Here is a 72,089-nt window from a genome sequence, read left to right on the forward strand (position 1 = left end):
GGGCTTTCATGCTAGGCCACCAGTATGTTGTTTTAAGATCGTGGTACATTTTATCCGACCCTGGATGTACCGAGTAGTGAGACTTGTGTGCTTCATCCATCACAAGTTCCCGTAATCCGCCATATAGTGGGACCCAAATACGCCCCGTTACATAGTAGGCGCCGTCTTCCTTTTGTTCCATTTGCTGCCTTGAGCCACATAAGGCTTCAGCCTTGACGTTTTCGGGCTTTAGTGCTTCCATCTAAGCAGTTCGTATCTTTGCAGGAAGACTGGACTGAATAGTGAGCTGCAAGGCTCGTACGCGTCTAGGTAGAGTGTCCTTTCGACTGAGAGCGTCAGCCACAACATTGGCTTTGCCTGGATGGTACTTGATGGCGCATTCGTAATCATTAAGTAACTCGACCCATCGTCGTTGACGCATGTTCAATTCCTTCTGCTTGAAGATAAGCTCGAGACTCCTGTGATCGGTGTAAATAGTGCACTTGGTACCGTACAGGTAGTGTCGCCATATCTTGAGCGCGAAAACAACAGCTCCCAGCTCTAAATCGTGCGTCGTGTAGTTCCGTTCATGAACCTTGAGTTGACGAGAAGCATAGGCAATAACTTTATCCCGTTGCATCAATACACACCCAAGACCCTGTATCGACGCGTCACAATAAATCACAAAATCATCCGTGCCCTCTGGCAATGAGAGAATAGGTGCGCTGTAAAGCCTATCCTTTAAGTACTGAAAAGCGGTTTCCTGGGGATCTCCCCAACGGTAGGTGACACCCTTTTGTGTCAGTAGTGTAAGCGGCTGTGCGATCTTCAAGAAGTCTTTGATAAATCGTCTGTAGTAACCCGCCAAACCCAAAAATTGGCTTATTTCCGTTGGTGTACGCGGTGCAGGCCAGTTCCTGGTCGAATCTACCTTGGATGGATCAACATGAATCCCATCCTTGTTTACCACGTGGCCTAGAAAGTGGACTTCACGAAGCCAGAAGTCACATTTAGAAAACTTGGCGTACAGTTGTTCCGTTCGAAGGAGTTCCAAAATCAATCGTAAGTGCTGCTCGTGTTCTTCCTGACTCTTGGAATAGATCAGGATGTCGTCAATAAAAACTATCACAAATTTATCCAGGTAGGGCTTGCATACCCTGTTCATTAGATCCATAAATACGGCAGGCGCGTTCGTTAATCCAAATGGCATGACAAGAAACTCGTAGTGACCGTAGCGAGTTCTGAAAGCGGTTTTAGAGACGTCCTCATCCCGGACTCTCAGCTGATGATACCCTGACCTCAAGTCTATCTTGGATTAGTAACTCGACCCTTGCAACTGGTCGAATAAGTCGTCTATGCGCGGAAGAGGATAACGGTTCTTCACTGTGACCTTGTTCAGTTCGCGGTAATCAATGCACATCCTGAAAGTGCCATCCTTCTTTTTCACAAATAACACTGGAGCTCCCCAAGGCGAAGAGCTTGGACGAATAAAGCCCTTTTCCAAGAGCTCTTGTAGTTGCTTTGACAGTTCTTCCAGTTCAGTTGGAGCTAAACGATATGGTGCTCGAGCTATGGGTGCTGCTCCTGGAGCGAGCTCGATTTGAAATTCGACCTGACGATGAGGCGGTAGACCAGGTAAATCTTCAGGAAACACTTGAGGAAATTCGCGTACAACTGGAATATCCTCTACCCTTTTCTCTTTCGTCGATGCATCAGTAACTAGTGCCAGAATGGCGGTGTGCCTCTTTCGTAACCATTTCTGAGCCTTCAAGAAGGAGATGATGCCAACCACAGCACCACTCTTGTCGCCTTGAACTTCGAGAGGTTCCTTGCCAGAACGAGGAATGTGAACTATCTTTTCCTTGCATAAGATCTCTGCGTGATGTTGGGATAACCAATCCATACCAATGACGATATCGAAACTACCCAAAACTATGGGTATGAGATCGATCGTGAAGGTCTGACCAGCTAAGACGATGTTACAACCCTTGACTACATGTGCGGCTTCTACACTTTTACCATTTGCTAACTCTACGACATGTTTGGTGTTTAGGGGTGTGGGTGCACGTTTTAACATTTGACTAACTTTTAAAGACACATAACTGGTATCCGCACCCGAATCAAACAAAACAGTAACGTAAAAGTCGTCGAGAAGAAACTTACCCATGACTACGTTAGGATCGTTCTTTGCGTCACCTCGACCCAGCACAAAAGCATGACCCCTAGCTTCATTGCCGTTATTGTTCCCACCATTGTTGTTACCATTGCCTTGGTTGTTGTTGTTGTTGCGATTCTGGTTCTGGTTTAACTGGGGGCAATCACGCTTGAAATGACCTTCAGCCCCACACTGAAAACATCCCCTGTTGCCCCGTTGTTGCTGCTGCTGCGGGTTTTGTGGAGCTGGTAATTGCAGTTGCTGGTTATGATTCGCAGGCCGTGGACTCCTACAGTCTTTGGCCTCGTGACCCATCTTGAGGCACCTCTGACAACGACCCTTGTTGCACTGGCCGCTGTGATGCCTGTTACAGTTGTGACACTTGGGGTGAAATCCTTGATATCTTTTCTGCCTATGACCACCAGAAGATTGCTGACTAGGACTCTGGTAGTGGTCAGTCTTCTGTCGCTGAGCTTGCGACTGAACTGTTGCTGAACCTTTGCTAGAATCCCTCTCCCACTTTCTTTTGTTGTCACTGGGGGTAGTAGGAGTAGCAGCTGGAGTGGTAGCATTGATGCGTTTGGGCAACTTGTTCTGTTCCACCGCCTGATCCGTGAGGCGATGAGCAAGACGCTGGATGTCTTGGATGTTGTCGAGGTTAGCCGATGTCACATAGCTCTGAATCTCTGAGGCTAGACCCTTGAGGTACAACTCAATGTGCTTGATTGGAGGGTCCACCATGGTTGGACACAAGATGGCCAGTTCGTTCGACCGTTTCGTGTAAGCTTCAATTTCCGACCCCGTCATTTTCAAATGATAAAGCTCCACTTCCAACTTGTGGATGTCATCACGTGTGCAGTATTCCCTTTTTATCAATTCCTTGAAATCGTTCCAAGGGGTGGCGTTAGCAGCTGCCAACCCTAGGAGTTAAACTTGCGCGTTCCACCAAGTTAGCGCAATTCTTTCCAACGTGCCAGTGGCGTACTTGACCCTACGAGCCTCAGGGCATTCACACATCTCAAATACCGACTCGAGCTTCTCAAACCAATGGAGGAGTCCCACTGCCCCCTCGGTGCCACTGAAAGTGCTTGGACGACAGTCCATGAAGTTCTTGAATGTGCAGACAGGTTGTGGAGCGTTTTGACCTGCTGGTGCAGCTACAAGTGCCGCAGCTACTCGTTCATTGATAAGTGCCGTCAACTGGGCTTGAGTCATGTTCACACGTCTAGACATGATCTTCATAGTAAAAGTGGCGTACGTGAGAATGGTTCGCGAGTAATGCGATGACAGAAGAGTGTAAGCACATAGGTATTCTCATGTAACGACGTATAGTAAGCAATGTAATCTAAGCATACTACGAGCAAAGTTCTATATAGTTCTAGCAAGCAGGTAATAAACATAAACCTTATTACCTAGGATGTTGAGTCTTGCACGTGGAGCGAAGCGTCGTTGTGGATCGTTGAGAGCACTGTTCTGGTTATAGTCTGGTTTTAATAAAAACGTTTTTCCCCTATTAAAACCAAGTTCTCTATAACCAATGGCTCTGATACCAATCTGTCACACCCCCAAAATCCACACGCGGAGTACCACCGCTTGGTGGTGTGACATGACCAGGATCAAGCCATCAATAATATCAAACATAGTGTATAATAGTTAACGTAATTCATAAAACCCAATTCAATACGATTGATGTTCAAACCAAACTTTGTTTAAGTAGCGGAAGCATGTAAGTAAAACCCAACATAAATAATAATGTATGAAATGTCATAAGTGTTTAGCAAGCATTCACGATCCACTTCCCACAACGACCTGCTCCTTCCCAGTGCAAGCTCCATCAGTACCTAAGGTCCTGCAAGGCATGCAGCAGAGAGTCAACAACTAGTTGAGCGAGTTCACAGTTAATAGTTCAGTAATAGTATAGTGTGAGTGGTAGTATGTTCGTTCGTTCGTCAGATATCGTATTAGTTTCCATTGCGGCCTCCCAGGCAGGTATGCGAAGATTAGGGGATGTTCTTCCCAAGTATTCTAGACTAGGTTTATTTGTATCGCGGCCTCCCAGGCAGGTGTGCGAAGATTAGTACATTTAGTTCGCGGCCTTCCTATGGCAGGTATGCGAAGTCAGTCATAATATCGCGGCCAACCCTTGGCAGGTGTGCGAAGATCAGTTCAATAAGTGTTACTAGTCTAGCCGTATCTTATTGTTAGGTTCTACCCTCTGAGTATATGCAATAAGTCATCCAATCCCATTCCCACCCGGGAACCCCATGCCTTGGCTGTGTGAACTCACCTTGGTTTGCTCGGCAGATACACAAAAGGTTTCTTGAATTAAGAGTGATCAATCACGTCCTAACAGGGTTACCATACAAGTCAGGTTTTGGTTCAAGTATTGCACATAGGTTTTCGTACAGTCTAACAAGTTATATATACGTACTGATCATGGCAACCACATAACAAACAAGTGTACAACATATCCGACTTGTGTGATATAAGTAAGCCCAATAGAAACCGGCCCAATTAGTTAAGCAGTCCAACAGCCTACTCGGCCCAATTAAATAACATGCAAAAGTGACTTGTGCGGTCCGGATTGGGTTGTGCGACTGACCTTGGGCTTGTTCGGCCCAATCAGCATAACAACAACCCAACTTGTGCGATCCAGTATGATTTGTACGATTGGAGGGGTTGTGCGATTGACAAGGCTTGTGCGACTATGCACCTTGTGCGAGTGGGCCTCTTGTGCGACTCACATCCTACCCGGCCCAAATGTGTTGCACGATTACCCAGTGTGTTCGGCCCACATGCACAAAGGCCCCAAGTGCTTTGTGCGATACAACCATATTGTGCGACTGGCTTGTGTTGTGCGATCCGTGTGTTTTTTTTTTGGAAACCTTATGAATCAGTCATAAGATCCCGTAATTTTAGCAAGTCGGTTACAACAATTAAATGGTTTCCAATTTATCTTTTAACAATCAACAAGTTTCCAACTTTCCGTTTAACATGCAATCGATCAAATTGATATTTACATACGATCCTTATGAACCCTAACCATCATTTATTCATAACATGAACAAGCATCATAACGTTTAGTCGAATTAATTCTAGCATCCTAAACCGATCCTAGTATGAATTCCGATTAACACAACCAAATCCATATTCATATGCAAGCTGATTTCATGAGTATAATAACCAAACCATTCGGATTTCGAATAAAATACATGTATAGCCGATTACCTTTACTCAAGCCTAAACACATATCGTTCACAAGAACATCACACACGGTTCCTAGCCTATCATCACATATACAATTCTAATCGGTTTAACCTAAGCATATCATAACATCATTCAACAAGAAAGCATAAGCAAAACACTAACCGATTGAAGGTGGGTGAACAAGAATTGATCCAACGATTAACCTTGGTGCCGTCGGCTTCGAGGGGAAGAAGAGAGAAAGGAACCGAACTAGGGTTCTATGTGTGTGAAGTGTGTTTTGTAACAAATGAGAAACAAAACTCTAAGGGGATTGTTTGTATGCGTGATAAGAGAATGGGCCGAACCCACATATGGGCTGCCCTTAAGGTCCGATTGCAAGAGTGTGGCCCAAAAGACTTGTGCGATCGTGTGTGTGTGTTGTGCGTTTGGGCCGTTTACATACATACAAGCGTTTTATTTGTAACATTCAATAGAAGCACATATCACATAAACACGCATTCATTCAATTAGTATAGTCCACATAAACACGTAACATTATACAAGAATGAGTTCGAATTACAGGTTGTCACATTATCCCCAACTTAAAAGAAATTTCGTCCCGAAATTTGGTACGCACTTACTGAGGAAGCTAGGTAAGTTATATCGTTCACTGGTTTTCCTGGGGTGTCACAAAAGCTTTATGCCAAATTCTCTAAATGTGAATTTTGGCTATGAGAAGTCCAATTCCTTAGACATGTAGTCAGTGAGCATGGTATCCAAGTGGATCCCGCCAAGGTTGAAGCCGACATGAATTGGCAGGAGCCGAAGACGCCTACGGAGATTCGAAGCTTCTTAGGGCTAGCGGGATACTATAGGCGCTTCATCGAAAATTTCTCAAGAATTGCAGCACCACTAACTTTGCTGACTCGCAAGAATAGCAAGTTTAATTGCGGCCCTAGGCAGCAAGAAGCTTTTGATATCCTTAAGCAAAAGCTAAGCAATGCTCCTGTGTTGACATTGTCGGACGGAATGGAAGAATTTGTAGTATACTGTGATGCATCACACACCGGGATGGGATGTGTGCTTATGCAGAAAGGCAAGGTCATTGCCTATGCTTCACGTCAATTAAAAGTGCATGAAAAGAATTACACCACCCATGACTTGGAGTTGGGTGCCGTTGTATTTGCACTAAAGCTATGGAGGCACTATTTGTATGGCATTAAATTCGTGATCTATTCTAATCACAAGAGCCTCCAGCACCTGTTCAATCGGAAGGATTTGAATATGAGGCAGCGACGTTGGATGGAAACTCTGAACGATTATGACTGTGAAATAAGATACCATCCAGGCAAAGCCAACGTAGTCGCAGATGCCTTGAGCAGAAAAGAAACAATGAAACCAATAAGGATCAATGCCAAGAGCATTGAAATCAAGAACAGTCTGAATGAAAGTTGTTAGCTGCACAGAAGGAAGCTGTGTCAGAAGCTAACTATCCTAACGAAAAGCTAGGAGTAACTGAAGAACAGTTATCCTATGGCAAAGACGGAATTCTGAGATTAAATGGAAGGATATGGGTTCCTGTTTATGGAGGTCTTCGGGACGTTATCCTTCAGGAAGCCCACAGTTCCAGATATTCCGTTCATCCTGGAGCTGACAAGATGTACTAGGATTTGAAGGCAAACTTTTGGTGGATAGGCTTGAAGAAGTCTATAGCCACCTATGTCGCTAAATGTTTGACTTGTGCGCAAGTCAAAGCTAAACATCAAAAGCCGTCAGGCTTGTACAACAGCCTGAACTTCCCGAGTGGAAGTGGGAAATGGTGACGACGGATTTCATCACCAAGTTGCCAAAGACAAGGAAGGGAAACGATACGATATGGGTAATTGTTGATAGACTGACTAAGTCAACACATTCCCTACCCATTAAGGAGACTTATAGCTCCGATGTGTTAGCCCAGTTGTTCGTAGATAAGATTGTATCCCTTCATGGCATGCCTGTGTCTATTATCTCTGACAGAGATACCAGGTACACGTCACATTTTTGGAAAATTTTCCAACAATCTTTGGGCACGCGCTTAAACTTCAGTACGGCTTACCACCCTCAGACGGACGGACAGAGTGAGCGTACAATCCAAACGTTGGAAGACATGCTTTGTGCATGTGTGATCGATTTAGGTGGTAATTGGGATAACCACCTACCATTAGTCGAGTTCTCATATAACAATAGCTACCATACGAGCATTAAGGCTGCTCCTTTTGAAGCCTTGTATGGTAGAAAGTGTAGAACGCCCGTTTGTTGGGCAGAAGTTGGAGATGTCCAGATGACAGGATCTGATATAATTTTTGAAACGACGGACAAGTTTGTCCAGATCCGTGACCGATTGAAAGCTGCCCGAGATAGGCAGAAAAGCTACGCAGATTTGAAGCGTAAACCTTTTAACTTCGAAGTAGGTGACAAGGTATTGCTTAAAGTATCACCCTGGAAGGGAGTGATGCGATTCGGAAAGAAAGGCAAATTGAGCCCGAGATACATTGGACCTTTCGAAGTAATCGAACGTGTCGGATCGGTTGCCTATAAGTTAAACTTACCAGAAGAGCTCAGTGGTATCCACTTTGTGTCCCACATCTGCAATCTAAAGAAGTGTTTCGCTAATGAATCGCTAGTTATACCGCATACCGATGTACACATCGATGAGAGCTTAAAGTTTGTTGAAAAACCGGTGTCGATCAAGGATTGACAGGTTAAGGGGGTGAGGATGTAACACCTCAAAAATTTATGTCCTATAATGTATCGACACGTGTCATAAGCTTGGACGTGTTAAAGAATACTATAGAGGGACTAAAGTTGACAAACATAGAAAGTATGTGAATTCAAGGGTTCAAAACGTCAACAAGGGATAAATATACCTTACAGTAACCCTACATGATGCTCGTACCTTCGAACGAATGAATCATGGATCATACGGAACGAAATGTGGAAGAAAGTGAGAGATTACAAGCTACAGGGGTTAAATGTGTCAACATGTTTAAGTTGTACCTCTGAGTGACCCTTTGGCATACCCAAGGCTTTGTAACGATAAAATATGCTCAATAGAATACACGATATAAATTTCATCGAGTTCCGTGATAAAATGAGAAAGTTATGATCGAATTCGTATGCGAGGGGTGAAAAGCGTCAAACATTGAAAGTTAGGACTTTTCGGGTAATAATAAAACAACCGAGGATTAATAAGTTGGGTAAAAGTCCCGAGGCCCTTATATGTAAATAAGAAAGGCCCAAAATGCAAAGATACCCCTCTGTAAATCCAAGAGCCAAATGCAATAATGGTAAAAGATTTGAAAAATCTTGCAGCAGGTCTCAGGTGGGCCGCGTAAAGGTTAGTAAGGGCTTTACACGGGCCACGCTGACAGTGAAAGATATGGGCTCTGACAAGGAGATTCAGACGGGCTGCGTAAAGGTTAAGAGGACCCTTACGCGGGCCGCGTCAATGGCATGGATGCAGAAAACGTGGACAGAAGCACTGTTTGGTGTTTTAACCGACTCTAGACATGATTATAAGGGCATGGGCGCCCCCTAAACGACCCCTAGCACTCAGGGACGCTTGTTGATGATCTAGTTGCACTTGTAGACATAGTTGTCAAAGATCTAAGGTGTTTGGTTTACTATATAAAGGCCTCTTGTGCACACATTGTAACCACACCTCATTTCAACACTTCTGATCATTTTTGGAGCTCAAGTGTTCTCTCTAAGCATCTCTGGTCGTGCATAGGACTTCAGTAAGTGTGCTTAACCCTTCTTCTTAAGTTTTTGCTTAGTTATTTCTTAAGAGTCAATCCGTCGTAATTAACGATTGACTTAACGATTAATCACAAATGGTCCAGTGATTAGTCGAATCAAAGGTAGTTATATGTTGGTAATTATGTGGGCATTAAACCCTCAAAAGGGCACCCTCTGATTCCCACTTTAACTAGTCCAAATGTCGGGTCAAAGTTGCTTAGAAAAAGTCAACAGAATGCTAATTTTCGATTTAATGCATAATTAATAATGTAGATGGCACATAACCTATTTTAACACTCATATAACTTGATAATAAGTATTATAACTGGTCTAAGCTTGTTTCATCCGACCATTTACTATTTTGACCCGGTTCGGAACCGAAAGTCGCAAAACTTTGACTTTTGCTTTGACTTCAGTTCTGACCCGCTTTGGTATGTTTTAGATATGCCTTAGGACTCTCTTAGGACCAGGTTACATGATGGAATAACCATCTGTGGCTAGTTCGTTGTTTGTCCGAGTCATTTGCACATTTCCGTTATATGCTTAAAGTTGACCATAATGCCCTTTTGACTTTAAAACGAGAATTTTGGATATGCGAAAGGACAATAACCTTAGTTACTGATTTCTAAACATGTCCCTAAAATTTCATGTCAATCCGAGGTCTAGAATAGGAGTTATGCTAAATAGTGCAATTAAGAAAACTTTAATGATTAAACGGCGCATTTAGCATAAAGCCTATCTAAACCCAAATTTTGACACCAAACCTTTTATACCATGTTGTAATATAATATTTTGGGATTTTTAAAGATTTTTAATTATTTTTAACATGCTCATAACCTACGGTTATGGCATTGATTCGGTAAATACCGAATATACCCTTTTCGAACATAAAATGAGTTCTACATGGTATTTTGACCCGAATCCAATTGCTACTGATTTCATATAACAAAAAAAGTATTTTGAACTTTATAACCTATTCAGAAAACTCAGATTTCCTGTAGAACCCGGAAATCTCTTTTATAATCTTTAAAATGACCAAATTACCCTACGGGGCGTATATTGGGATTAAACTCGTTATGGGCATAATGGAAGGTATCCTACTGATACCACAACCTCTTCGGAGCATATTAACTTAGGAAACCTGTGTAGAACTCATGCGGTTACCCGTTACGCCATTTACGCGTTCGGTCCGGTTTATGTAACTACTTTGCATAAATTAGCCGAAACGGGTCCAACCTTGTCGTTTTTACCTCAAAATCCAGAATGTGTTTAGCTTACCCATAATATACAAGTCTCCGAACTTGATGGGTCCAAACCACATTCCATTCCCGGTTTTCACCTTACATGCGATTAAACCGTATTTATCCTTTGAAACTAACCGGTCTAAGCTTAGGCTGAATTAAAAGACCGGTTAGGATTCTAATAGGTTGTTATAAACCTTCGTTCCAGAATAGGAGACCAGTAAAAGATACATGTATTTGCTTGTTGTGGTTATTACTTGCTCAGGTAAATATTTTTAACTTATTTTCCCTTATACGGGCTTGGGGTACGGTATATAAAATACCGCTTGGTCGGGCAATTGACCCTAACTCATTAGTAGTTGGGTATTATCAATGTGACCCGTTTGAAAATTGGTTTTGTTTGTGTTACGCCTTTGGGAGTTTAAAGACCATGCCCCGGATATCCTTGGCATCTTTTTTACGAAATGGCCACGACCTTGACACGCGGGTGTAGGCGTACACCCGACAATGTGTCCATACTTATAAAGGTATAATCGTTGGTTTTCCCGCCGTGGTTTATACTATGTGGTGTGTCAATTAACCTTAAACCCGGCACGAACCGGGCGACTGAACGCATAACGAACATGTAATTCTTTTACAAGATTAGAATTGATTAATTATCCCAAGTTATAAAGGGTTGTGCCTCGTGCATTCAAATCAATTTTATTAAACTTTTGTCGGTTAAATGTATTTACCAGTGTAAACTGACGTATTTTCCCCAAAAAGATTAAATGCAGGTTCTACACGAAATAGGCTGGCCACTCCTTAGCATCCTTAGAGTCTCGCAAGCTTGGATCCCACTATCTGTTGAACATTATTTCCTATTTTATTTTTGATCCCCTGTGGATTATTTCGACTACATGTGATACTTGGATATTACATTTGATGGTTGAAATATATCTATCTTTATGCTTCCGCTGTGCATTTAAATATTGTGTGGTTTGACTATATTGTTGCCAACTACGTCACGGTAATCCCCCACCGGGCCCACCGGTGAAACGTGTGGAAATCGGGGTGTGACAGTTGTGTTGCGTATTATTGTGTAGTATTATTACATAACAAGAGCATATTATTAACATAAAAGTTTCCAAGTTTTCAAGTTTACATAAGTGTCAAGCCTCTAGTCTCTCGTTCAACCAAGTCTCAAGTTTCACGAGTCTCAAGAGTCAAGAATCAAGTATCAAGAATCTAGTATTAAAAATCAAGTTTCAAGAATCTAGTATTAAGAATCAAGTTTCATAGAATTAAGTATCAAGAATCATTAAGAATCCAGTATCATAGTATTAAGATTCACAAAGTATCAAAAGAGTCAAGTTTCACATAGTATAAGGACTAAGATTGACAAAAGCTAAAAGTCTAGGGACGCAGGGCGTTACAGTCTCCCCTCCTTTAGGAGATTTCATCCCCGAAATCTAAGAAGAAGACTGCTCGAAGAGCTGCGGATACTTGGCCTTCATCTTACTTTCAAGTTCCCAAGTGAATTCAACGCCACGCTTTCCTTCCCATCGAATCTTGACTATGGAAATTTTGATGTGCCTCAATCGCTTGACATCTCGATCCATGATTTTGACCGGTTTCTCCACGAAGTGTAAAGCTTCATTTATTTGCAAGTCTTCGAGGGGAACCTGCAATTCCTCGTTGGTTAGGCATTTACGAAGATTAGATACGTGGAACACTGGATGTACGTTGTTTAGTTCTTGTGGCAGGTCGAGTCTGTACGCTACCTTGCCAATCCTTTTGAGTATCGTGAAAGGACCCACATAGCGAGGAGCGAGCTTTCCCTTTTTACCAAAACGAACTACTCCCTTCCAGGGAGATACCTTGAGTAGAACCCGATCTCCAACATCAAATTCCAGAGGCTTGCGCCTTTTGTCAGCATAGCTCTTTTATCTGCTCCTAGCCTTGATCAAATTATCACGGATCTGAAGAATCTTATCCGTTGTCTCTTGAATGATTTCAGGGCCAAAGTTGCTTGCCACCAACCTCATGCCAGCTGAGAGGAAATCGGCACTTGCGACCATAAAAAGCTTTGAAAGGAGCCATCTGAATACTGGAATGATAGCTCTTGTTTTACGAGAACTCAATCAATGGTAAATGTACATCCCAGTTTGTTGGTGCACTGCATCTGCTGATTACGTCTTGTATCGAGTCATAGTCTTAGATTGTTAGATCTGGGCACGAAATACGAGAAAATGTGGAATTGTATAGATTTGGTTTGTTAAGGTTGCTTTGATGGCCCATTAGGTTTTAGGGTCGCTCGAACGGATATGTCTGGTCCGCTCGAATGTTATATCCTGGATCGCTCGAATGGCAACCAGCTTAAACCGCTCGAGTAACAATCTAGCTGGACCGCTCATGTATCAGCTACTTGGACCGCTTATTGGGCCTGTCCAATAAGCGGTTCCAGAACTCTATATATACCGTAGGAGCGATCTCATTTGTAACAGTTTTTCGAATCTCGTACCGAAGTGCTGCCGGATCGAGAACTGATTGTAATTACTGTCAAATCAATACAGAAAGAGTTTAAAGTAAATCGCAAGCTATTCCTACGTTGATTACTTGGTTTCCGCACCTGTAATTGACGAAAACGCCTCTGATTGACTCGTTTGGGTCAGAATCCGATCCTACACAGTTACCACCGAATTCGATGACACAAGAACGGAGCATGTCCTCTAGGGTTTGAATAGTACGTTCGGTCTGTCCATCCGTTTGAGGATGAAAGGCCGTACTAAGATTCAAATGAGAACCCATAGCGGATTGAAACGTTTGCCACAGATGGGAAGTGAAACGACCATCTCAGTCAGAGATTATGTCAAAAGGTATGCCATGACGGCATATAATCTCATCGGTATAGATTCGAGCAAGTTTCTCCACTTTATAGTCTTCGCGAATAGGAAGAAAGTGGGCTGATTTAGTCAAACGGTCAATGATCACCCAAATACTATCATGACCAGAAGGTGTGCGAGGTAGCTTAGTTATAAAGTCCATAATGATGCTATCCCATTTCCAAACAGGGATCTCGGGTTGTTCTAGAAGACCTAAAGGACGTTGATGTTCATCCTTTACCTTCGTGCAAGTAAGGCATTTCAAGACGTAAGCAGCAATGTCCTTCTTCATACCTGGCCACCAATAAGTCATACGCAAGTCATGGTACATCTTATCAGCACCTGGATGAATAGAGTATCAGGATTTGTGAGCCTCGTTCATAATGAGCTCACAAAGATTATTGCAATCCGGCACCCAGATGCGATTAAGATACTATCGAAGTCCGTCAGACTTAGTCTCGAGTTGATCCACAGTAGCACCTCGTATTTCAATAAATAGACTACCTTCATTAGCTGACGAATACTGAGCTTCACGGATACAAGTATGAAGATCACTAGAGATAGGATAACAACGAATAGTATTAACATGAGCCTTACGACTGAGAGCGTCGGCCACGACATTCGCCTTTCCAGGATGATAGCGAATTTCGCAGTCATGGTCGTTAAGCAATTCCACCCAACGTCTCTGTCGCATGTTCAGTTCCTTTTGGTTAGAGATATGTTGAAGGCTTTTATGGTCAGTGAAAACCACACACTTAGTTCCATATAGGTAGTGTCACTAGATCTTTAACGCAAACACAACTGCACTTAGCTCCAGATCGTGAGTAGTATAGTTTTTCTCATGTATTTTGAGTTAATGGGAGGCATAAGCAATAACCTTGTCCCGCTGCATGAGCACACAGCTCAAGCCACGGTTCGAGGCATCACAGTATACCACGAAGTCGTCATTCCCATCAGGGAGAGTAAGTATAGGAGCGTTACACAAAAGGGTCTTAAGAGACTGAAAAGATTCCTCTTGCTCGGGACCCCAAGCAAAAGGTTTCTCTTTTTGAGTCAAAGAAGTTAGAGGAACGACGATCTTAGAAAAGTCCGAGATGAATCGGCGGTAATAACCCGCCAATCCTAGGAAGGAACGAATCTCAGATGCAGACTTAGACTTACTCCAATTCTTCACGGCCTCGATTTTAGAAGGGTCAACACGAATACCTTGTTTACTGACAACATGCCCCAGAAATTGTACTTCATCAATCCAAAACTCACACTTAGAGAATTTATCGCATAAGCGTTCACCACGTAGGAGCTCAAGCATCAAACGTAAATGACGAGCATTATCAGCTCTAGTTTTCGAGTAAATGAGAATATCATCAATAAAGACTATCACAAAGCGATCAAGGGAGGGTTCACATACATGATTCATAAGATCCATGAACACAGCGGGTGCGTTGGTCAAGCCAAAAGGCATGACGACGAACTCGTAGTGTCCATAACGAGTGCGAAACGCGGTTTTAGGTACATTATTTTTGAGAACACAGAGCTGATAATAACCAGATCGAAGGTCGATTTTCGAGAAACAGGATGCGCCTTGTAGTTGGTCAAATAGATCGTCGATACGAGGGAGATGATAACGATTCTTAACGGTAAGCTTATTAAGTTCACGGTAGTCGATACACATACGAAATGAACTATCTTTCTTCTTGACGAATAGCACGCGAGCACCCCACAGAAAGGAACTCGGGCGAATGAATCCTTTGTCGAGCAGTTCTTGCAGTTGACTAGATAGCTCTTGCATCTCAGAAGGTGTAAGTCGGTAAGGAGCCTTTGCGACAGGGGTCGCACCAGGTATGAGGTCAATACGAAAGTCGACAAATCTAGGACGAGGAAGACCAGGAAGATCTTCAGGAAAGATGTTAGGGAAATCACACACTACTGGAACATCGCTTATGTTCATTCCCTTGCCCTTTTGTTCCACCATGTGGGCCAAGAAGGCAAAGTTCTGTTTACGTAAACATCAACTTCAGTCCTCTAGAAGGTCGGTCCCCATAGACGTGTAAAATATCACCGGACGGAAGAGGAAGACGAACGAACATCTCGTGACAAGCGATCCTGACATGATTCTTACGCAACCAATCCATGTCGATTATGACATCAAAACAACCCTATTGCATGGGTATTAGATCAATAGTAAACACGTGGTCGTTAAGAGTCAAGGAACAACCACTGAGAATAGAATCAACTAGAATCGATTTACCTCGCCACCGAAAATGAGTTAGTTAGCTTAGAGCGTGCACAGTTTAACAAAGATTCAAAATCTACTGATACAAAGCTTCTGTCGGCACCAGTATCAAAAAGTATCAAAACGTAAAGGTTATTGACGAGAAACGTACCATTAACAACGTCATTGTCATTACGAGACTAATTAACATTAAGGTTAAACGCTCATCCACGAGCGGCTGGCTGTTGGTCCTGGTTTAGCTGAGGACACTGGTTACGAAGATGAGCAGTATCTCCACACTTGTAATATGCACAAACAACGTTGACTGGCCTAGGATTCGGCTGAGGAGATGGGAGTGCTGGTAGAGCTGCTTGAACTAGTGCTTGTTGAGCTGGTTGGTTTGGGTTAACTTGACGACAGTAGGTGTCGTGTGACCATATCGATTCCAGTTGGTGCACAAACGACAAGCAGAAGTAGCAGGATGATGAAAGTTGCAAGTTGCACACTTGAGATGAGGCCCAGTGTACTTCCTTTCGATTTCAAGAGCAGTAGGGTTTGGAACAGTAGCAGCAGGAGCAGGCTTAACAGCTGGGTTTGCAGCAGGGACAATTGGATTGCACCCTGAACCCTGAGACTTTCTCCTCTTGTTCTTGCTGCCACTTGGCTGCTGAGTAACCTGGTTTGCTGACTCAGAGGGAGCAGGAGTAGCAAACTATTTGTCATGGATGCGGTTGTTGTTTAAGCTTGCGGCTAGACGATAAACTTCTTCAATAGTCTCCAGTTGAGCTGCTTCAATCGAATCACGCATTGCTGGAGGTAACCCATTGATGTACTAGGTTATCATGCGCTTCGGCGTTGAAACCAAGTGAGGAACGATTAAGCTGAGCTGCTTGAAACGGGTAGTATAAGCCAGATTGTCATCACCAATCTGCTTCAAAAGCTAGAACTCTTCTTCCAGCTTCAGTTGTTCATGGGGAGGACAGAATTCAAGCATAGCATCAATTCTCGCACCTCAGACCATGGAAGAACATAGGCTTCTTCGTTCGAATGGATATTTCTCTCATTTGACCACCATTCCAGAGCTCTGCCTTGAAACATTCCGTTGCACTCCTAGTCTTTAAATGCTCTGGGCACTCGCTGTTAATGAAGGTAACCTCGATGCTATCGAACCACTCAAGCATAGCGGTCACCCCATCACTGCCCGTGAAAGGCTTAGGTTTGCAAGAAACGGAATGTTTGTAGCTGAACTTTGTAGGCTTTAGCTTCTCGCCCTTAGATTCCACAGAGGATGGTGGAGTGTTTGATCCTTGGATCTCAGAGACGATCTTTGGCACGACGCGAGCGATCTGGTCGGCCATGAAGGACATCATCTTTTTCTGAGACTTCTCCCTGGATCTCTTGAGAGTGTCGGATAGCTTACGGGAAGACATCTAAAGATCCGACAAAAGGATCGTATAAGTCTAGTTCACAAAGTCTCACAGTATATAGATTCACACACGATAGCAAAAGACTCAAGTTTCAACAAGTTTCATGTAGATTCCAATAGATTCAACATCCGCAATCCCACGACTTTCGCATGGCACGTTGTACGAAGGTTTGGAAACGTGTCGGAAACACTTATATATAGGAAGTACCAGCGGCATATCCACCATGTTTCGGGCACATCACCTTCGCCTCGTACTCGGTGTCATGTTACGTGTCGCATTTTGCCAAACATAACAATACACTCATCACCATCACATACACATAGATTAACCAAATAGTTTCACATAGATTAGCGTTCAACATCCTCACCACAATCCACAACACAATGAATTCCCACATGGCACGTGTTACGAAAGTTAGGCAACATGGTAGAAGCACTTATATATAGGAAGTACCAGCGGCGTATCCACCATGGTTCGATCATGCCACGTCCGTCTCGTCATCGTTGTCATGTTTCACCAACCATAACATTAGACTCCATAACTCTCACAAAACTTTCATATAGGTTAACCAAGTATATTCGACAACTCCACCATGAGTCCGCGAAACTACGAACTTCACTTAGCACGTGGTACGAAAGTTCTGTAACATGCTAGAAACACTTATATATAGGAAGTACCAGCAGTGTATCTATCATTTTTCGGACATGCCACATTTGTCTCGTCTTCGGTGCTAGGCTACATTTCATATTCTGCCACTCAAACCACACATACGCACTAGAGTACACATAGATTACACATAGATTGCACAAGTAGTTTCTCATAGCTTAGAGTTCAATATTCTCATCACCGGTCTGCAAAACACTAAGTTTCGCATGGCACATGGTAAGACAGTTGGTAACATGTCGGAAACACTTATATATAGGAAGTACCAGCGGCGTATCCACCATGCTTCGTCCATGTTACTTCTGTCTCGTCTTTCAGTGCCATGTTACGTTTAATGTCTTGCTACCCACAATAGCATATAGATTACCCAAATAGTTTCTCATAGATTAATCAAGATTCCCACATAGATTAATACGATGAATAAAGCTTCGTAAATTTAGTTTGATCCTGAGAGATTATGATTAGTGTTTTAGATTGCGGACATACGTGCGATTTGTGTAAAAAGTCTCAAAATAAACGAAGAATCAAGTTTAAAACCACACATAAAAATCGAGATAACATAAAAGATAGGCTCATAAAACATAGGATTGTTCTGGGTAAGGAACGGTGACTAACCAAAGTGATTCGAACCCCTTTCGAATTGAGGCAACGTGTTTTCTAAGTATCCAAGTGAATATTTTGTCAGCCTTAGAGAAGGCATGTAAGTTTAACAGGGAATGTGCTGCTAGGAAGCAGATGCGGTAGAATGCATAAGTCTTAAACAATAGATAAGAGTCAAGATTCCTAGAACTATAGACGAGGGCAAGTATTCCTACTTTTCCTAATTCCCTATAGTTATGGCTCTAATACCAATCTATCACAACCTAACTGATGGCGGAAACATTGGGGTGCGGCACTAAGCCTCCAAATTGCTCAAAAGTTTCCCTAACACTACTTGTTGCAATATAAATTACATTCAATTCAAAGCATTGTCTAAGCATCAAGTTTCACAACCATAGAATATCAAATACAATCATCCCAAATATTGTTCAAAAGATTCTAGTTTAGCTATGATGTGTTTCTAAGCAGCATCCTAGCAAGTTTCTTTGAATCATGCATCCTATCAGCCTGCAACATGTATTAAAATAGAGTCAATACGATAATGTACTGGCGAGTATAAAAGTTTGAGTACATTGAGTAGTAGTTTATAAAGACTCATATCCGTCATGTAAACATATAAAATAGTTTCAACCATGCTAGTTTATGCAGTCCAAGTGATAGCCCAAGTGTCCCAATGCATTTACCACTTTCCCAAGAATCAAGGAAAGCAAATAAAATCCTCCTAACAATACCCCCCAGAATAATGGGGAGGTGCATTCTCCTATAGCGCTACTATTGTTAAGTCGGAACTACACACAAGGATTAAACGTTCACATAGCATAAAGAATCAAGAATCAAGAATCCAAAAGTATCAAGATTCACATTTCCAGAGGATAGAGTTAGATTTCAAATAGTTTCGAGTTTCACAGAATACATGTTGCATCCCAAAAGTTTAAAACGTAAAGGGATCGAGTATACTCACAGTGGGTGCTAAGTATCGACACCTACTACTTGGATTAAAGGGAGCTCTAAGATTAGCCTGATTATAGTTTAAAAGTTACGCGTTGAACAAAATAATAAGAATCGTGCAAAGTGTCGGATCAGCCACCTGATCGGATGGCCATTCGGACGGATGGTCATCCAGTCGGATGACTCGTTAGATTCAAATGGACCACCATCCGATCGGATGGTCATCCGGACGGATGGCCATTCGATCGAATGGTCATTCGATCCAAAAGTGAGTTTCCAAAATGTTTATCTTTTGAAGTTTTTATTGTAGCATGATACCAAGTCGTTCGATCGGATGGTCAACCGATCGGATGAACGTTCGGTCGAATGACTCTTCGAATGTAAGTTTCAAAGTTTGAAGTTCTGATAAAAATAGTTTAAGTGTTTGAAGTTTACTGAGATAGTCCACTTGGTCGGACGGTCATTCGATCGGACGGCCATCCGATCGGATGGTCGTTCGTCCTTGGTGTTCTCGTCTCTTTCAAACGTTGTAAAATTTCTAAGTTTGAGTTTAACTGAGACGATTACGGTAACGTATTGAGACGACGGGAACCCACCAAGGTTCAGCTTGACTGATCGGATGGGATCCACCCCGTTCGATCGGACAGTTGTTCTTGGCTGAGTTTCATGTCTGACCCGTAATCCGATCATCTTCTCCGGCGATGATCCATTTCCAAGCCAACTCCAGACTATACACTAAGTCTACAGCCCATTTAGATCCGGATTTCCCCATTTCAAGTAGAAAGTTTAAGGAAGTTTGATGGTAAACGTAAAATCGACTGAAAAACTTAGATTTAGTAAAGATTCGTTGCAAAAACCCATGAAATTCCTTAGATCTGAGCTAAAGCTTGACAAAAATGACTTCACATAGTTGGTTGTGCAAACCGCCATGATGACGTCAACTTCAAGAGCTCGAATCTTAGTGATTTCATGGTGAAAAGTGTGACTTCGAGGGAGATTCGTGTGAGGAATTGTGTAATGATCAAGTTTGTACAAGAATCTAAGAGAAAACTTACAAGAATCAGCCTAGAATCGAAGAAAAGTGCCTAAGAATGGAGTGCGTGCGTCTGGATCGGAGGGGACTGTCACATCATTGAAGAATGATGTGATAGGTCCTATTTATAGTGTCACGGTGTGAGTAAGGCTGTGTAAGGAGCTGGATCGGATGGTTGTTCGATCGAATGGCCCTCCGATTGGATGGTCATCCAATCGGATGTCCATTCGGACAGTCCAATCCGTTTTGCAACCTTTCCATCTTTGGTTCGTTTTGCGAGCTAGATTAAGCGTTGCGTTGCGTATTATTGTGTAGTATTATTACATAACAAGAGCATGTTATTAACATAAAAGTTTCCAGGTTTTCAAGTTTACATAAGTGTCAAGCCTCTAGTCTCTCGTTCAACCAAGTCTCAAGTTTCACGAGTCTCAAGAGTCAAGAATCAAGTATCAAGAGTCAAGCATCAAGTATCAAGTATCAAGTATCTAGAATTAAGTATCAAGAATCTCGTCTCAAGAATCAAGTATCATGAATCTTCTATTAAGAATCAAGTTTCAAGAATCTAGTATTAAGAAGCAAGTTTCATAGAATTAAGTATCAAGAATCATTAAGAATCCAATATCATAGTATTAAGATTCACAAAGTATCAAAAGAGTCAAGTTTCACATAGTATAAGGACTAGGATTGACAAAAGCTAAAAGTCTAGGGACGCGGGGCGTTACATGAACCAGGTTCTCGCAGGATCTATACACTGAACGAGACATTAAATTTACCCAACCACCATTCTAATCTCCCTTTCAGGTTAATTAACATGCTTTATATAGACCGTAAAGAAATGAACATGTTGAGTATACGAACATATGAAGAATGTTTGAATAAATTCGCCTTCAATATAAAAAAACTAATTATTAAAGTCATTAATACATACCCAATTAAAAAATTAGCCAAAGATTGGAAATCAGAAAAGAAAATACATAAAAGATATGTCTTCACCAAGTGATGTAAGAGTTTAGCCAAGCATGACCTTTGTTTAACAAAGACTCTTACTATCAATCTTGGATCCCGAGACTACACGCACACTCTAATAGATGAAAAATGGATGATGGAGGTGGATGATGGTGTTGTAGTGGTGGTGGAGTGGTGGCAAATGAGAGAGAAGTGGTTTGCCAAGGGATGGTTTGGAATGAAACCAAGCACCCCTATTTATAGCTGAAAACAGAACGTCCACCACGGCCCGTCCCGCCTTGCAAGGCCCCGTGGCCATCAGTCTCTCTCTTCCACATTAACTGCAGTGTCATACTTGTACTAACACGGCCCCGTGTGTCAATGGCACGGCCCGTGGCCAATGTATTTGTTGTACTTCTTCAGATTCTGGAAATCCTAGAGTTGACTACGCCCCCATGTTGGTTTAGCACGTCCCTGTGTTGAGCTTTGAATTTGTCTTTTGTTGTTGTCTTTTTCTACTGCAGCGAATTCCCACTGGGCATAACTGTAACAACTCTCACTAAAATAATTATTTAGTATGTTAATTGTCCAATAGGAAACCCTAATTAAGAAACCCAAGTAATCCTGCATAAACCCTAAAGTTTTCAGAACAATCAGAATCAGGATTAGGGCCCCTAAAACTCAAGGGGGGTAAACCCTAGCTTACGATTATCCACATAACTGTAGAAATCGAATTTATCATTTTTGTCAACTCAGCTAAGCTAGTTAGGGACGTGGCTACCCTATGGTGTAGGGTGACCCCTCGCGTCACGCGACGCCCCCACGAAGACCCCTCGCGTCACGCGAGGGGGTCAAATTTTCCGTATAAATAGAGGGCTTTGGGACTTGCATTTTGGCGTTGGAACGACATTGAAATTCAATTCGTGCACTGAAATATCGACTGTTTACTTCAAAACACACACAAATCACGAAATGCTGCCGCAATAACAGGGTAATAACTAGATCGCTATTACGATTCAATGTCCGATCGATTAAAACTATCCAACAGATGTTTAAGTGCTGCTCAATTTAGGGTTATACTTTGTCATTCGTCGTGATTCCCACAGAATGTTTGAGTGTAGCCTGAACTCGGGCTATACTCTGTCATTCGTTGTGAATCCGCTGGATGTTTAAGTATCGCACTTTGTCATTCGTTATGAGGGTTTAATCTCGTGAGTTATCGTAAATGCTGTATTAGTTACTAACCTAGTTTTCGTGTGCATTGTTATTTGAATTTAGGTTAATAAGGCTATAATCAGTAGGCTAAACGCTGCCCATCTAAACTTGCAATGTGAGTCATTCTCTTTTTATCAACTGTTTTACAATACCTCAAAACATTTTCAAATGTTATAATTACAGGAAGTAAGTCGTGGTAATCTTAATCAATGGCTAGTGGGGTATTGTGCACATTACTAATTTCTCACGGGTTAGGCTAATAAGCCCTAACATAGGTTAGGCTAATAAGCCCTAACAGTGATATATCATCACTAATTGGGTAACAGGACTCAATAGTGGTATGACCATCGTCACCAGGAGGTGACACGGCGCCATATAACAATAAGATAGAAACCATTGTAATCGCTCTTATGCTGTAATTTATAACTAGGTGTCATTTTCTCAAAATGAATGATTCACTCAGTATTTCCCCGCTGACAAAATATTTTTAAAACATGTTTCAGGCGACCTGCTATAAATCAAGGAAAACCTGCTACGGAGCACTAATCAGCTTGAAGAGGTGGCTCGGTTAAAATAAATAAACATGTTTTTAAATAAAATCAGGAAATGTTCTAATAAAATTCCTCTATTGTAAATTACGGGGTTTATCCCAAATTATGAAATAAAATAATCGGGCATTTCATGTGTTAAAATATCCTGTTTAAAATCTTCCGCTGTCGCATAAATTAAATACCACGGGTTCCTGTCCCGCGACTCTTGACCGGGTCAAACTGGTGCTGGGGCCGTGACAGGAAAAGGTGGTATCAGAGCCACTGATTTAAGCTAATTAAGTATTCAGCAAAATACTTAATTTTACTGATTGCCATTTTGTGATTATATGTTTTATTATTTGAATATTTGTTTACAGTATGGGTAAACAAAGACTTTCGGACATCTATCGCCAATTAGATAGTACACCAAAAGATAAAGGATCATCATCCTCAAAACACTCCATATATACAGGGGAAGGAATATTTGTCCGTAAAGCACAGTTTGAAAAGCCACTTTCTCCTAATAAAAGAAGTTTGATTATTAGGAAAAGTCAGGAGAAAGGAAAGAAATCACAACCAAAGGAAGCGAAGGTTAATCAGGAAACCCAGAAAATAGGCAATAATCCACCGTGGGAAGATAAATTAGATGAAAAATGGGCAGATCTTTATATATTAGCCACGGTAGCAGTAAATACCAACCTTTAAAACTATCAGTACCTTGAATCAGTATTAGCACCTATATATATATACCTACCAACCAGAAGCTCTAAAAGAAAAGTTTACCCAGTAAATAAATAAGTTACAATAAACCCTAGTATGTTTTAATTTTCAGTTGTCCTTTGTATTAAATTAATCACACGGTATGCAATAACACTTAAATGTTTATTGTGAAATTTTGTTATAAAATTTTGACTTAGCATTTTGTGTGCATTTTGCATATATGCTAAACAGCATGAATGAGTTATCTGAAGCCCTTCAGAATCTCAATCTCTATCCTATACCAATAGAAGTTTCCAATGATTTTACTGGTTACATTGCTGATGTGGAGGAACCTATGGAATTTCAAGCTCCACCTCTGGAGAAATCAAAGCCTAAGTAAAGAAGAAGATATGTAGGATGGATGAAAGTACGCAGGAGGAAACCAGCAACTAGGAAAATTCCCAAAATAGAAAATCCTATGGATAAAGGAAAAGGGATCGAGATCGGAGAGAGTTCTAGGCCAGCAGGGATAGAAATCGGGAAAAATTCTAGGCAAATGGGAATAGAAATCGGGGAAAGTTCTAAGCAAACTGAAGAACTTCCATTTCAAGAGGAATTAGATCATCTACTGGCAAGTTGTGATATCATTAGACCTATCACCTACAATCTCTACCTTTATCCTGCTGAAACCCAACTTCCAATAAATTTGGAACCAGCTATTCCAGACCCACTAATCCACACCCAGCCTTTAGGAGAAATGGACGAGTGGTGGACTAACGACTGGCAGTTTCAAAACCTTCTTAATAACCCTTATACCTTTTTCCCTCAGTTCGACCCAGAACCTATACCAAACCCACCGATGAGTAATGAAAACTTAGCTGAACTCCGCCATTTTGGTGAGGAGTTGATAGGTACAGGGAATAGGATCCGGGAAATGGGAGAACAAATCTCCTGGAAGTACGACGAGAGGGAACGTCGTTACTAAATTGCCAGCTAACAGGGATAGCATGAGGAGGTGTGGTAATAATATACAATAATAATAACAATCTTGTAAAATAGAAATAAAACGTTGTAAAATAACAGTGTGTACGGATGCCTAATATAATCTATAAAAATGGAAGTCGAGAAATTGACAATTTTGGCTATACGTGTGTTGTAAAAAATTTGTGTGCTTATGTGCAATTGTTTTGTTATATTTAATTATCAATTATTTGACACTAATAATTTACACCTATAATAATTACCAGATGGAAAATGCTGGTAATAAACCAGTTAATGAAGTGAATCAATCTGAGAAAAATCAGGAAAATTAATTCATGACCAGGCAAGATATCGAGAATATCGTTGCTCAAGGGATAGCCAATGCTATTCCAGCAATCTTGGCTGCTGCTCAGAAACCTGTTGGACCTCAACAAATTATTCCTAGTAAACGTACTCAAGAAGATAACTGCAGTAATAGCATAAACGGAGGCGGCAACCATACTAATCACGATAATGATACACAACAGCCCCCACTCCTTAAGAAAATGAAAGCTGCAACACCTGGTTGCACTTACAAAGAATTTCTTGCTTGTAAACCAGCAGAATTTGCAGGCAATGAAGGAGCGACTGCGGCACTACGTTGGTTGGAGAAAACCGAAGCAGTACTTATGATAAGTAAATGTGCTGAAGAAGACAAGGTTATGTATACATCACATCTTTTCAAAGAAGGAGCGTTAGAATGGTGGAAAACGGTACTTCAAGCCAAAGGAAGAAATATGGCCTATGCCATGACCTGGGAAGAATTTAAGCAGCTAATGGAAAGAAAATTCTGTCCCGAATATGAAAAGGAACAAATGTCAAACAAATTCCTGAACCATCAGATGATAGTTGTAGACTGTCGAGGATATACTTCGACATTCTTCGAATATGCGAGAGTGGTACCAACCCTGGCTTCGCCAGAACCGGTGCTTATTTCCCGTTATATTTGGGGATTGATTGGCGAAATCCGTAATATCATTAAAGCTGCGAGACCTCGCACTATTGACGATGCGGTAGAATTAGCTAACACCATAACTGACGAACTGGTACGCACAAGTGAAGAAAATCGGAAGAAAGAAGTAGCCCAAAAGATTACCCAAGGATTCCGTATGGGTAACCGTAACAATTTCAAAAGAAAGGGGACTGGGCAATCTTCCGCTGGACCATTTTGCAATTCTTGCAAAAAGAGGCATTTTGGAAGATGCAAGGGATATTGCAATTTTTGCAAAATTCTAGGGCATCAAGAGGAAGACTGCAGAAAGAAGAAATTCACAGTAAGCTACAACTGTGGAGAAGCTGGACATATTAGGCTAGACTGCCCTAAATTGGTCAAACCAACAGACAACAAAGCCAAGACGACCGACGGAACTACTAAGAAGAATGTCAGAGCATTCCAGCTGACCACTCAAGAAGCAGAACTCATTCCAGATGTGATAGCTGGTACATTCCTAGTTCACAACGTGTATGCAAAAGTATTATTTGACTCTGGTGCAAACCAAAGTTATATAAATACTTTATTCTGTCAAGCTCTTAATTTACCCTTAACCAACCTTAGGCAGATTTTTACAGTCGAAACAGCAGATGGTAATTCGGTTAACATAGATAAGGTTTTGCAAAATGTGATGATAGAACTCTTAGGCCATAAATTTTCTGCAAACCTATTACCTATGAAGTTAGCCGGATTCGATGTGGTGTTAGGAATGGATTGGTTAGTAGCCAACCATGTTAGAATTCCCTGTGATAAAAATTCCGTAGAAATCCATACACCTACAGGAGAAGTAATTTCAATCACAGTAGATAAACCTCGAAAGCCACTGAAATTCATTTCAGTAATAAAATTGGCTAGTTATTCAAGAAAACAAGAAGTAGTGTATATGATTTCAGTGATCATTAACACGAAAAGTGAGGAACTTAAGGACATCCCAGTAGTCTCAGAATACCCTGATATATTCCCTGAAGAATTACCTAGATTACCACCTGATAGGGAAGTAGAGTTTAGGATTCATCTAATTCCTGGAACTACATCAATAGCCAAAGCATCTTACCGGCTAGCACCCACTTAAATGCTAGAATTAAAGAAGCAGTTAGATGAATTACTAAGCAAAGGATTTATACAACCTAGTACATCCCTTGGGGAGCACCAGTGTTATTTGTGAAAAAGAAAGATGGGTCGATGAGAATGTGTATTGATTATAGGGAATTAAATAAGGTTACAATCAAGAATCGATACCCATTACCTAGGATTTACGATCTTTTTTACCAACTCCAGGGAGCTAGGTATTTTTCTAAAATAGACTTACGCTCTGGATATCATCAGCTGAAAGTACAAGAAGAAGACATACCTAAAACTGCTTTCAGAACTAGATATGGTCATTACGAGTTTACAGTCATGCCCTTCGGACTAACAAATGCTCCTGCAGCATTTATGGACATGATGAATAGGATCTGTAAACCATACCTGGATAAATTCGTAATTGTCTTCATTGACGATATACTTATTTATTCTAAAAGTCAGGAAGAGCATTGTAAGCACCTGCATGCACTCTTAACTTTGTTAAGAAAGGAGAAGCTTTACGCCAAATTCTCGAAGTGTGAATTCTGGCTGCAAGAAGTGCAATTTTTAGGATACATGGTGAACCATGAAGGTATTCACGTAGATCCTGCTAAAATAAAAGCAATCACCAAATGGAAGGTCCCACAATCAGCTATGGAAGTTAGAAGTTTTCTAGGGTTAGCTGGATATTATAGGCGATTCATTAAGGATTTTTCTAAGATAGCCATGCCATTAACTAAGTTAACCTGTAAAGCAGTTAAGTTTGAATGGGGATCGAAGCAAGAAGAGGCTTTTAAAATTTTAAAGCAAAAGTTAACAAATGCTCCAATTCTTGCCTTACCGGAAGGAACAGAAGATTTTGAAGTTTACTGTGATGCTTCAAAGTTAGGATTAGGATGTGTACTAATGCAGCGCAAGAAGGTAATTGCGTATGCCTCAAGGCAATTGAAAAAGCATGAAGAAAATTATACAACTCATGACTTAGAACTAGGAGCCATAATTTTTGCCCTTAAGATTTGGAGGCAATATCTGTATGGAAGTAAGTTTACTGTCTATACGGATCATAAAAGTTTAAGGTACATATTTGGGCAAAAAGAATTAAACATGAGACAAAGGAGATGGATGGAAATCCTAAGTGACTATGACTGTGATATTCAATATCATGAAAGAAAAGCAAATGTAGTCGCAGATGCTCTCAGTCGTAAGTATCATGAAAAGTTAAAGCGAGTTCGTGCTCTTAGATTAAATCTGCAGTTAGATTTAATGGAACAATTAAAGAAAGTTCAAGAAACAGCAATCGAAGACGATGCTGAAGGAATGAAAGGACGAATAAAAGAGTTAGAACAAGGAAATGCTGGAATTTGGAGATTCCATAAGAAAAGAATTTGGGTACCTAAGCAAGGAGAATTAAGAAATAAGATTTTAGAAGAAGCCCATAAATCTAGGTATACCATGCATCCAGGTAACAATAAAATGTACTAAGATTTAAGAAATAATTTCTGGTGGATAGGAATGAAAAAGGATATAGCTGAATATGTTTCTAAATGTCTTACTTGTTCACAAGTAAAGGTAGAACACCAGAAACCATCAGGTCTACTACAACAACTGGAAATACTTGTATGGAAATGGGAACTTATAACAATGGATTTTGTTACTAAATTACCCAAAACCAGAAAAGGTAATGATGCGATTTGGGTAATTGTGGATCGATTAACCAAATCAACTCATTTTCTACCCATGAAAGAAACCCTTAGTATGGAGAGGTTAGCCATGTTGTACGTAGACGAAGTAGTATCCTTACATGGAGTTCCGCTCTCCATTGTATCGGATAGAGATAGTCGTTTCACTTCCCATTTCTGGACTAGTTTTCAAGAAGCAATGGGAACCCGACTGAATTTAAGTACTGCATATCATCCACAAACAGACGGACAAAGTGAAAGGACGATACAAACCCTGGAAGACATGCTCCGGGCATGTGTGATAGATTTTGGTGGAAACTGGGACAATCACCTACCTTTAATTGAATTCTCCTATAACAATAGTTATCATTCCAGGATTGAAGCTGCCCCATTTGAAGCACTATATGGGCGAAAGTGCAGAACTCCAGTATGTTGGGCAGAAATAGGAGAAAGTCAATTATCAGGTCCTGAAATTGTGCAAGAGACTACCGACAAGATCACTCAAATCATGGAAAGACTGAAGACTACTCGAGATCGTCAAAAGAGTTATGCCGATAATCGACGTAAGCCACTAGAATTTCAAGTTGGAGACAAAGTACTCTTGAAAGTTTCTCCTTGGAAAGGAGTGGTACGATTCGGTAAGAAAGGAAAGCTGAGTACAAGGTACGTAGGACCATTTCACGTAATCCAACGAATTGGACCGGTTGCTTATCGCTTACAACTACCAGAAGAGTTGGCTGGAGTACATGATGTATTTCAGGTATCCAATCTCAAGAAATGTCTATCAGACAAATCCCTAGTAGTACCTCTTCAAGACATAGAGGTAAATGAAAGGCTGAAATTTGTGGAGAAACCACTGCAGATAAAGGATAGAAAAGTCAAGTTTCTCAAGCACAAACGACTAGTGCTAGTCAAAGTCAAGTGGGATTCAAAGAGAGGACCGGAGTACACTTGGGAGCTAGAATCGGAAATGAAACGAAAATATCCTCATCTATTCCAGTAAATCTCGAGGACGAGATTTTTATTAAGGTGGGGAGGATGTAACAACTCTCACTAAAATAATTATTTAGTATGTTAATTGTCCAATAGGAAACCCTAATTAAGAAACCCAAGTAATCCTGCATAAACCCTAAAATTTTCAGAACAATCAGAATCAGGATCAGGGCCCTTAAAACTCAAGGGGGATAAACCCTAGCTTACGATTATCCACATAACCTGCTGTAGAAATCGAATTTATCATTTTCGTCAACTCAGCTAAGCTAGTTAGGGACGTGGCTACCCTATGGTGTAGGGTGACCCCTCGCGTCACGCGACGCCCCCACGTAGACCCCTCGCGTCACGCGAAGGGGTCAAATTTTCAGTATAAATAGAGGGCTTTGGGACTTGCATTTTGGCGTTGGAACGACATCGAAATTCAATTCGTGCACTGAAATATCGACTGTTTACTTCAGAACACACACAAATCACGAAACGCTGCCGCGATAACAGGGTAATAACTAGATCGCTATTACGATTCAATGTCCGATCGATTGAAACTATCTAACGGATGTTTAAGTGCTGCTCAATTTAGGGTTATACTTTGTCATTCGTCGTGATTCCCACAGAATGTTTGAGTGTAGCCTGAACTCGGGCTATACTCTGTCTTTCATTGTGAATCCGCTAGATGTTTAAGTATCACACTTTGTCATTCGTTGGTTTAATCTCGTGAGTTATCGTAAATGCTGTATTAGTTACTAACCTAGTTTTCGTGTGCATTGTTATTTGAATTTAGGTTAATAAGGCTATAATCAGTAGGCTAAACGCTGCCCATCTAAACTTGCAATGTGAGTCATTCTCTTTTTATCAACTGTTTTACAATACCTGAAAAACATTTTCAAATGTTATAATTACAGGGAGTAAGCCGTGGTAATCTTAATCAATGGCTAGTGGGGTATTATGCACATTACTAATTTCTCACGGGTTAGGCTAATAAGCCCTAACACAGGTTAGGCTAATAAGCCCTAACAGTGATATATCATCACTAATTGGGTGACAGGACTCAATAGTGGTATGACCATCGTCACCAGAAGGTGACACGGCGCCATATAACAATAAGATAGAAACCATTGTAATCGCTCTTATGCTGTAATTTATAACTAGGTGTCATTTTTTCAAAATGAATGATTCACTCAGTATTTCCCCGCTGACAAAATATTTTTAAAACATGTTTCAGGCGACCTGCTGTAAATCAAGGAAAACGTGCTACGGAGCACTAATCAGCTTGAAGAGGTGGCTCAGTTAAAATAAATAAACATGTTTTAAATAAAATCGGGAAATGTTCTAATAAAATTCCTCTATTGTAAATTACGGGGTTTTTCCCAAATTATGAAATAAATTAATCGGGCATTTCATGTTTTAAAAGATCCTGTTTAAAATCTTCCGCTGTCGCATAAATTAAATACCACGGGTTCCTATCCCGCGGCTCTTGACCGGGTCAAACCGGGGTTGGGGCCGTGACAATGACCCAATGCCAGAGCTTCTGATTTTGTTATTTCTTGGGTTTGCATGTGGATGGGGCTCGGCAAGTTGCGTCAATCCTTCTTCATTGCATTTTAAGTTGGTTTTTCCTGTCTTTTTGCTTCTTTTGTTCATTTAAGCTCTTTTAACCCTTTTTTTTATTAAAAAGGAACAGAAACACAAGCTTTTTCCAACATTAGTACTAAAAAGGGTTGATTTTACGTCGTATTTGATATAATTTATATGTTGTATTTTAAGCACATCAAATACCCCCACACTTGAATCTTTGCTTGTACTCAAGCAAAACTCTTTATTGTGGCTTACATACCCAAATGGAATGGGTAGGAGAGAAAGTTTTGAACTTATCTTTAGAGTGTTGGGATTCCAAGTTCTAATTTATTTTGTTTTTGTTTCATTTACATTCTTATTTGGTCATGACTTATTTACACACAATTTTAAAAAAAAAATTATTTATTTTTGGGCATAGCATGCCTTTATAAAATTATTTTTGATTATATATACGTTTTGCACACCCACAAGTAACACTCAACACTCGGCCGAAAATGTACCAGTGACTCGTACCCGATTTGGAAATTACTCCTTCTATAGGCTTGACAAGTAATCAAACCTCCTCCTTTTTGACGTTTTAATCCTTGTAGGTATCGTGAGGACTTTTAAAGGGTAGGCTATGGCTTGGGTAGGTGTGTTTTATTTGAAAGGGGCTAAAATAGTAAAACGTCGGCTTTTTCTTTTGAAAATTTTATTTTCTTGTGACTTATTTAAGAACTATATATTTATAAGCAATATTGTTTTTGCTTATTTTAAGTAGCTATATAGTTTTTAATTTTTTATTATAGATTAGATAACTAAGTCAGTCATTTTATAATTTTCAAAAATGCCGCATTTACTGAAAATAAAGGGTGTAAAAGTAAAAAGGATGGATTTTTGGGGTGATGGGTGGTTATTTTTGAAGAAATGTTTTGGCGGGTTTAAGAAACGAAAGGTTTTAAGGCTCAAAATGGCTTGTCTAGGGGACTATTTTTGGGAAAAGCAAGGAAAAATAAAGTTTTTGGATGAAAACGGGTTTAGTCCTAAAGCCTCTGTCATTTACTTAATTGGATTAGTGTCGGTAAGGACTTGGAATGCATTGCTTTGGCAAGTTCTATATTTGTAAGAACCAAATGCACTATTCACACAAGAAACGAAAATTTGAGCGATTAGTATAGATGTGTATTTATGCTCAATAAAGGCTCAAAACTTACCTTTTGTCGGAAATGGTTGTAGTGTAAAAACTTATATATAGACGAATCAAATTTTTACAAAGATTTATTAGGTCCATTTTTATAATTTTCTTAATTGGTTCTTTTTATCATGACGTTATTAGGTGTAAATTAATAAAAACATAATTTTTAGAACTTAGTTACCTAACTAAACTAAGATAAATAAAAGAAAGAAAATAAAAATTCTGAAAAAGTTTAGGGTGTTTAGCGGTTCCAAAACGAGTTTTGTGCAAGTCTTGTTTTAGGACAAATGATTGAAGGTTTTAATCCCCCCCCCTCCCCACACTTAAATTACACATTGCCCTCAACGTGTCCCAAAAAAGATTTATTTTGGTTTAATGCGTAAAAAGTGCAGAAAATAACAAAATTTTACAGTTACTGGGCACTGGACACGGGGGCGTGTTGGATGAACAGGGCCCGAGGCCAAAGTGCCAGTAACTGGTTTTCAGAAAACTTACAGTGAAGTGAGCACGGGGTCGTGCCTGGTGAGCATGGCCTGTGTCACTTCTAGGAGAAAAACTTTTTGACATCAGTGGACTGGGCACGGGGGCGTGTTGGGTGAACACGGCCCCATGCTGTTTGTCTTTTCAGTTAAAAATGTTGGTTTTTGACTCCTGGTTTCCGGGCTTAGAGACCACTATTCTTAGTGTGTCCAAGCCTCCCATGGTACCTGCGTTCTACAATACTACCACAACACAACATAATACAACAAAACCATCGTAAAACCTAGATTACCAACGTTTAAGTTTAACTATCACCACATCATCAAAAGAGAAACTAAAGTGTAGAAAAGAAAAATTGTCTAACTGAGGAAATGTCAAATTTTTCAAAAGGGTGAGAGATTTACCCTGCACGACAACCACATTGCCACTACCACCGCCGCCTAGTTAGAATTCATTTGCTGACCCTCGTCCTCCTCCTCCTCATCTTCGTCTCGAACCACCATATGATCCCGGATGTAGGTGATATTATATTGCATGGAGAGGATGTTGCGTTGCATGCCACCGATCCGGGTGCTTGAGCTTTGGCCTAAGCTATAGGCGTTCCGGGAGACTTGGAGGGTTTCCTGCATAATGTTATACAAATTCACGAGGTTAGGAAAATCACTCCCTCCTTGAGATGAGGACCCCAGGAATTGTCCGGGATGAGGACGGTTCGGGATATCTTCGATTGCCAGTATCATGTCCGGGTCTTTTGGATTCTAAGCACGACCTCTTGCATCCTTGATGCGCATGGTACCGTCGAGGCAATCGATGATGAGATTCATGCTACGGCATACTGCGAGACACCCTTGTTGAACGACGATGGAGTTCGTTGAATGAAATGCTTGAATAACCACGCGATCCATCCCCCATAGAAGATCGGTGTCTGGGGTTGATGAGTTACGAGACAATAGAGGGGTTGGTGAGTTACGACACAATAGAGGCAAGTAAGTTCCCATAAGTTCACCACCCACCACTGTTATCCCTTTGGCACAAAGAACCACTAAGGACTCGATGCATGTAGCGGAAGAGCGAGTCCCTGATTTTAGTGTTCTTTGTGGAGCTTGGGTTGTAGTAGTCATCTGCAATCATTGCCCATGCTTCTTGGCGGAGGTTGTCCGGTAATTCTCTGATAGCTTTCGTAAACTTTGGTTCTGCCGCATCCTCCTCGGTATATAGCTCGATGTTGATACGAATTGGGCGACAGAAATGCTATACCATTCTCCCCCACACCTGAACTCTACTGCATTAGAATAAAACAAATCTGGCTCAATCCTTTTGAACTTTAGTGTGCTTAAGAACTCCATATTGTATTGATGTATGGACCGGAGCCGAGTTTCCAGAAAGATTCGGAGAGGACCAATCATAAGTGCATCGTATCTCTCCCTTTGTCCAACTGTCTCGAGGGTGTCGTAACAAACCTACCTCGGGGGCTCTTCATGTCAGGCTTGCAAGGTTTCGAATCGTGTTTGGTACTCCAAATCAGAGGTTTTGAACCTCAGGAACTTGTGTGGTGACATCCTACAAGAAAGAACCAGTAAAACGGTTGATACATTTCAAAAATATGAAAAAAAAATATGATATCAGAGGGTCTGGAGACGGCCCCGTGTCTGTCTGACATGACCCCGTGTCTGAGGTTTCAGGTCGGGCACGGCCGCGTGCTGAAACAGCACGACCCCGTGTCGGACAGTCTGTTTCTCCAAAAATCAAGGTTTTCGAGCCGGCTTTGAAAAATTCAAAATTTTTGGTTCATTAGTAGTGGTTTACCATGAAAAAAAACCCCAACTATCATTTTTACATAAAACACCCGTTTACCCTTCCGATTTTGAGTTTTTCCGTCAAGAACAAGGGTTTGGTTGAAACAGTGTGAATAATTCGATTTACAAAACAATGTTCATATATTTTACTTTCAAAATTACTAATACTAACTACTACTAACAAGATCTAAACAAAAATTCGAGATTGGCATGGGTCTAGTTCAAGAACCCTAGATTAAACCCGAATTTTTGGTGTTAAACTACATGTAAATCGTTAAACTAACTACCATGATGTTAGAATCATACATTGTAGTCGGATTGGAGTGATCGAACGTTGAAAACCGTCGGAAAATCGATAGGAACCGGTGTCTCCAGAGAAACGGGTCGTGTTGTGTTTGAAAAAATGAAGACTGAGGGTTTTATATCCCAACAGTCAGTCGGCCACGGCCCCGTGCTGATGCAGCACGGCCCCGTGCTGATGCAGCACGGCCCCGTGCCGTGTTGTTATTATTTTTGTGTATCTGGGCGTTTGGGCACGGGGGCGTTTCAGGTGGGCACAGCCCCATGTTCAGACTGCAAGTAACCTTATTTTTTTGTTTGTGCACATGTGTGTGAACGTTTTTCTGTGGTTCCTTTGGTACTTACCTATTTTTCGTCAATTGTTCCTACAATAAGAGTAAAAAGAAAATATATGCAAATAAATAAATAGACATTTGATCGTTTTACCGATCATGTATCTACCTCTTGAAGATCCATTTCAATTTCCTCCTCCTCGATGAAGCCTCGATTTAGTTTAAGCCTTTGTTCGTTTACCTTGAAAGGTACACCATTTGGATGCTTAACTTTTACCGCTCCATGTGGAAAGATTTAGCTGATGGAAAAAGGTCCCGTCCACCTTGACTTAAGCTTACCCGGAAATAATCGAAGCCTTGAATTGAACAATAGCACTTGATGCCCCTCGTGAAATTCTTTAGGTTTGCTTATTTTATCATGTATATTTTTCATGCATTCCTTATAAATTTCGGAGTTAGAATATGCTTGATTTCTCAATTCGTCTAATTCGTTTAATTGATAGAATCGATTTTTACCGGCAAGATCTTGGTCTAGGTTTACGTGTTTTAACGCCCAATAGGCCTTGTGAGCAATTTCTACCGGGAGGTGACAATTTTTCCCATAGACGAGCTTATATGGGGTGGTGCCTATTGGTGTTTTGTAGGCGGTTCGGAAGGCCCATAAAGTGTCATCTAATTTATCCACCCAATCTTTCTTGTTTTGACCATAGGGTTTTTTCTAGAATTCTTTTTAGCCCTCTATTTGTTACTTCGGCTTGACCGTTGGTTTGAGGATGGTAGGCGGTTGAAAGATGGTGATAGACCCCATATTTTTGTTAAAATTTTGTACAATTGATGATTGTAAAAATGGGTACCTCTATCACTAATTAGTGCCTTTGGAGAACCAAAACAAGAAAATAGTCGTTTTAAGAATCTTATCACAACTCTACCGTCGTTGGTTGGAAGAGCTTTGGCCTCGGCCCATTTGGACACGTAATCAACTGCTACAAGAATGTATTTATTACCTTTTGATGGTGGGAAGGTCCCATAAAATCCATAACCCAAGCATCAAAATTTCACAAATAAGAATGCCTTTTTGGGGCATTTCATTTCTTGTTGAGATATTACCTGTTCGTTGGCATGCATCAAAAGTTTAATGAAATGGTATGCATCCTTATAGATGGTTGACCAATAAAATCCTGAAGCGAGTACCTTTCGTGCGGTGCTTGCGACTCCATGATGTCCTCCATACGATCCTTCATGACAATAGCGAAGAATTTTTCTTGCTTCTTGACCATGGACGCATCTTTGAATAAGTTGATCGACACACATTTTAAAAAGATATGGGTCTTCCCAAAAATAGTGTTTTACATTGGCAAAGAATTTTGTTCTTTGTTGATGTGACTAACCTTTGACTAAAATGCCGCTAGCGAGGTAGTTAGCATAGTTGGTGTACCATGGTTCTTCTTGGTATTCAACCATTTCCAAAGATTCGGTGGGGAACTTTTCATTGATGAGCTCTTCTCGAGTCGACTCCAAAGCGGGATCTTCTAAGCATGACAAATGGTCAGCGGCGATATTTTCGGCTCCTTGTTTATCTTTTATTTCAATGTCGAATTCTTGGAAGAGAAGAATCCACCGGATCAAACGTGGTTTGGCATCTTGGTTTTTGAAGAGGTATCGAATGGCGGCATGATCCGTATAGACTAGTGTTTTAGAAAGAACAAGATAGGAACGAAATTTATCAAAAGCAAATACTACGTCTAGTAACTCTTTTTCGGTTGTTGTGTAATTTTCTTGAGCATCATTAAGAGTTTTACTTGCATAGTATATTTGGTGAAAGTGTTTTTGTTTCCGTTGTCCTAGAATGGCTCCAACTGCAAAGTCACTTGCAACGCACATGATTTCAAAAGGTAATTTCCAATCGGGCGCTATCATGATTGGTGCACTGACCAACATTTCTTTTAAGGTTAGAAATGATTTGTTGCATTCCTCGTCAAAGACAAATGGTACGTCTTTTTCAAGTAATTTTGTTAGAGGTCTAGAGATTTTTGAAAAGTCTTTGATAAATCGCCTATAAAATCCAGCATGTCCTAGGAAAGTTCGAATGGCTCGAACGGAGGAAGGTGGAGGTAATCGAGAAATAATGCCTATTTTAGCCCGATCCACTTACATTCCTTCGTTTGAGAATTTATGACCTAGTACTATTCCCTCCGTTACCATGAAATGACATTATTCCCAATTAAGAGCGAGGTTATTTTCCTCACATGGGGATAGCATTCGTTCAAGGTTATCGATGCATTGGTCATATGTATCTCCAAAGATAGAAAAATCATCTATGAAAACTTCCATACTTTTTTTTCTATTATATCGTTGAAGAAGGCCACCTTGCAACGTTGAAATGTAGCGGGGGCATTGCATAGACCAAAAGGCATGCGTCGATAAGCAAAAGTTCCATAGGGACATGTAAAAGTTGTTTTCTCATGGTCCTCCGGTGCTATTGGAATTTGAAAACAAACGGAGAAACCATCGAGAAAACAATAGAAATTTATGACCGGATAATCTTTCTAACATTTGTTCAATGAATGGTAAAGGAAAGTGGTCTTTCCTTGTTGCTTCATTTAACTTACGATAGTTGATACAAACCCTCCATCCGGTGATGGTTCTCGTTGGGATTAGTTCATTTCTATCATTTGTTATTACCGTTATACCTCCTTTCTTCGGAACTACTTGGACGGGACTTAACCACGGACTATCGGAAATGGGATAGATAAGTCTGGCGTCTAGTACTTTGATGACTTTATTTTTAACCACTTCTTGTATGTTTGGACTTACTCTGCGTTGTGGTTATATTATCGTTTTATAGTCATCTTCCATTACAATTTTGTGGGTGCACATGGATGGGTTGATGCCTTTGATATCCATGCACCTCCACGCGATTGAAGTCACAAAATATTCAAAACACGGCTCTAGGTTTTCAAAGAGACGATTCGACAGTGACGGCCATGGGGGAATCTGTTGGTGCATATTTAGTATGTTCGCCACTGTGCGAATAGGCTAGATAGAGCGTGTGTTGAATATTGTATAGAATAGTGTGTATAACGGATAAGGTTTTGTATGGAACAAAGTCCATTCGAACGGATGGAGTCCATCTAGACGAATGGACAACAAGTCCATCCGTTAAACCCATTCGTCCCTAAGGTTCTGTAGCTGTCAAAGTCCATCCGAACGGATGGACATGTACTCATTCGGATGGATGGGGCTATTCCCTATATATAGGGATGAGGGGTTCCTCATTTGGACAAGCTTTGTGTTCCCTGAGGGGAGATGATGTCCAACTGGTTTCACGGGTATGTAACTTCAAACAATCAATAGAAACCAGATTAAATTGACTTGTTCGGTGTTGATTCTACTTCTACTCCTTTCTTATCAATAATATGTCACTAAACCGGTTTTCTTGGGACCAAAACTCCGTCAAACCTGCTGGATCCAGGAATCTCAGGAGCTTACCATGTTCGTCTAAAAATGCGTATTCTAGACCTTTAGGTAGTTCCTTGAGTTCAAGTGGCAATGGGTCTTCGAGAGACTGCTTATTTTCTTCTTTAATAAAATTGATGGCCGAAAAGGTTTGTTCTATAGCGACCTCCTCTTTGACGAACTCTTCTTCTTCCGTATCGGGTGGTTCCGCTTCATCTTTAATTAAGGGGTCGTCATCATGAATTGGATATTTCATTGATTGGTCAAGATTGACGTACCTTTTGTCGACCCCTAATTGAAGTGGTAAGTTGTTTTGCTTCCGTTGGGTCAAGGCTTGATGGGATTTTAGAAATGGTTGTCCCAACACGAGGGGGCATCATCTAAGATGACAAAGTCGGTTGGGACTACCTCTTGGCTTGTTTGAATTAAGAAATTTCTGACCATTCCCGTGGTATTAATCTTTTTGCGATTTGAGAGAAAAATAGGAATTTTAAGAGGAGAAAAATCACTAGTACCTAATTTTTCGAAAATATAGTTTGGTATTATGTTAACACAAAGATCTTTATCAATTAGCACATTACTAACAAAGATGTTTTGAAAAAACATGGTACCGGTTTTATGTTCATTTCATGATATTCATCTTTTATTAGTGAAGCTTGATCATTTGTTTACGTGACGCTTACTAATTCTTTGATTTTAGTTGAAGTGTTTAACTCTTTTAAAGACTTAGCATGTGAAGAAACCAAACAATGATTTCAAAAGAAGGTTGTAAAACGTGAATTTCTGAAAAAGTTTGATCTATTTTAGACGTTAGTTTTAGACTTACCTTCTTCTTGAGTTGGTTCATGCGTGAGTTTTTCATTTTGTTCTTCTATTTTACCTCTGCGATTATTACCTCTGTAGTATAAATAGCCTCTTCTTTTTCACGAGATCTCTTAAGTAAGAGTTCTAGATTTTTGTGACCTTGTATGAGTCTTTCGGCTTCGGGAGTGATTGTTGGTGGTGTGCCGTAAGTTTCAAATGGATTGGCATCTCAATCAAAGTCTGACTTTGGGAGCTCAAACCTTGGTTCTTCATAAGTGGTGTATGAAGAACTTGGTGTGGTATATGAGGTTGATGGTTTAAAATGGTAACAATGTTGTACCGAATGCGATTCTCCGCAAATGGTACAATATGGTTCCTCATAATCATCCTCAATATAATAGGTGTAGTCTTCTGAGTATTAATCCATTGTATTGGAAGATACCCAGAAGAATAACGAGCCTCGGGATCAGAAACAGAATTTAAAAATTTAACAGAAGATTGACCACGGCCCCGTGCTGAACTGGCACGGCCCCGTGGGCAGTTCTGAACTGGCACGGGGGCATGTCCCAACAGCCCAGCCCCGTGTTAAACCTACTGTAAACAGAAAAGTTTAAAAAACGAGCGTGCAGTTTTGAAAAATGTTAGAATTTTATTAGGCCGCTAATTTTAAGCTTTCTTAAAATCCTTGTGTCCCCGGCAATGGCGCCAAAAACTTGACGTGTGCAGGTGTGTATATATTTTTTAGTATATTTATAGATCTTTTTACTCGCCTATTCAAGTTTTAAGTTTATAAAACACGATATTCTACTATCACTCTTCACATGTTAGGGCAAGTGCTCCCATCGCGGACATAGTATAGTGATGGCAAGATACCGAGGTCGTCCAAGGATACAAGAGCTTTTAGTACCGGCTTATCGTCAACGTCTAATCGAACCAAACTTTGAGAAAAGATTTTTAAGCTAATTAAAAGATAAATTAAAAACAGAAAATAAAATAAAATAAAAATATATAGACAAGAAAGAATCACTTGGATCCGACTTGTCTTTCAAGTACCCTTTTGATGATTTCCACACTTTGGGCATTTTAAGAGATTATCTTAGTTATAGTAGTAGGCCTCTCTTGTGAAGGCGACGTTACCCTCAACCTAGTGGTTTGAGTCAGCAAGGATACAATCCCGTTCGGTCAGAATATTGAAAGATAATTAAGTAAGTTATTAATGCAAAAAAAGTTATGGGCCCCCTTCCAGGCAGCGGTCACCCTCAACCCGTTGGTCTGAGTCAGCAGGGATACAGTCCTCGCGGGGTTGGTTTAAGGTTTTAATAGTAGTTTATAGATAAAGGATTCAAGCTTTTTGCACCTATCCTGTGGTGGGTAATGCCCGCTCCGACTCGTGAGGTGTTACTTGGCTTGAACCAGGTTCTCACAGGATCTATACACTGAACGACACATAAAATTCCCAACCACCCTTCTAATCTCCCTTTCGGGTTAATTAACGCGCTTTATATAGACTGTAAAGACACGAATATGTGAATCAACGACATATGAAGAATGTTTGAATAAATTCGCCTTCAATATAAAAAAAACTAATTATTAAAGTCATTAATACATACCCAATTAAAAATTAGCCAAAGATTGGAAATCATAAAAGAAAATACATAAAAGATATGTCTTCACCAAGTGATGTAAGAGTTTAGCCAAGCATGGCCTTTGTTTGACAAAGACTCTTACTATCAATCTTGGATCCCGAGACTACACACACACTCTAAAAGATGAAAAATGGATGATGGTGGTGGATGATGGTGTTGTAGTGGTGGTGAAGTGGTGGCAAGTGAGAGAGAAATGGTTTGCCAAGGGATGGTTTGGAATGAAACCAAGCACCCCTATTTATAGCTGAAAACATAACGTCCACCAGGGCCCGTGCCCGCCTGGCACGGCCCCGGTGCCATTAGTCTCTCTCTTCTACACTAACTGCAGTGTCAGACTTGTACTAACACGACCCCGTGTGTCAATGGCACGACCCGTGGCCAATGTATTTGCTGTACTTCTTCAGATTCTAGAAATCCTAGAGTTGACCACCCCCCGTGTTGGTTTAGCATGACCCCGTGTTGAGCTTTGAATTTGTCTTTTGTTGTTGTCTTTTTCTACTGCAGCGAATTCCCACTGGGCACGACCCGTGCTGAATGAGCACAACCCATGCTAGAGCTACGGATTTTGTTATTTCTTGGGTTTGGATGTGGATGGGGGCTCGGTAAATTGCGTCAATCCTTATTCATTGCATTTTATGTTGGATTTTGCTGTCTTTTTGCTTCTTTTGTTCATTTAAGCTCTTTTAACCTTATTATAAAGGAACAGAAACACAAGCTTTTTCCAACATTAGTACTAAAAAATGGTTGTTTTTACGTCGTATTTGATATAATTTATATGTTGTATTTTAAGCACATCAGGAGAGAAAGAGACTTTGAAGAAATTACTACAAAGTCCTTCAAAATTCCTAAAAAAGGGTTGCTTTGAAGAAAACTGATATTGATATAGGAAAATCAAAGACAGTGCAACAAGACAACAAAGTCCTTCAAAATTCTTGCAGTCCCATCTTTGGAATGTAAGAAATAAGTCCATGTAAACCTTGAAAAATCAACTATAATAAGACAATTAATTTGATAACATAGTCCATCAAACTTAACCACTGTAGGATCTGAGTTATCAATTTGTGAATTTAATCAATCAAAGAATAAACAATTTATAAATTGTAATGCAAGTAATATAAACACACAAGCTGGAAGTTAAATCCATACTATTTTCTATTGAAGTATAATGATTACAAATACAATACAATAATTATACAAACTCCCCCTCAGCCTGATCGCACACTTTTTTGTTCGTACAAAAGCAATAAATGTTATAACTAGATCTCAAATAGGTGAGATATATTTATACAAATACGAAAGCTCTGTTTGCAATCAACTGACGTCACCCTAATAGTGACGTTTGACGGAAGCTCTGAATAACAATTTCTTTTTCTTCAACAATGGTTTTAAGGCTTCAAACAGATGTTTGAATGTCTTTAAATAGATGCTCTAATTTGTGTTCAAGATTCAATATCTTTGGGAGGAGACTGCTTCATCTACGGTTTATTTCTTGATCAAGAGGTCATGTTTTGGCTTTTGAATGTCATCTGTTCTTTTCTAGGTCCAACAATAATGAAATCACATAATCACGTAATGGGTATTCAAAATCACCTAGTTATGTGTTGGTATTCAAAATCACGTAATCACGTAATGGGTATTCAAAATCATGTAATTTTTTTAAAACTATAGCAATAGGCTGCTCGAATTAAAGAAAATAAAATGCTCATTAATATACTGTAATTTGTTTTTTAAAAATATTAACATATGAAAAAGTTATAGCCATTTGAAAATCAAGGAGGGAAGGAGTTCAAGTGAGAAATGACTAGAATACTCTTTCACTATCTGTTTATTCAATTGTTTGAAATTGAGATTTACGAAAGACCATCACCTAGTTTTGAGCCATTAATCTTACGAAATTAATGGCCGTGAATTTCACACATGCTTCGTGCAAGAGAATTCTTTTGTACATGATCTGTGATCTTAAGAATTGATTTATCAGGTATGATATCTTTTAAAGTTTGTTATTTTGAAGATCGTTAAGGGTTTTCTTGAAGTTAAAGGGCTAAATCATTAAAAAATAGGATATAAAACAGGTGAAGCAAGTAATGTTTTTGAAGTTAAAAGGGCTAAATCATTAAAAAATAGCGACTAAAAGCGAAAGGGTTGGAATGGTTTATAATTTTTCCGTTCAAAAAACAAAATTAAAAAATACAATTGAGCGGAGTTACAGGGTTAAACCATTTTTTGGGTAAGGTGAGGTGAGGTGAGATGAAATGGAGAAAAGTGGTTGATGTGATACCTAGATAAAGTTAAGGAGAAGGTATGAGGTAATGGAATGGACGAAGGAATGGAATGGACGAGATAACGGAATGGACGAGGGAATGCAATAGATCGTTACAATTCCATGTATTGTTTGGTATGCAAGAAAAACGAACGAATAAAATCAGCGGGGAGTGGTAGTGGTCGGTGGCAGTAAGTGTGGGTGGTTATAGGTGGTGGTTGTGGGTGGTGGCGAAGGCGGCGATGGGTGGTGGCAACGGCGATGGCGGTGGAGGCGGCGACGGCGGGTGGCAGTGACGGTGGTGGCGGCGACCGTCGGTGGTGGTTGGTGGCGACAGAGGTGGCGGTGGGTGATAGCGGCGGTGGTGGTTGGTGGTAGCAGTGGTTGTGGCGTTGACGGTGGTGGTGGGTGGCTACGGCGAGTAGCATTGGCGGTAGTGGTGGTTGGAGGCGATGAGGGGTGGCGACAGTGCCGGGTGGTGGCAGCGGTGGTGGCTGTCGGGGTATCGGTGGAGGCAGTGACGGGTTGCGGGTGGAGGCGGCGATGGCGTTGGTGGTGAGTGGTGGTGGTGGGTGGTGGTGGGTGGTGGCGGGTGGTGGCGAAGGTGGTGGGTTGTGGTGGTGTTGATAAATGGTTCAAGAGGGAATGGAATGAAAAAAAAAAACATGGGAGGGGAGGGTGTAGGGAATGATTTTGAGGGAATGGATCATTCCACTTCATTGACCAACCAAACACTCTTTTACTCATTACCTAGTAATAATCCATTTCATTCCGCCCCTCATTCTTTAATACCAAACACTACCTTAAATAATACCTCAAGACCTAAATGACTAGTTTTTTTCCAAGCAAGTTAAATTAATTATTAAAAATCATTCTTTTAGTCCCAAATAATTACAAAACCATAATTAATTTCAGTTTTTCTTTTAGTCCAAATAATTACAAAACCATAATTAATATCAGTTTTTTTTTTTAAACTAAACCTAATAATAACAAATTAAAATAATAATATTCAGATAATCATCTTTAACATAAATCCAAACATTCTCAAACGACGCCGATAGTTTTCATGTTCCTTTGGACAATAAAGTAACATGTCTAAAATACCAACATAAAAGCGTGGCATAATTCGGGACACATTCTTTAAATTATTCCCGCCCGATGTTAATGCAAACAGTTTCTGATTTAAAAATATTATATATGCACATTCACATTCACATTGGCTTATAAAAAATGTATTGCAAACAAACCACACATCCCACTGTCCCCGACCAAAATTTGGTTTAGCTCATTGTTTAGTACATATAGAAAGAACCTGACTTTGTGTTTGTCGGGTATATGATTCTTTCATTCATGTTCAATGAACTTAAAATAATAAAATCTGGCCTACAATAAATTTCACGATAATGGTAGTGATATTTGTCATAAGTAAGGCTATAGGGTGTGGTCATGACCCTCATGACCACCATGATTCTTCATGTTAGTGCCATGTAACCCATCTCTAAGGCTATAGGGTGTGGTCATGACCCATATGACCACCATGACCCTCCAAATCATCACCATGTCACCCATCTCTAATCCACCATTTAAAACCACTACCCTAGGGGTGTGGTCATGACCCAAACACTATCCCCTTATTTATTTTAGTTAATTTTTGTCTAAAGAAAAAGGAAAGAAAATCATGAAAAATGGAAACTAGGACCATGGTTGCCATGGTTTAATCCATGAGAACCATGGTAGATCAAGCAAGGGGGTGGTGTAGTATTCTATTCATGTTCCTACATGGCAAATCATGTCCCAACCATGACCCCCATACCCTTTAGCCTAATCCACCATCCAAAACCACTAGCCCCTTATTTGTTTTAATTTATCTTTGACTAAAGAAAAAAGGAAATGATTTGTTGAAAAATGGAAAGGAGGACCATGGTTGCCATGGTTTAATCCATGCAAACCATGGTGGATCAATCAAGGGAGTGGTGTATCTTTCTATTCATGTTCCTAGGTGGCAAATCATGTCCCAATAATGACTCCCACACCCTATAGCCTAATGCATGCTAAAACAAACTTAGGATACTTACGGAGCTTTTTGATAATGTTAGGGAATTCAAATGTTTGGCCATGTTTGGGAAGTTATATTCATAGAAATGATATTATCGTTTTGTTTAACAATCAAAGCTGGTGTATGAAGCCTCGATACAGTTAATTTAGGAAAGTACTATTGCAACAGTATTATGTAAGAAAATTCAATATCGGCAATAATTGTATATACTTTGATGAGTGACATAAGTGATATAATACTAATATTTTCTAATGGATTTGATTTTATACTTTTTTTTTTTTATTTTATACTTTTATCTCGTAATTTCACTTGTTACAGATTTTGTCTTTTGCTGTTTATTGCTTCAAAAGGACTTAATGTTTTAAGTGTTTCTTTAATAAAAAAGAAAGTCACCGTTAAAAAAAAAGTATTTCCTTAATGTTTTACTAAGTTTTATTGCATCTTTGAAAGCCAAATCTTGGGCCTCCCATCAAGAGAAAAGTTATTCAAGCAATTTAGAAAGTTGGATGTTAAAGAATACTCGGTGTGAAGAAGACAAGTCCTTGGAGGATGCCTTTTTACGTTATTGTCACGTCAATAACAAAGAAGGATGCCCTCTAAGAATGTAACAAGGGAAATGGAGGATAGGCTCCCCCCCCCCCATTTTTTTTAATTCAACATGTTTTTAACATTTAATAAGTTATAAAATAAAATCATTATTATTAAAAAAATCCTAAGATTAGTAAAAACATAACTTAAAAAGAAACTTAACTTAAAAAAAATGCTAAATTGGTAAAAATTAAAAATCCTAAAAATTCCATTTTTAGCGAACTTCTCTTTCATTTTACGCAAAACTAGACGGTCTTCTTCCGGATACGAGTTGATATCAGTTGTCATTATCTCTCATTCCTTTAGTTCTACCGCCTCTTGCTTCAACCGAACCCGTTCGTCAACTTCATGTTGCTTCGCTTGTACCTTTGGGCTGTGACCTCGGTGTATGTTTTGAACTGGGTCATCAAGTCATCCATTTTCGAACCGCCCCGTTGCGGCTTGTTTTTTTGCAGCCGCTGCCTTTTTGGCTTTGTCCCTGCCCGGGGGACTTGCCTCCTCTCGAACTACGTGCTCTTCTTCGTCAAATTTCGGCTCGTCGTTTATATTTATTTTGCACCGTGCGTCCGAGTCCCCTGCACTGCAACTTCCGGTCTCCGAGGTTTTTGTTCGTTTAGCCCTTGCAACCTCGTTTGGAACTGGCGCCCACTTCTTATTGGTTCGCATAACCTCCCATGCCCGGCCGTGTGGGAAAAAGACCCGATGTTCATCTTTGTATGTACGCATCGCCTATTTAAAAACATCTTCGTCACTCCACCCACTAGGACGATTAACATATATTTTGTTATATATCCCGGCAAATCGGTTCACGACCAGATGCATCTTTCGCCACTTCGAAGCGACGGAATCAAGATCGCGATACGGACCTTGTTCCGTAATCGCAAGGAACTTTGATAATATTTCTTTACAAAAATCATCGCCGGTTTGGTTGTTACCTATATTTTTAGAATGTAACAAAAGCTATATATTAAAAAATGTAAAATTTATATATTTTTAGTATAAAATTTATATATTTTTAGTATAAATTTAAATATTTTTACATACCAACAATAGGGCATTTTGACGTGCTAATCCACGCCTTAACTAAGGCCTCCTTCTCGATCTTTGACTAAGGTTGTGACTTGCCTCTCGAAGGTTAATCACCGGTTAGACGCGTCACTTGCTTCCCTTTTTCCTTTTCGAGGTTTGGGTTCCGTCTTCAGAACACATTCTTCAACTTCATCTACAATGGGTTGAGACAATTCTACCAGTGGCGGTGAAGGTTGTGGTTGCGATTGAGATTGTGAGTTGAACGGGTTTCGCATTAGCATTTGTTGCAAGGATTGCATTTGTTGCATGGATTGCATTTGGCTTATTTGAGAGAAAGCGTTGGGGGTTTGTTAGAAACCCGACAAAGAAAATTGCGACGCCGACCAACTCGGATCCATCGTATGATAGTAGCCGGGTACCGAGAAAACGTTTAGGTTTGTGTTCGCGTTTGGGTTCGGGTTGTTTGGATTGTATGGATCCAAGGCAAAATTTATAATTAAGGGGAAGAATTTTATAAAGTTGAGAGAGAGCTTGGGTTGAAATGGTTAAAAAATGAGGTGAAACATGTGTATTTAAAGATAAAATAATTATTATTTTTTTAAATATAGTCGTTTGGCTCTAATTTTGATTTTTTTTTAGAAAAAAGTATTTTTGCTGAGGTGGCGGCCCGGCTGGAACGCTTGCACAAGACGAAGACGATGTCGACGTCCCCTGTGAAAATGGTGTTGCGGGACAGCCATCGTCCAAGACGCACCGGGGACATCCCCATACCGAGTAGACTTAGTGACATTTTCAGGCATGATTTAACGGTTTGAGTATCATATCTATATCTCATTGTTGTGAAAAACTTATTTTATTGGAACATAGTCTACCTTATATTGTTTTTAGTGTTTTTTTTTAAGTAGGGATGAGTATTTGAGACTTAGTACCGGTATTGAATTTCTTATACTGATTTTTTTCGATACCGATGCGGTACCCATTTTTTGGCGTTTTCGATACCGGTATTTTCGGCACGGCACCGGTATTTTACCGAATTTTACACACAAATACCGATACTGGTACCAAGCTCAGCCATACATAGCACTCAGATAGGGATGATAATTGACATTGGAAAGCATTTGAGGGATCATGGAAGATAAAAGAATGAATTTTGAAGTTGAGGAAGATTTTCGACAGAATCTTAAACCATCTTTTCGATGTTTAGTGAAGATGCACATAAAGCAAGAAGGAACACGAAGAAAATCCCAAGGACAAAGGCAAAGGCAAGGGCAAGGATAGTGGTATTAAAAGCATCCACATCAGATATGTCATATAACAGAACTCTAAACTTATATCTACTGGCGAAACTAAAAGAAAAATTTAGTGGCATCCCAAATTTTTTTTTCCAACGTAGGGATATCCGATATATAAAATGGTGAAGAATAAAAATTTATTTGCACTTCGCCAATAAAGCTAAGAAGTAGCCCTGGCTACCCCTACCTCCTTCATAGATGCGCCCGAGCTTATATCCCTTATAAAGTTATTAAATTTTATAAGCGGCCTACAGAGATTGAGGAAGAGTGAAGAAGCTAGAATACATGAACTTGAAGATCACTTTACGCTGAAGGGTTTAATGATTCATGATTCTTGTTTTATTTATCATGAGATGATATTTTATTTTTTAGAACAGTTGTTTCTAGTTATTTCTTTTGCATGGATATTGGTTTTCCATCATATATTTTCTCCTTTTGAATTTAAGTAACTCACACATTGATTTTATTATGTAAATTGCATATAGATTATATTAATTATGATTTACAGGACTTTTTTTTACGGTAAATTTGGATCACTGACGGACCACTTGAGTATCATTTGCCACCAGGTTAACTACCCGATCATATCCATCTTCACTAGGCTATAATGCCTAGAATTGTGTGACTAAATAGATTTCGAATCCACAGTCCCTAATATAAGGTCCCGATACATTTTTTAACGGTAAATTTGGATCACTAACGTACCACTGGAGTATCATCGTGCCACCAGCGGAACCACCCGATCATATCCATCTCCACTAGGCATAATGGTTATACAACAATTTAGGAGGAAACCTAATAAATATACGAAAACTCCCTTATAGGAATCGAACCTAGGACCTATTGATCTCAAAACCTTATCCCACCCCCAAAATAACAACAGGCTATAAAGCCATGGGCTAAAGTCCCGATACATTACACAAACTTGTCCAGAATGTTCATAATATGTGTTTCCTAATGTCTGTTCTCTATCATAAGAGATAAGGTTACCATTCTATTTCTATAAGGAAGTCACTTTCACCAGATGACTAATCGTTGTTAAGTGTTCAAAGTTCTAAGAATGCGAAACACGAAACAGTGGCGGAGTTTGACCAAAAGTTTCGGGGTGCAGAAAGTCATGGGACCCAATTTATATATTATATAAATATTTAGGCAAAATAATTGTGGGGCGATCCTTTATAATTTTAAAATTTTTGGACGAAAAATCGGAAATTTTATACTTCTAACCGAAACATTGGGGAGGCGGGTACACCCCCGGGTATCAACTAAGCTACGCCCCTAATGCGAAAGCAAGTTTAGCAATAAAAACATTAAATAAATTTGGGGAGATCGAAGTAGCTGGTATCTACAGATTATAACTCTTTAACAACGATCTAAAAGGACTACGTACGAAATATAGGATGCAAAGTAGTAATAACTAAATCTTCTATGACATGATTTAACATGTGATGAGTGAAATGGTTTTGTCTTGCTATGCCTAAAAAGACAATATACGTATAAAGTATCTTTCCCTAAATCTAGACATCGTTTTAAAAGACAATATATATTAGTATGTATGAGTAGATTTTCCCTAAATCTAAACGGTGGGTTTTTCATCTCGCCACTTAGGCAAGACTTGCATACTTCAAAGGACTCTGAACCAGTGGCGCTTTGATATGCGTTTTTTGCTTATGTTGCCAAGCCAACAATGCCACTTATATGTTTGATTAAAGTTTAACTTTGATCTTTTGGATTTTAATGTGTATAAAGAACTATTATCGTGTCATATTAATTTTGTAAATACCATTATCGGGTTGATCCCTTAAAAAACGTCCTACACGTATATGCTCGTGCGCACGCACATATATGCAATAGTGGCATCGTCATAGAAGCAAACGGCGAAAACCTCGAGATTCACAATCCACCTTGTCCCGATACTCTTAGTGGTCCACGAGAAGGGGGCAACGATATGTGTAAGTTAGGGATAAGCAAATGGTATTGGGTACCGCTATCAAAATTTACCATACCGAAATATTTTCAGTACCGATTCGTTTCCGACTTTTGACTTTTTCGATACCGGTATTTATCGGTTTTTACCCTCAAATACCAGTACCGTATCGACACCAAACCCTATCAGGTATTTTCGGTACCAGTACCAATTTTTAAGGATTTTCGATACCGATATCTATTGGTACCGAGCTCGTTTCAGTATGAGGGGGTTTACATTTTTTAAACTCCAAAACTGGGACATCTAGAAATAGTACAACACAACCTCTATTAAACTAATAAAGCCTGTGGACTTTTGTGTTTATCAGTTAACGTTATATATTCTAAGGGTAATGCTAGACAAAAAACCCTAAAATTCTTAGAAAACTCTGGAAACCCAAATCTCCCTCTATTTTTACCTAACCTCCCGACATTTTTTTTTTTGGAAAAAAATTACACATGTAATATACATGTTTTATAGTGTTTTGGGCCAAAAAAAACAAAAAAGCGCCGAAGGGATTTTTTTAAAAAAAATAAACAAAATTCAGTGCCTAACATGTGTTAGACAAAAATGCTGAAAGTTGCTGAAATTTTTTTTTAAATTATCCCTTCGGCGGTTTTTTGATTTTTTTGGCCCAAAACTCTTAAAAACATGTATATTACATGTGTTATTTTTTTCAAAAAAAAAAAATGTCGGAAGGTTGGGTTTTCTAGGGTTTTTTATATAGATAGGGTTTTCTATCTAACCCTACCTTCTAAAAGGGCGTCATGCGATGTGAAGGAAAATATAGACACTACCAGAGTGTGTATGGTTCGCTTAGTTCAGTTATTATGCTTAACCGAAGTCATCAATTACTTTATTTTATTAACCAATCGGTTTTTGGTCAATCAGATCGGTTTATTCGGTTAGACTGACGTTTTTTTTGGCTCGATTCATTTAATTTAAGTTAATAGCCAAAATTAAACATGAGCTAAAATTTTTGTTTAGAAATACGTGAAATTAAGATATAAATACATGAAATAGATGCATAAAATATGAAATGGAGGTATAAAAGCTAGAAACATATGAAAATATGAATGGTTCGGTTTGGTTGTTTAATTTTGGTTAAATGAGGGTACAAAAAACACGATAGCCGGTTTTTTGTTAATTCGGTTTTTGATTAATCAATTTTTAGTTAATTTAGTTTAATGTTGATTTCGGTTCATTTTCGTCTGTTTTTGGTTCGGTTTCGATTAACGATTCAGTTATTGCTTACCATAAACATTGTGAATCACGTAACATATCATTTTTAAGAGAATAAAATGCTTATTTTTAATTATGATGAAATTTTCTTAAAAAATATTAGCATTCGAAAAAGTTATAACCGTTTAAAAATCATGAGGTAGTTAGTTATTTTTATAAAAGGTATAAAGTGTAACTACTAATTAATTAACGAGAATTTGGTTAAAGATGATTGACTAAAGTGAAATTAAGAGAAGGTGACTAAAGTGTAATTATTGTTTGAAATACTAATTTACCTTTATTTTGAGGTTGTACTTTATGCTTTTAATTGAAAAAACTCTTAATTTTTAGGTATCTTACAATGTCATTCCCCATGTATTATAATATATATATATATATATATATTATATGATAATTACAAGTCATATAATATTAATCTATACATAAACATTTATTCCAAGTAAATATTTAATTCTTCAAATGATATTGTTTTGGTAAAAAATTATTAAGTAAATTAGTGATTAAACTTAGTTGTGAGGTAGTATGCTTCTCGGGGTAATACAATGTGTGTGTGAAATAATGCAGTAAAGACTCAGGATATTACGAGGAAAGCCCTTGTTGTCAAGGATCTCCGGCATAAAATCTCGGGAGCCAACTAAACGTCGCAGTGCCTCTGTTTCTCTTATTAATACGAATACAAGTACAACTCGAGAGCTTGATTGCGACGAATGCTAGATACAGAGAGTGTGTAAGTTGTGTGTGTTCGTAATGTGTCCTTATCATCGCATCAGCTTCCTTTTATACTAAAAAGAAACAACTAATTATCCCAATAAATCTGGGATACTCCGAATATTCCCTGTGACCGTTGTAGACCAGATTCTTCATATCTTTTGCACATTTTCTGTAACTTCTTAACCGATTCTTTAGGAATAATTTAGTCAACATGTTTTACCTGCGAGCGAGAGTCAAAATAAATAAACAATTAACCGTTCGTAGCATTAACGTTATAATATAATATAACATGAACTATAATCCATGTATTCCCGCAAAATATGCCATCTTCAATTTTGACTATTACATTACTTATTTCGCGTATTCTTCAAATCGAGTTAATTAACATAGACTAAGTTATTAGCCGTTATGATTTACCTTCGAGAACAAGTTAAAGAGAAAAGAACTATAATCGGTGAATAACGTTAGGGTTTGTTTGGTATGGGGTAATGGAATTAATGAGGAAATGGAATGGACGAGGGAATGCAATGGTTCATTACCATTCCATGTCTTGTTTGGTTACCATGTGGGAATGAAATGAATTATTACTGTGTATTGTTTGGTAGGCAAGTGTTGGTGCTTAATGTCTGCTGCCTACGTTATCGTGTCGTGTCATATGTAATAGGGCTTTTGATTGTTAGATTTGAATTTTGAGTTTATGTATTGTTCCGTACAGATGAGTTCATCGGCACGGATGAGACTAATCCGCATGGATCTAGTCATCCGTCCCAAATAGCTTATTCATGTATATAAATAGTGGGAGGGACCTAGTCATTTGAAACTTTTGCATTCGGACGACGAAGCCCTGTCAAAGTGAAAACCTGGATGTAAAATTGACTAAATGAATAGAAAACATTCAAAATCAACTAAATGTTGTGTACTAACCTAAATATAATGGATTCTGCACTTTATAGTTAGATATAGATATCACCGGAACTTAAACGTCGACAAAATCGGTCCTAACAAGTGGTATCACAACTAGAGGCTGATATCTACGAGTTTACACAAGAATCGGAAGTTATAAGACCTTCTTTCTACACTTTTTCTTATTTTTGATACTTCCTACGGTTAAAATGGACTATTTTCAAGGAATATAAAAAATTCATTTTCAACCAACATCGTAAATAATTGGCTTAAAATTCAAACGTTACCATGCCGAAATTTACAAAAAACGGGGAAAACATGATTTTTGTCCTTCGTATGAACGAACTCGTCCGCACGGATTAGAGGCTTACTCGTATGAATGAACCACCTCGTCCGCACAAACAAGGCCGGTTCGCATGGAAGAATACATTGATCCGTTTGAAATTTCTTGGTCCGCACGAAATAGTCTAATTTGTTTGAATTTTCCTCTGATCCGCACGAACTTAGGTACATTCTCATGAAAGAGTTGATCTGCACGGGGAACTCTTTCCGTTTGATTTTTGCTCATTCATACCAGATTATTGTTCATTCGTTTAAACATATAATCCGTTCCAGTTATTCTCATCTGTACCAAACAAGGCTTACCGTACCAATAAGTTTGAACATGGAAGTAGAGTTTTATAACACATTTGCTACTACACCCACTACGGTAGTTCAGAACCTTAATCTTTATAACGAGATGGGTACTACTACTAAACCCAATATGCATGGAAGATTATAAGGGGTGGTATGAACATCCTAATACCAATCCAACAGATATGTAACAGCAAGTCTTGGGAATGCAGTTTCCCACACCTCTTCCAATAACATAAGTCGCAGTAACCCCTGCTGCCTCTAAAATTCCAAAGTGGTCCTCCCGTGCGAGTTTTCCATCCATTTTTTTCACACCCCTAGATTAAAATGTTACAAAACACTGCCGTTAAAAAGTAAAAAAAATGTAGTGTTTTTCGGCCAGTTACAGCAGTTGTAAAAACCTGACGACGTAGGCATGCATAACTTTTTACAGCCTTTACGACTGCCGTAAATGAAAAAAAAACTAGTTCTTTTTTCTATTTTTTTGGAAAAGTTGATTTTTGTTTAGGATTTTTGGTTTTTTTTTTCTGAAAAAACCTTTCGTAAGGCCGAGTTCTCTAAGTTCTCACAACTCGTATAAGTTTTCATTTTACCCTAACCCTATATATATATCAATCTCCTATATTTAATTTCAAATAATACAACTAGTTTAAACAATTAAACCAAATTTGGACTTAATCTAAAATAAAAACAACCAATGAGATGGTGGTCTATTGGTAAAGGCAAAGCCTTTAAACACCTAGGTGAGGGAGAGGGAGGTCTTGGGTTAAAGTCCCACAGATGACATGAGATGACATGAAATTAAAGAAATTTGCTGTTAAAAAAAAGCTAAATTAAAAACAAATCCAGCTACTCAAATTGTTAAACAATTAAATAAAGGAAGTTCAACAATTAAAACCTATTATGAATTTGTAACAATTATTGGTCGTATCATGTTTTTTCCATATAATTGTTGAGTTATATTGTAGGGGCGTTCTTTTCTTACTCGTCCCGAACCAAAACGTTTTAAGAACTCAATGGGTCTGGCCCTAGATCGCCATGTTAGTATGTTACGTTTTAATATAGAAACTCATCACCATGTACGTATTATCGTCCAAATTGATGAAATTAGTATTTTTAAAAGCTTATAAATGCTTTCCAATGTATGCGAATTATTTTATGATTCTTACAGAAGAAGTTAGGTTACTGTAGCATCTTTTAGACTGTAGCGTATGGGGCTTGGGTTGGGGGAAAATGCCCAAGCCATCACCCCGGGTGGCTTGGGTTGGGGCGTGGCCCAAGGGGCGGGGGTTTGAAGCCAGGCGTGGGGCGGGTCTAGCAAGGTGACATGGCGGGCTCTCAATGGCCAATTCAATCGAGCCGTTGGGCTAGCCGTTGGCCTAGCTGTTGGGGGCATTTTAAAAAAAAATTTCCTTTATAAATACATTACCATATTTAACATTTTTCTCACACAATATCAAACACATAAAACATAATCTTGCCATGAGTTCTTCAAGTTCAAGTGTATCGTCATCATCATTTGACGATGGTGCGGAAATATTTCTACAAACGATCGCGGCGGTAGTGAAAGCTATCGTGGAAGACGAAGACGATGAGGAAGAGACTCCGCAACCTAAATGGAGGAGAAGGTACATCGCTCGTGAACGGCACACCGCTGACACTTTGTTGGTAAGCGATTACTTCTTAGCGGAACCTAAGTATGATGAAAAAAAGTTTAGGCGTCGTTTTCGTATGAGTAGAAACTTATTTTTAAGGATATCTAGAGATCTTGAAGAGAAGTATGTTTATTTCCAACAAAAACCGGACGTAACCGAGCAATTAGGATTTAGTACGTGGCAAAAGGTCATGGCCGCACTTAGGCAGTTAGCGTAGGGCAATAGTTCGGACATTATGGATGACTATTTAAAAATGTCTGCACGTGCAGTTAGAGAAAGTCTTCACAACTTTTGTTCGTGTATTCTAGAACTTTATAGGAAAAGATATTTGAGAAATCCCTCGTTTAGTGACATGCAACAAATATAGGAACATCACGCAGATTATCATGGGCTACCCGGGATGCTAGGTAGTTTAGATTGTATGAAATGCCTTGGGAACTTTGTCCTACCGCATGGCAAGGCGCTCACACGAGTGGATTTCACGGGATGCCAGCCATCATGCTTGAAGCGGTTGCGTCCCAAGATCTTTGGATATAGCATGCGTTCTTCGGTATGCCAGGTTCACATAATGATATTACCATCATAAACCACTTGCCCCTTTTCAATGATCTGGTAAATGGTATAGGACCCAAAGGAACTTTCTTTGTGAACGGGGTTGAGTACGTGTGTGGGTACTACCTAGTTGATGGGATTTACCCAGAGTGGGGGGTTTTCGTAAAATCGTTCACAAAACACGGTACCATAGATCCAAAGAGATTAAAGTTTAACAGGGTCCAAATGGCTGCACGCAAAGACGTCGAGCGAGCATTCGGTGTTTTCAAGAAAAGGTGGCGAATATTGGCAATGCCTTGTCGACTATGGGACAAGGATCAGATTGGAAACGTGATGTACGCATGTATCATTCTTCACAACATGATTTTGGAGGATGAAGGTAGAGCGGTCGTTACCTACTATGATGACGATGACCCCCAACCAGGTAACGTAACAGACGAAGATAAAGCAGCAAATGAATTTTTGATCAAGTCAAGGGATATACATCACAACCTTCGATCTGATTTAGTGGATCATGTTTCAAAGATTCCTGGGTTCGAAACCGACGAAGACGACGAAGAATGATTGTTTTTTATTTTGATAATTATTATGTATGTTTATGTAGTTTTTAATGGTTATATATATATATATATATATTAAAAAAATGTTGATGTGGCTTGGCCACGCCAGCCCAACCACGCCCACCATACCCCCCACAACTTGGGTTTGGGTTTGTTGATCTTCATGTTGGGATTGAACCCTAACAGAGGAACAGATAATGTAAAGCCAAAACCGGATCACATCAGTGGACTATCAATAAGCAGCAAGCCAAAACCGGATCACATCAGTGGACTATCAATAAGCAGCAGTTTACTCTTTAACTTTCCCCTTGACAGTGGTATTCTAACAGCTGATGAATCTTAAGTGCTGCTCACTATAACAACTGATGAACTAAACACTGATGATACTCTAAAAGACTGCTGAAGACAAACACTGTTGCTCTATCTACTGCTGTTTTCTAAGTATTGCTGAAGACTCAAGCACTGCCCACTCAAAGACTGATCACCTTTGAAGAAAGCACTGAAGTTCAACATCAGTGCTCAGGCTACAACAGTGGAACGTGAAGCAGTAGTTATCTCAAGTTTGTATTATACTGATTATCAGATGTTGTATATCAGTAGTTTGTATAGAACAGTGTTTATAGGTTGTTAGGTCGTTAGATGTCACTATCATGGTGACGTCAGCCAAGATGCTTCAGTGGTTTGGACTGCCTATAAATGTAACAGTACCCTGTACTGTTACATTTGATTGACTGAGTAGATTCTTCTTCTCCAGTCTAATCCTTTCATCTTGTGCAACCAACCTTGGGGTATCTGGCTGAGGGGGAGCTTAGTTTCTGTAAACAAGCTGTAATCATTTGCTTTGTATTTTCAATCATTCAACTCAATGAAAAGCACTTGTTTATCAAACTATTTTCTTCCTTGATTGTGTTTATACAGTTTGTATCCATTTCCGCTGCACTTTACATTGTTACATATTCATTGATCTGTCAAGTTCATACAAACGAGCACAATCATGAGAGCCTCAGATCCTAACAATTGGTATCAGAGCCTGGACAGTCAAGTTCGATTTAACAATCAATTTGACATAACCGTTCAGCTCACAATTCATTGATACTAAGGTTGGTTGTATTCAGTTGAAAAACAGAGTAACAAGTGAATCATGATCAAAATGATTATTCAGAAACTCTGTAAAACAACCAAGATGTCATATGACACACAAATTTCACGCAACAAGTGATATCATGCACAAGTCACTCATAGTTTTCAGATCTGAAAAATATCTGTTAAATTATGGGATCGTTTGATATTTTCAAAATGGATTTCAACTGTTGTTACGAAATTTGTGATGTTTTTACATTTTACACTAAAGTATGCACCTCTGTTCAGCTAAACCTATGTACATCTAAACACTAGTGTTCCGCTAACAAAGAAAGAGGGAATTAAAACTTTAGTCAAAATTCTTATGTGTTCAAAGGCAGGTTGAGAATCCTCAATAGGACCAAAACAACTTTGTCAAAATACATTAAGAAAATAAGGTGTCAAAACTGTCCTAATCATATGTGATGTGAGATCTGGTAATAAAACATGGACAAATGTGGCCAGATTTCTCAAAACATTACTTCAAAATGATTCTGGATTAAGTTTCCTCTCAGTGAGTATTTCTATACTTGTGAATGGGAAGGGCAAAAAGGAAAAAATAAATAAATCTCAAAGTGTGGTTATCTCAAAAAGCTTTGAATCCAAAAGGAAAAAGAGTTTAAGCATAAAACACTTCTGAGGTCAAAATTGGGGTAAACAGTGGTCATCATGCAACTGTGTGCTTTCATCAATCCAGGAATTGTTCAGGTAACTACGGCATCTCCAGTGATTGTCCTTAAAAGAAGAATTTACAATCAATTGACAAGAAAATGACCCTAAACAATGGTCAAAATAACTTGAGAATGATATGATCATGAACACATTTGTAAAGCTGTCAGATCCTTTTGTTGATTTTCAAAACTTCCTTTAATTTTTCTAAGGTGTTTTTCTGCTTAATAAAACCAGGTATATATTACTTTTTATCATATATTCTGTACTTTTACTCATTTTTTTTGATAGTAAAAGTTCATCTCTGGTCAGGATGTAATTTACTTGTTTTTGTGTAAAATTACTATCCTAATTCTGGTCAAAAGGAAATGGCACATATATCAAGGTCATGTTAAGCTCAAGTTTGATTATCACAGATCATAAATTGATTGCAAATTAATTTCGAACTACTAAGATACTCATGTTCTAGTTCAAGTAATTAGACACAAAATGAGCAGCTCTTGTAGAAATGTTTTCTTCATCTGGGATGCTAAACACTGTCTGGAATAATGGACATTTGGCAAAACCTTGAACAAAATTTCTGTAGACAACTGCTGACAATTTAATCTTGATAATGTACATCTAAAAGGTATTTTGTTAAGAATAGCATCTCTGGTGCTCAACAGATGTTGGACAAGACAAAATCAATTTCTACATCTGAACAAGCAGATGCTAACATTATTTGTCAAAAGTTAAAACACTGCTGCACTATCAGTTGTTGCAATAAAAGTCTTCATTCTATTTTCTACCACTGTTGCACCTAAAATGCTGTTGTGTCTCAACATCTGCTCTCTAAAGTCTGTCCACTGCTGATAGTCAACCTCTGCTCTCCAAAAACACTGATGTTTAAAATCATTGTTTCATCCACTGATACATCCACTATTTCATTTCATTACCATTGTAACTACTGATGATTGTTCCATCAGTAGTTGTCAAAACAACTGTCCTCCATTAGTTACCATAACATCAGGGGTTGGCACATGGTCAGTGTTTAGCCGTCAGATCATTATAACCGCTCCCACATCAGCATTCTCCTTTTTTTCCTAAATAAAACCCTGCCCTAACACCAAAACAGGGTTTTACTGTCGAATTGAATTCCAAAATTCTCTTCTCATAGCAGTTTCCCTCTCATAACTCCAAAAACCTTCTTCGATCTTCTTCATAAAAAATGACGAAACCAAAATCGAAAACAAAATCAAAACCATCATCTTCCTCCACAACAGCAGATGCCACTCAAATGGCCGCTGAAACCATGGAGATTCGCTACAAAGCTCCACACAACTATGTGGGTATACTCACAAAACCTACCGATAACCACACTTTCGACTCCATCATTGACATCTTATCTTCGTCAAAGTACAAAACTTTGATTACAGCAGGCGCTCCCATTTACCTTGATACCCAAAGAGAGTTCTGGAAAAATGCCACCCTTAAAAACAAGGAGAGATCATCACCGCCATCAACTCCTCGATACAGGGTAATAAGGTTCAAATCTCTCCAAGATCCATTTCTGAAATCTTTAAACTCGATGATTTGAAAGGAAAAACCTCATTTACTAAAGACAAGTTGAAAAGGGATTTCATGAACAGGGGCTATGCAGAACAACCGAATAGGGATACTCTACAAAAGGGTTATTTCCCTTCTGCACCCAGATTTTTATTTCACACACTACTAATGTGTGTTTCTAATAAAACGTCTTTTAATGAAATACCAACTAAAATTCAATGCCTGGGATATGCAATTTTGAACAATGAAAACTTTAATTACTCCCAGGAAATTTTTGATGATTTGGTAAAGAACGTTGATAACAAGGCATTTCTGCTCTTTCCAAGATTTCTAAGCTACTATTTTGAACAAAAATTTGTAGAGAAAGATGCAGATTTGCCCAAACAAGGTGTCTGTTTCAAAATAAACTGTTTAACAATTGAAACATTTTCAAGAATGATGGCACCAATAAAGTTAAAAGCAAAGGTGCCTGAGCAGGTTTTAGAAACTGCCACTGATCCTCAGGCAACTTCTGCTGAGCCCACTGCTCCAGGTGATCAGAGCAGCACAGCCACTGCTCTGAAACCCACACCTGACATTACCAAAAAGACCAAAAGAAAAACATCCAGAAAACCGACCAAACCCCATTCAAAGGCATCTCTGGAAGATGAGGTCCCAGAGACAATGCCAGTGACAACACAAAAGTCACCAATAACCACTGCTGCTACTTCCTCACAGCAGGTGGAAGAAAGATCTCAACCCCAGCCTCAAACTCCTCCTGCATCCTCACAAAAGGATCAGTTTGTAACCACAGGGACACCAAATTATAAAGCTCTGGATCCACTCAGATCTATCTTCCACAGTCCTGATCCCAAGGACATGTCTCTTTCAACACCCATACCCTCACTAATCATAATGCCACAATCAATAATACCCCTGTTGCATGTAGTTGATATTGCACAGACACAAACCAGTTCCTCTCTATCACCCATTACTGAGAGTATACCTCCACAAGTGACTGGGTCTGTTGCTTATACCTCTGCTATCCCAGCAACAGCTGAGGAGGTTACATCCCCTGAGTTACAAGTAACTCTCGGTGGTAGTTCAAGTGGAGCAGCAACTACAACTGATGGATCAACAGATCTTCAGTTGGACAGTTGTTTCATCAATAAGACTCCCTTGAAGGCAATTTCTTCAATGGCAACATCGGTAACCACCAGTGAGTAGATTCTAACCACCGGTACCATCAAAGGTTTATCGAGTGCTGAAGAAAGAAGTCCCCAGTACCAAGAACAAGGGGCATCGATGGATGATTTTTGGGACTCTGTTCCAAAGTCACACATTGGTACAACCACCACTGGTGGGGATTCAGATGACCCTACAAATGTAGGTGATGATTCAAAATATCAGGAATTGACGAAAAGAGTTGACAAACTTGAAGATTCAGTTGCTGAGATTAAAGATATGGTGCAAGAGATTTTGAAAGCTCAGAAAGCACAGGCTACTGTTGTTCCTGCTCAAGCACCTGCACAACATGCATTTGCTATAAATGAGCTTTGGAATATTTTCCAACCCATGCTTGAAAAACAGCAACACATGGCTGATCAAAAGCATGCTATTCAAGTACAAATGCTGACCAACATGGTGGAATCAAGGTTTAAAGACACTCAAGCAGATATCAAGGCTATAAAGGCTAGCATATAAAAGACTGCCCATAGTGAAAAAGTTCCATCTTCCATCCTCTTCATGAATACACCCCTTGCAGATAATGCCAAAAAGGGGGAGAAAATCAAGTTGAGAAAGAAAGGAATAGAAGATGGGTTGTATATTGAACCAGAAGAATCCAAAACCTCAAAAACTTCAACTCAAACAGCTGATACATCAGTAGTTACAAAAACTGCTGATAGTAGCCAAACATCTGCCATGACATCAACACACACACATTCAACACACACCACTCTATCACATACCATCACAACCACTGTTCCACCACCATCTGTGTCTACAACACATAAACCACCACTACCATCACAAACAGCCAAACCATCATTGTGACAACTCGAATTTCCAAGATTCCTATTTCGCATTTATTGCACGTTCATGTATTGTTTAGTTGTTTAATTGCACAAATAATTGGCTATGGAACTGTAACGTTTTGATACAATGAAGTGTATTGTGTGATTATGCATGGTTATGTGTTAATTGTGATAGACTTGTCAAATGCATAAACTTGGTGGTGAAACTGTGAAAGTGTTTGAGATGGTGCAATATTGTAAAATATAATAATTAAGGGTGTATAGAGTTATTAGTGAAAATTAAACCATACTTAACCCTAATCTCTTTTCACTAATCATTTACACAAAACAAAACACGTACTTGCAATCCCCTGATTCTCTGGCAATCATCATCACCATCATCATTGGCAAGCTATTCACCACTTTCGATTCCGCATTTTCTCTAGAATCAACACAAGGTAAATGATTATTGATTAATTGATTGCATCAATTCTTGATTCTTGATTATGTGTTCATGAAAACCCTAGTTCTTCATATAATATTCTGTGATTTTGATTTGATTTTGGATTATTGTGATTATGATGAATGATTAGTTGTATGCTTGGTAAATTGCTCCTGTGATGATTGTTGTTGTTAAGTATCGATTGATTGATTTGAATCCTGCACTGTGAAAGTATGTAATTAGGGTTTTCTGTGCGTGTGAAAACAAGAACGTAACTGCTACAATCACAATTGAACAAAACAATCGTATGACTTTTTGCTTGTCTGAGCTTTGTGAATGAATGATGAAGTCTGAATTTTATTAATAAAACATAGTCCGACTTTTATGAGAGGTAAAGGTCCGAGTTCTTTAAGATACAAACATGTCCGAACTTTATTGTAGTTAAAAGAGAGCTTTGTCCGATCTTTGTGAAGTTTATGAGGTCCGACCTTTTAGATGTGCTTGTGTCCGATTTTGTTTAAGTGTGCAAGGGTCCGAGTTTCTTTAGTGGGAGCCCTGTCCGAACTTTAAACCTTGAAAGGATGGTCCGACTTTCTTTGATATGGGGAGTCCGACTTTTGTTTGGTGTTATGTTGTCCGACTTTTTAAACCCCCACACACACTGTCCGACTTTTTAACCTCAAGACCATTTGGTCCGAGTTTTGAAGGGGAAGCCCCCCCTTGCCACTGTCTGAGTATCATGGCCTCAAAACCCCTCACCTTGTGTCCGAGTTTTGTAAATAAAAGCCCTAGAAGTCTGAGTTTTAAGGAAGGGAGGTATGTCAGGGTTTTGTTGTGGATTGGGTCCAAGTCTCATGATTAATAGACATGATCTGACCCTTTTGCTGATGATACACATGTCCAAGGTTTGATTGAATTAGTGTTGTCTGAGTTTATAAGTGAAGGATGAGGGTTTACCTGTAAACACATGTGTTAGAGCTTACTGTGCGTTCTGTTTATGATTGCATGCTATTGAATGTTACTGCATGATTCTTTATGTGAGAATAATCCTTATTATATCATTCTGTACACAACCCTCACACGGATCACAACTGTTTAGACTTCAGTGACTTGTAAACCCTAATTGAATGTAATCCTTACATCGAATCATGTGCAATGTATCCTAGGTCATGTGTAAGGGACTTAGACATTTAATTAACCCTAGAAGCAATAACATACCGAGCAAACCAAGGTGAGTTCACACTCTTTACCAAGGCCTGGGATTCCCAGGGATAGGGAATGGGTTGAATGATGGAATTGAACAATTACGCGTACATACACAGTTACTAGACTATCTACCATGGTCCTCGTGTTAAGCAGGACACTTACGTAAAACCTACGTAAACAGGAAATATGCTACTGTCTTCCGGAGTCAGGAAGGACACTTACGTAAAACCTACGTAAACAATAACATGCTACTGTCTTCCGGAGTCAGGAAGGACACTTACGTAAAACCTACGTAAACCCCACGCGTACCACTGTCCTCGGGTCCAGAAGGACACTTACGTAAAACCTACGTAAAGCTTGTACGTACTACTGTTCTCGGTTGTGAAGAACACTTATGGTTACGAATAGTCTAGTGGTTATACAACATGGGAAGCCCCCACCAATAGAACGTACTATCGGCCCAGTAGAGCCACATGTTACAAACGAACTTACTATTACGCATTTACCTTCTATGAATTCGCTCAACTAGTTGTTGATCCTCTGTTACATGCCTTGCAGGTCGTTAGATACATGGAGCTTGCACAGGGAGGAGCTGGTCGTTGTGGGCTTGGATCATGATTGTTTTGTTAAACACTTATGACATTTCATACTTAATTATGTTGGGTTTTATTTATACGCTTCCGCTAAACAGTGATAACATACTTATATTTTGAACACCTTTCATATTGGTGGATTGAATGGCATTTACTTTTACATATTAATTACATGTTCAATATGATTGGTGGCTTGATCCTGGTCAGTCACGCTCCCAAGCGGTGATACTCCGCAGATGGATTTTGGGGGTGTGACAGATTGGTATCAGAGCCATTGGTTATAGAGAACTTGGTTTTAATATGGGAAAAACGTTTTTTATTAAAACCAGACTATAACCAGAACAGTGCTCTCAACGATCCACAACGACGCTTCGCTCCACGTGCAAGACTCAACATCCTAGGTAATAAGGTTTATATTTTTGCCTACTTGCTAGAATTGCATAGAACTTTGCTCGTGGTATGCTTAGATTACATTGCTCACTATTTGTTATTGCTTGAGAACACTTGCGTGCTTACACTCTTCTGTCATCGCACTATTCGCGAACCTCTCTCACTTACGTTACATTTGCTATGAAGATCATGGCCGGACGTATCAACATGACATAAGCCCAGTTGACGGCTCTCATTAACGAACGGATTGCTGCGGCACTTGCAGCCATACAAGCAGGAGGTATACCCTGCAGTCGTAACTAGGATCTTTAGATCCTACACTCCTAAACCAACTCTTGTGTTTAACCTTGTCCTATTCTTATACACAATAGGTCAACACGCTCAGCCACCTGTTTACACCTTCAAAAATCTCAAGGATTGCCAACCTAGTACCTTTAGTGGAACTGAGGGAGTTGAAGGCCTCCTCCACTGGTTCGAAAGGCTCGAAACTGACTTTGAGGTGTGTGATTGCCCTAAGTCTCGTAGGGTAAAGTTTGCTACTGGAACACTCGAAGGTGCTGCATTAACCTGGTGGGAATCACAGGTTCAAATGTTAGGACTGGCAGCTGCTAATGCCACTCCTTGGAACGAGTTCAAGGACCTAATTAAGGAAGAGTTTTGCAGTCGAGAAGACATCCACAAACTAGAGGTAGAGTTCCTCAACCTACAGATGGTTGGGTCTGAAATTGAAGTTTATACGAAGAGATCGAATGAATTAGCCACATTTTGTCCCACTATGGTAGACTCTCCCACCAAACGCATCGAACTGTATCTCAAGGGTCTGGTGCCCGAAATTCAGAGTCATGTGACCGCAGCTAACCATGGCACCATCCAGCAAGTCACTCGACTTGCTCATCGTCTCACAGACCAGGCTGTAGAACAAAACAAACTACCGAAACGTGTTAAAACTGATACTGCGTGTGCTTCTAGTGATAACAAACGCAAGTGGGATGAAAACCTGAGCAAGGGATTAATTTTGGTCCATCCTCTGGTGCAGCAGCAAAAGATAGATGACTACCAGAGCCCCGGACAGCAGTTTTCTAGTAGTCGTGGGCAGAGTGGATATCGAGGTAATCATCCAAAGTGTAACAGATGCAATAGACACCACAGCGGTCAGTGCAACAAGGGTCGTTGCCAGCGGTGTCTCAAGATTGGTCATGAAGCTAAGGATTGTCGAAACTCACGTCCTGTAACTCAAGAACAACAACGACCGCCTCAACCTCCGCAGAATCAACAGCAACAACAGAGTTTTAAGCGATGTTTTCAGTGTGATGCTAAAGATCACTACAAGAGGCATTGCCCACAAATAAACCAGGACCAGACTCAGAACCACGACCATGGAAACAGGGGCGACAATGGGGATAGCGTTGGGGGAAACAATGGAAACAATGACGCCGAGGCCGCGTGTACGTGATTGGTTAGGGTGACAAAAGGAACGATCTTAACGTAATAATGGGTAAGTTTCTTCTTGACGACTTCTATGTTACTATCTTGTTTGATTCGGGTGTGAATACCAATTATATGTCATTGAAAATGAGTAAATTGTTAAAACGTGCACCCACACCCCTAAACACCCAACGTGTCGTAGTGTTAGTTAATGGTAAAAGTCTAGAGGCCGTACATAGTTCAGGGTTGTAATCTTATCCTCGCTGGTCAGACGTTTCCTATCGACCTCATTCCTATAGTTCTGGACTGCACCTATAGCTCACGCACCGTATCGCTTAGCTCCATCCGAATTGGAAGAATTATCGACGCAGCTACAAGAACTCTTGGATAAGGGATTCATCCGACCTATCTTTTCGCCTTGGGGAGCTCCAGTATTATTTGGGAAAAAGAAGGATGGCATTTCCAGGAGGTGCATAGACTACCGCGAACTGAACAAGTCACAGTGAAGAACCGTTATCCTCTTCCTCGTATTGACGACTTATTCGACCAGTTGCAAGGGTCGAGTTACTACTCCAAGATTGATCTAAGGTCAGGGTATCATCAGCTGAGAGTCCGCGAGGAGGACGTCTCCAAGACAGCATTCAGAACTCGCTACGGTCACTACGAGTTCCTAGTCATGCCATTTGGGCTTACGAACACGCCTGCAGTTTTCATGGATCTTATGAACAGGGTGTGCAAACCCTATCTTGACAAGTTCGTCATTGTCTTCATCGACGACATCCAGATCTACTCTAAGAGTTAGGAGGAACACGAGCAGCACTTACGTCTTATTTTGGAACTACTTCGAAAGGAACAACTGTACGCCAAGTTTTCAAAATGCGACTTCTGGCTTCGTGAAGTCCACTTCTTAGGCCATGTGGTGAACAGGGATGGGATTCATGTTGATCCATCCAAGGTAGATTCGATCAGGAACTGGCCTGCACCGCGTACACCAATGGAAATACGCCAATTCTTGGGTTTGGCGGGGTATTACAGATAGTTCATTAAAGATTTCTCCAAGATCGCACAGCCGCTTACAATGTTGACACAGAAAGGTGTTACCTATCGTTGGGGTAATACACAAGAAACGACTTTTCAGTATCTGAAGGATAGACTATGCAGCGCACCTATTCTTTCATTGCCAGAGGACACGGATGATTTTGTGGTCTATTGTGACGCATCGATACAGGGGCTTGGTTGTGTATTGATGCAGCGGGATAAAGTTATTGCCTATGCTTCGCGGCAACTCAAAGTTCATGAACGGAATTATACGACGCACGATTTAGAGCTCGGAGCTGTTGTTTTCGCGCTTAAGATATGGCGACACTACTTATACGGTACCAAGTGCACTATTTACACCGATCACAGGAGTCTCGAGCATATCTTCAAGTAGAACGAATTGAACATGCGTCAGCGACGATGGGTCGACTTACTTAATGATTACGAATGCGCTATCAAGTACCATCTAGGCAAAGCCAATGTTGTGGCTGACGCTCTCAGTCGAAAAGACACTCTACCTAGGCGTGTACGAGCTTTGCAGCTCACTATTCAGTCTGATCTTCCTGCACAGATACGAGATGCTCAGGTGGAAGCATTGAAACCAGAAAACGTCAGGGCTGAAGCCTTACGCGGCCCAAGGCAACGATTAGAACAAAAGGAAGACGGCGCCTACTATGTAACAGGACGTATTTGGGTCCCACTATATGGCGGTTTACGAGAACTTGTGATGGATGAAGCTCATAAGTCCCGCTACTCAGTACATCCAGGTTCGGATAAAATGTATCACGACATCAGAACTACATATTGGTGGCCTAGCATGAAGGCCCACATTGCAACTTACGTCGGCAAATGTTTGACTTGTGCGAGAGTCAAGACAGAGTACCAGAAACCCTCAGGCCTACTGCAACAACCCAGGATACCACAGTGGAAATGGGAAGAAATTTCCATGGATTTTGTCACTGGTCTGCCTAGATCCCAGCGTGGGAATGATACTATTTGGGTGATCGTAGATCGACTCACAAAGTCTGCTCATTTCTTGGCTATTAAGGAAACAGATAAGTTCTCTACGTTAGCAGACGTCTACTTGAAAGAAGTTGTTTCAAGGCACGGAGTGCCAACCTCTATTATTTCGGATCGGGATGCACGATTCACTTCAGAACTATGGCAAGCAATGCACAAAGCTTTTGGCTCTCGATTAGACATGAGCACAGCTTATCACCCTCAGACGGATGGGCAGTCTGAGCGCACGATTCAAACCCTAGAAGACATGCTTCGGGCGTGTGTTATCGATTTCGGCAACAGCTGGGAAAAACATCTCCCGTTAGTGGAGTTCTCGTACAACAACAGTTACCACACCAGCATACAAGCCGCTCCATTCAAGGCATTGTACGGACGTAAATGCCGGTCACCTCTCTGTTGGGCAGAGGTGGGGGATAGTCAGATTACAGGTCCAGAAATGGTAGTTGACGCTACTGAACGAATAGCACAGATACGACAACGCATGGCGGCAGCTCGTGATCGCCATAAAAGCTACGCTGATAAACGCAGAAAACCGCTCGAGTTCCAAGTTGGGATCGAGTGCTACTCAAAGTCTCACCCTGGAAGGGTGTGGTTAGATTTGGTAAACGAGGCAAGCTCAATCCACGGTATGTTGGACCGTTCGAAATCACTGAAAGGATAGGCAAAGTAGCCTACAGGCTAAACCTACCAGCTGAACTCGGTGCAGTTCACTACTGAGGCTGAAGCTACTACTACAGAATTTCGGGACGAAATTCCAAATCAACGGGGGGATGATGTGACACCCCAGGAAAACCAGTAAACGATATAACTTACCTAGCTTCCTCAGTAACCGCATGCTAAATTTCGGGATGAAATTTCTTTCAAGTTGGGGATAATGTGACAACTCGAATTTCCAAGATTCCTATTTCGCATTTATTGCACGTTCATGTATTGTTTAGTTGTTTAATTGCACAAATAATTGGCTATGGAACTGTAACGTTTTGATACAATGAAGTGTATTGTGTGATTATGCATGGTTATGTGTTAATTGTGATAGACTTGTCAAATGCATAAACTTGGTGGTGAAACTGTGAAAGTGTTTGAGATGGTGCAATATTGTAAAATATAATAATTAAGGGTGTATAGAGTTATTAGTGAAAATTAAACCATACTTAACCCTAATCTCTTTTCACTAATCATTTACACAAAACAAAACACGTACTTGCAATCCTCTGATTCTCTGGCAATCATCATCACCATCATCATTGGCAAGCTATTCAGCACTTTCGATTCCGCATTTTCTCTAGAATCAACACAAGGTAAATGATTATTGATTAATTGATTGCATCAATTCTTGATTCTTGATTATGCGTTCATGAAAACCCTAGTTCTTCATATAATATTCTGTGATTTTGATTTGATTCTGGATTATTGTGATTATGATGAATGATTAGTTGTATGCTTGGTAAATTGCTCCTGTGATGATTGTTGTTGTTAAGTATCGATTGATTGATTTGAATCCTGCACTGTGAAAGTATGTAATTAGGGTTTTCTGTGCGTGTGAAAACAAGAACGTAACTGCTTCAATCACAATTGAACAAAACAATCGTATGACTTTTTGCTTGTCTGAGCTTTGTGAATGAATGATGAAGTCTGAATTTTATTAATAAAACATAGTCCGACTTTTATGAGAGGTAAAGGTCCGAGTTCTTTAAGATACAAACATGTCCGAACTTTATTGTTATTAAAAGAGAGCTTTGTCTGATCTTTGTGAAGTTTATGAGGTCCGACCTTTTAGATGTGCTTGTGTCCGATTTTGTTTAAGTGTGCAAGGGTCCGAGTTTCTTTAGTGGGAGCCCTGTCCGAACTTTAAACCTTGAAAGGATGGTCCGACTTTCTTTGATATGGGGAGTCCAACTTTTGTTTGGTGTTATGTTGTCCGACTTTTTAAACCCCCACACACACTGTCCGACTTTTTAACCTCAAGACCATTTGGTCCGAGTTTTGAAGGGGAAGCCCCCCCTTGCCACTGTCCGAGTATCATGGCCTCAAAACCCCTCACCTTGTGTCCGAGTTTTGTAAATAAAAGCCCTAGAAGTCTGAGTTTTAAGGAAGGGAGGTATGTCAGGGTTTTGTTGTGGATTTGGTCCAAGTCTCATGATTAATAGACATGATCTGACCCTTTTGCTGATGATACACATGTCCAAGGTTTGATTGAATTAGTGTTGTCTGAGTTTATAAGTGAAGGATGAGGGTTTACCTGTAAACACATGTGTTAGAGCTTACTGTGCGTTCTGTTTATGATTGCATGCTATTGAATGTTACTGCATGATTCTTTATGTGAGAATAATCCTTATTATATCATTCTGTACACAACCCTCACACGGATCACAACTGTTTAGACTTCAGTGACTTGTAAACCCTAATTGAATGTAATCCTTACATCGAATCATGTGCAATGTATCCTAGGTCGTGTGTAACGGACTTAGACATTTAATTAACCCTAGAAGTAATAACATACCGAGCAAACCAAGGTGAGTTCACACTCTTTACCAAGGCATGGGATTCCCAGGGATAGGGAATGGGTTGAATGATGGAATTGAACAATTACGCGTACATACACAGTTACTAGACTATCTACCATGGTCCTCGGGTTAAGCAGGACACTTACGTAAAACCTACGTAAACAGGAAATATGCTACTGTCTTCCGGAGTCAGGAAGGACACTTACGTAAAACCTACGTAAACAATAACATGCTACTGTCTTCCGGAGTCAGGAAGGACACTTACGTAAAACCTACGTAAACCCCACGCGTACCACTGTCCTCGGGTACAGAAGGACACTTACGTAAAACCTACGTAAAGCTTGTACGTACTACTGTTCTCGGTTGTGAAGATCACTTATGGTTACGAATAGTCTAGTGGTTATACAACATGGGAAGCCCCCACCAATAGAACGTACTATCGGCCCAGTAGAGCCACATGTTACAAACGAACTTACTATTACGCATTTACCTTCTGTGAACTCGCTCAACTAGTTGTTGATCCTCTGTTACATGCCTTGCAGGTCGTTAGATACATAGGAGCTGGTCATTGTGGGCTTGGATCGTGATTGTTTTGTTAAACACTTATGACATTTCATACTTAATTATGTTGGGTTTTATTTATACGCTTCCGCTAAACAGTGATAACATACTTATATTTTGAACACCTTTCATATTGGTGGATTGAATGGAATTTACTTTTACATATTAATTACATGTTCAATATGATTGGTGGCTTGATCCTGGTCAGTCACGCTCCCAAGCGATGATACTCCGCAGGTGGATTTTAGGGGTGTGACAATCATCACCCCCTGCCAAAAAGAAGAAGACAACAGATGTTATAACATCTGTTGTAATGACAACAGTGGTTGGAACACCAGTTGATTCAACTACTGTTAGTCAACCACTGATCACCACTCAAACAACTGCCATCATAACCCTTGCTCAAAAGCAGAAGACATCTGCTGATACATCAGCAGTTGTAATGACAACAGCAGATGAGACACCAGTTGTTTCAATAGTTGTTAGTCAGCCATCCACCACTGCTCTCACTTTTCCTTTATCACAACCAAAGCTACTCAGTAGAAAAAGAAATCCAATCACTGCCAATGAAGGGATACATGATCCAAATGCTGCAAAGTATCCACTGGAACTTGAAGCCATTAAAAATGAGATGAGGCAATTTTATACAGAAGAAGATTCTTCAAAAAGAAAATTCTCCTCACTCATAGGCTACATGGCACCAGAAGATATGAGTGATTATCTCAAAATAAAGGCAAGGCAAGCTAAAGTAAAAGCTAAGGTTGAAAGTGAAAATGAAAGTCTAAGCGAAGAAGGCATTGCTAAAAGACTGGAGTTCTATCTTTCAAAGGTAAAGCAGATAGAAGAATTTGCACAAGAGTTAAACAAAGAAAAGGCTGATCAAAAGAAGAAGTTAAGAGAACAACTTCTAGCCTTCATCATGAATGAGAAATTCTATCCTGCTGAAGAACAACAGTTTAAAGAATGGCCATTAGTAGCTTTAAAGCATGAGGCAGAAAGGATTCAAAGATTCAAGAATGATCCATCAAAAAGGAAGAATGCTCCAAACTGGAGCAAATACAAAAAGCTCATTGCTGACATCACTGCTGAATACAAGGGAAAGAAAAAGGAGCTGGTGGATGCTAAGATGGACACTGCTGAAGCCATATCAAAATGGTCTAGGCAGCAGACTGATGAAGCCTATGAGAGGCTAAAGAAAAGGAAGAAAACTGCTTCAGATGCTTCAAAGAAAAGAGAACAAATGATGAAGCTTGAACAGAAAATTGAAAACCTCAAAACAATGTTAAAATCAGCAAACAATCCTACTCTTGTGTCAAACCAAGATGAAGGTAAACAACTGACTGAAGAAGAGGTCAAAATTAAGGAAGCAGAGTATCTCAAGGACACCATTTTAAAATTGGGTCTGAAAGAAGACAGC

The 72,089-nt window shown here is 39.8% G+C and overlaps 1 protein-coding gene across 1 annotated transcript; it reads right to left on the reverse strand.

Annotated features, from left to right (window-relative positions):
• Positions 1–13,173: 13,173 nt before the first annotated feature.
• On the reverse strand, positions 13,174–38,525 carry LOC110893814. Its single transcript, XM_022140949.1, has 3 exons — positions 38,303–38,525; positions 36,202–36,498; positions 13,174–13,496 (listed from the first exon to the last, which is right to left on the reverse strand). The coding sequence occupies exons 1-3, from the start codon at positions 38,523–38,525 to the stop codon at positions 13,174–13,176; spliced, it is 843 nt and encodes a 280-aa protein (XP_021996641.1).
• Positions 38,526–72,089: the final 33,564 nt, after the last annotated feature.

The sequence above is a fragment of the Helianthus annuus genome, chromosome 2 (assembly GCF_002127325.2).
Source record: "Helianthus annuus cultivar XRQ/B chromosome 2, HanXRQr2.0-SUNRISE, whole genome shotgun sequence".
Classification (NCBI taxonomy): Eukaryota; Viridiplantae; Streptophyta; class Magnoliopsida; order Asterales; family Asteraceae; genus Helianthus; species Helianthus annuus.

Coding starts and splice junctions, on each gene's coding strand:
- LOC110893814 (XM_022140949.1), bottom strand. CDS start 38,525: ATGAAATATCCAATTCATGATGACGACCCCTTAATTAAAGATGAAGCG. Junction 36,499..38,302: donor CGCATTTTTAGACGAACATG/GTAAGCTCCTGA, acceptor CTAAAACACTAG/TCTATACGGATCATGCCGCC. Junction 13,497..36,201: donor TAGCGGCATTTTAGTCAAAG/GTTAGTCACATC, acceptor ATTGGTGGCCAG/GTATGAAGAAGGACATTGCT.